At 33.5% G+C, this 72,089-nt stretch overlaps 1 protein-coding gene and 3 long non-coding RNA genes across 6 annotated transcripts; 2 read left to right on the forward strand and 2 right to left on the reverse strand.

Moving 5' to 3' along the window:
* Nucleotides 1-17,625: 17,625 nt before the first annotated feature.
* Nucleotides 17,626-18,813, reverse strand: LOC148764711 (uncharacterized). Its single transcript, XR_016024158.1, has 2 exons — nucleotides 18,565-18,813; nucleotides 17,626-18,463 (listed from the first exon to the last, which is right to left on the reverse strand). It is a non-coding gene; the product is annotated as an uncharacterized LOC148764711 (long non-coding RNA).
* A 7,021-nt stretch (nucleotides 18,814-25,834) lies between these two features.
* GTE4 (global transcription factor group E4) lies at nucleotides 25,835-31,937 on the forward strand. Of its 3 annotated transcripts, none has more exons than XM_007049986.3 (6): nucleotides 25,835-26,384; nucleotides 26,476-28,478; nucleotides 28,557-28,611; nucleotides 28,705-28,818; nucleotides 28,909-28,985; nucleotides 31,548-31,937. In XM_007049986.3, exons 2-5 carry the CDS (start codon nucleotides 26,706-26,708, stop codon nucleotides 28,968-28,970), a joined length of 2,004 nt encoding a protein of 667 aa, XP_007050048.3. In that variant the 5' UTR covers nucleotides 25,835-26,384; nucleotides 26,476-26,705; the 3' UTR covers nucleotides 28,971-28,985; nucleotides 31,548-31,937. The 3 variants fall into 3 exon arrangements, with proteins under 3 accessions (XP_007050048.3, XP_007050049.3, XP_007050050.3); XM_007049987.3 differs by having other exon boundaries at nucleotides 28,563-28,611; XM_007049988.3 differs by having other exon boundaries at nucleotides 26,489-28,478.
* Nucleotides 31,938-36,700: 4,763 nt separating this feature from the next.
* LOC148764712 (uncharacterized) lies at nucleotides 36,701-38,926 on the reverse strand. Its single transcript, XR_016025028.1, has 4 exons — nucleotides 38,820-38,926; nucleotides 38,084-38,167; nucleotides 37,071-37,227; nucleotides 36,701-36,742 (listed from the first exon to the last, which is right to left on the reverse strand). It is a non-coding gene; the product is annotated as an uncharacterized LOC148764712 (long non-coding RNA).
* A 22,868-nt stretch (nucleotides 38,927-61,794) lies between these two features.
* On the forward strand, nucleotides 61,795-63,620 carry LOC148764713 (uncharacterized). Its single transcript, XR_016024222.1, has 3 exons — nucleotides 61,795-61,906; nucleotides 62,558-62,637; nucleotides 63,504-63,620. It is a non-coding gene; the product is annotated as an uncharacterized LOC148764713 (long non-coding RNA).
* Nucleotides 63,621-72,089: the final 8,469 nt, after the last annotated feature.

Here is a 72,089-nt window from a genome sequence, read left to right on the forward strand (position 1 = left end):
AATTGGGCCAATAAGCATGTGACACGTGGCAACCAATAAGCTTGATTATTTTATTATTTTCTATAGAAATCAGCCCATTAAATCCCCAATTCTCTGACCATATTCTGCCTAGGCAACCAGCAACAAGAACAAAGGAAGAACAAAGGGAAAAACAAGAAAACCTAGGTGAAAATTCAAAGAAAAAGTGAAGAAATCAAAGAAACAAGCTAGGTAAGTTAGAATTTCTTTAATTCTTCTTGATACCTAGCTTACCCATGCTTTTGTTCTTGATTTCCATGGTTGAATATTGAGTTATCATGATGAATTCAATTCTGAAAAAATGGGTATGGAAGAGGAATTGTTGTTGGAATAATTTGATTTTAGACTATGTTAGTGTTTAGGGATAGTTAAGCATGGTTATGAACAAAAACACAAAAAAAATATTCAATTTCTCTAGGGTTCCTTGTTGGTCGAACCATGAGGGCTGAATATCAATGGGGGATTGTTTTTATTTCAAGGAAAATGGCTTGGAAAATGATGAATTAAGGTGAAACGGTTATGTAGAAAAACTTTCGGTGCTAGTGCACCAAATGACCAAATTTTTCTATAAGGAACTGTGAGGGTTTTAATGCTGAATTTGGCTTTATGTAAATGGTATGTGGTAAATTAAGGTATTAGAGGAGAAATGGATTAATTTGGAGGTGATTTGGACACAATCGCCAATTAATCGGGTGATCGGTCGAATTTAATCGATACCACGATTAAGCGATAATCGGACGTATTTTTGCATTTACATATCAAGCATTAGTAATTTAAATTAGTTTATATCAATTTAGAGACAATATAGTAAATTCCTCGACTTGGTTATTTGACAAGGTAGTGAGACGTTCGGAAAAGGCAAAGGAATTGCGCCTGAGGACTATTAGTCCGAGTGCACCCGAAATCTGGATTTTCGACACCTGTGAGTGAATTTGCATTTCAAAATTTATTTGGGAATTCTAATTAAGTTGAAATGAAATGCGTGAATGATTATATCTAATTCCCATTGAAAAATGAATTTCGTGAACAAGCCTTTAGTGAAAATATTTATGTGATGTTAAATATGATTGCGATGCATCTGTGTATATCTGTATGATGCCTACATGTATTATTGAGAAATTGTGTGAAATTAAGTGTACTGAATCTGTGTACACTTGTATTATGCTGATATGCATTATTAATAAATTATGGTGAAATTGATGCAACCGTGCATGTGCAAAGTGGGAAGTGTAATGCCAGTTGAATGACAAAGGATGTGATAATTACGACCGTGCATGTGCGGAGTGGGAAGTGCAATGCCAGTTGAATGACAAAGGATGTGATAATTACGACCGTGCATGTGCGGAGTGGGAAGTGCAATGCCGATTTAATGATAAAGGTTGTGGGGACGGCGATACGTAACGCCCACAATTTCCTAAAAATTCAAAGGTGGGCAAAGAGGGATACTGAGTGATACCCCTTACCGAGTACTCCGATAGTTATTTCTTTGTACCACCAAGAATAGTGAAGACTTGGCGGTGTATATAATTGCTCATATCTTTGTGTATATATGTTTGATTGTGTGGTATGTGAAACCCTTGTTTGTGACGGTTTGTGATAAACTGTTAATTTTGCTATCTTGCTTGATAGAACAATTGGTGAATGAAATTGTACGTGATACATATGCATATATGAATCGTGCGGGTTGTGAAACCCTTATTGTGTGACGATTTGTAAATAACCGTCAGTTTTACTACTTTGCTAGAAGGATCGGTGTAAATTCAAGGATGTTTAATCCTTGAATGCGTAATAAATTTCTAGGTAAGGGAAAAAGGGTTTGGAATAGTAGTTAGATGAAAATGGCTTTATTTTCAACCGGTGCATCATAATTGTCAAATTTCCTGGTTGAGATTGCTTGTTCCCTTCTAATATTCACTCACTGAGTATTGTACTCACGTTTTATAAAAATTCATGTTTTCAGATCAGGTGACTGTTGGACCCTGGATTGAGGAGTCCCCGTAGTGCATCTCCTGGGTATGTGTCTGGCATTCGATAGTAGTCCTTTTTATTGTAAATGTCTCCGTTGGCAGTCATGGGTCCTTTTGCATTGTGAATACAATCTAACAATGTGAATATGTGTATGCAATGTAAATTGCTAAATACATGACTGGTATAGTGCATGTATATTATTATCGATAATGCCATTGTGTTTTGGCTATGTTCACACCCGGGAAAAGGTGTGTGTGTATGCATGATATGATAAATTTGTTAAGCAAAGGTAAATGGATAGGCTTGCTTGGGCTTAGTGAGCTATGCTCATTGAGCTCATGTGCCGGCCATGGCCCGGAAAATTAGGTCGTGACACTTATGACTTAGTATTGATTATCATATATGTAAGGCTATACTTAAGGATAAATAATTTAGAATAATTCGAAAATAAAATGAGATGTAATGTAAATATAAATATATAAGCTAAGCATCTCGTACTAGCAAAATATAAATCTATGTTTCCCAAACATAAAATAAAATATTCGACCACAGGCCCAAAACCAAAACATCTTAACTTGGCAATGATGCCCTGAAAACATTCAATGTTCAAAAATTATTTATTATTCCACACTCTAATCTAAGCCGACAAGCTTAATCTCCATAAACTAAGGTTCTCAACTTCATGGTCTTATTCTTCACTGTTCTTTGTCATTAGTTCCTTCAATATGTCATACACATTAAAACCATTAATAAAGATTAAGGTGTTAAATACCAAGTAGTGAAAAATAAATCATCATATGATTTAAACTTGATGTGGAATCTTCCTTTTGTATCTTCCCTTTGATGGATTCATGATAATCCCTATAATTACACTTCCAATGCCCTAGTTTGCTGCAAAAATGGCATTTGTCATTGTCCTTTTTCACTCATTTAATAGGCTTTATACCTTTCGAAGATGATGCCTTTTCACCTTGTCTTTCTTAGAAAATTTTCTTTTGTTATTTTTATTTTTCTTAGAAAAGACATGATTAATTAAAGACTTCTCCTTCACAATAGTGATCTCAGCTTGTGTGAGCATATTTAATAAGTCTGATAGGATTACCTCAATTTTGTTCATGTTGAAGTTCAACACAAACTATGAATAGCTCTCTAACAGCAAAAAGAGTACAAGGTCTATGTTTAAATCATGATCCATAACCCAACCCAATTATTTAAGTCGAGTGATAAATCCTATCATTTTAAGTACATGAGTCTTTACTAGGCTTCCCTTAGACATCTTATATCGGAACAATTCCATTGAAATGTCAAATCTCTCTATGCGCTTTCCTTATCAAACATTTCTCTAAGGTTTAGGATAATATCTAGGGCATTCATAGCTTCATATTGCTTTTAAAGATCTGAAGCCATACTAGCCAACGTCACTCACGTGGCTTGATCGATATCATCCATATAAACTCTATAGGCTTATTTTCCTCATTTGTAGCATCATCACTAAGTTCCACAAGAACTAAACCATCTACGGCATAAGCCTTTTTCTCTTGTTTCAAGACAATCTTGATATTGTGAAACTAGTCAATGAAATTTGGGTCTATCAACTTATTTAAATCAAATATGCTTCTAAGTGACAAATTGTTCGCCAAGATCAATTTATATCTTATATAAACCAACATATATAAAGCTTAGTTATTAATGCAAATTATGTAATCTTAAAGATAAGGTTTTAGAATCTTAAATGATTATTCTCAATATTTTATCAAAATAATAGCACTCTTTTAATATTTTGAGAAATTTAACCTTTAAACTTCTTATTGAGCTAGGACCCTTTCATCCCACCATGACCTTGAGTGACTCAACAAGTCATAATTAAATGAATTATGTTGTTAACTTGGCTTACCAATTGTATCTTATACAACTCTTAAATCAGTTAGGTGACAAGTCCTTGTCTAAATGTATCAAATACATTTTGCCTAATTATGCCTCTAATACTATGCGGTCAAGTGTGACACATCTGAACAACATGGTACCAATTGAGTAAGACTCATCAATAACTCAAACGTACTTGTATAAAAGTTTGTCATTTAGTGACTCAACAAGCCTCCAATTAAAAAAGTAACTTGGTTATCTTATTATGTGGTGGAAGGTAACTTTTTGACTCAATATATTAATGAAGGATTTTATTTATTAATTTATTAATTAAGGTCTCATTCATTTTACGTTGTTGACGTGCATAACATTTATCGCATTTCACATATATATATATATATTGAAAAATAAATCTATCACATACTGACTACTAGGATGATTATGGACTTTACTAATTTTAATTTCCTCAAGCCATTAAGGAAATTAGTTGATCAAATTCCTAGGGGATTTTACAAACATCGTCTTGAAGCTTTGCTTGTAATCTCCTTGAATCTCCATGGCACCTTTGGATCTCCATTTTCAAGTTACAAAAATTTTCTTATGTAACCCTAGTTTTATACTTTGATGTAGCTAATTACATTTTATAATTAAAAAACCTCGAGTTACATTCAAGGAGAGTTAAGTGAGAAAAGAATTTTACAACCCTAGAGAAAAGAAGAGTAAGGTAGGATGCGTAGACCGTATTTCAAAATAAATACCATGAGAAATAAATTTAACTATCAATGACTTAATCTTCTAAGGTCTAACTCCATAATGTCATAGCCCAAATCTCGTGCCATGACCGACGCATGGACCCAATAGGCATGGCCCACTGAGCCCAAGCAAGCCTTTCTATGAAAACTTGTTCATTAGACCATCTGTCCCTCATTTACATCTAAAGTTCTTAATTCATAGTTTTCAAGAATAATTTCTTCCCAAGAATAAATCATGGTAACCGAACATATACCATTCATAAAATAATATTACCATTTGCCAACCTGTGGTGACATTATCATGCAAATAAAACATGCAGTGTTTACAACAAATCTCATGAATTACATTTAAATAACCTTACACACATACAAAAGACCTTGACTATCAGTGGAGTGACTCTGCAGTGGGTACTATCATAGAGTGTCTTGGTAAACCTACCGTACGATGAACAGGAGGAAGCACCTCTACCTAGGATTCAACTACCTTCAAACCTGAAAACTAAAACATGAAGTTGAAAAGAATGAGTATAAACCCAATGAGTGAACATAGGAATGAAACAAGCAAACGATACGGAACATTTTCGAAAATATGATGCATTCATTTTAAAACCATGCAATTTGTATATCATAAACAACTTGATACCATGTTGACATTTAACTCATTTTAAAACACTTAGGAAATTCAACTTTCAATAATCAATGCAATCGCATTTCATTTTCCAAATATCCCTACTCTACAGGGTAGGTACATAGAGGTGTAAGAATTCATGTATACATTTTGTGTATATATATATATATATTTCAAACATTTATCAAATATATCAAGATCATTCCCACACTAGTCAGCATGGCTCAATGCATACAACCATTATCCTCAACTTAGCTCATGTGCACTCCCGCACTGCACATAACTGATATCCTCATGTGCACTCCTACACCGCATATGGCAAATATCATGTACACTCCCACACCATATCATCACCAGCATGTGCACTCCCACACAACACACCACTAGCACCGTCACGTGCACTCCCACACCACACATGCACGGTTATAGTTATCATACAGCATTATCATTCAAGGCATAACATACATATCCACATAATATAGGAACACATGGTTTCATTATATTACACATTTCACAGCATAAAAACGTTTCATCAAGGGCTTGTTCCCATGCACATTTTAAAGAAAAGACCAATAAAATATTTCAAGTGATTCAATCAAACACATATGCATTTATCCCAAAACATTTTAATGCAAGTTCACTCACCTTGGTAATGCCACCTTACAAAATTAGCACCAATAAGGCTTTACTCCAAGTTAAGTCTTGAAGTAACATTAAAACCTATATTTGCCAATAAACAAAAATAGCTTCAAATATATCATAAATTTGAACTCAATAATTCTAATAAACACACACTAGATAAACTACATTCTAGCCTAATATTTAACCTAGAATTCTAGTCTAATTCACAACCCACTATACCAACTATTTTAATTTAAAGATTGTTTGCCTTAGTGAGCTTGGAGGCATAAAGATAAACAAAAACATAATATTTCCAAGAAAAATATTTAAAGAAATTAGGAAATAAAATCTGAAAATATATCCCATAAATTTTTAAAATTCAAAAGTTGAAAATATATACCTTTTGGCTTTAAAAATCAAGATTTGAAGCTAAAAATTCAAGTGTTGATGAAGATGGAGTAGAAGTAGAAAATGAAAGGAAAAAGGAGAGATTTTTCTTTCTCTCTCCTAGGGTTTGGTTGTGCTAAAAAATGGAGTTAGAAACTGTGGGTTTGGTGCACAATAGGGTAGGAAAAGGAAGAAGTAAGAAAAGAAAGGAAATGAAAAGAAATGAAGGAAAAGAAAATGAAAAAAATTTGATTTTTCATGGTAAAGTGAAAATGGCGTTGGAAGCATGAAGAAGAAGAAGAAAATGCCTTTTTGGGTGGATAAGAACCGGTCATGGAAGAAGAAGATAAGAGTCAAAGCTTCTTTTGGAAGCTTTGACCAAGTTAATGGCAAAATTACCATTTTGCCCTCCAAGATTTTCCCTTTTTTAATTAAGTCCTCCCACAATCTTTTATTTCCAATTTCTTTCTATTTTTTCTACTTAACACTTGTATGAATAAAATATCAAGTTCATTGTCAAGCCCAACTCTATAATATATTTATTATGCCATTCCTACATAAGAATGCATGTTTGCTTACTTGGGTATCTCGAAAATCGTTAAAGGACAGCAATGTACCAAATAGTACAATTAAGTTGAATTAAGCCTCGAACTAGTCTAAATAGAGATTTTAAGATGAAATTAAGAATTTTAAAACCCCAGAATGACTTAAAATGGTGATTCGAAATTCGAGGACCGATTTGGAGTCAAATTCAAATTTTTATGACCTAGGGCAAAATGGTCATTTTGCCACCCGAGGTTAAGATGTGAGTGTTGGATGAAATTTTTGACTAAGATTGATCATTTGGAGTATAATTTGAGTTTGAGAAGTGAAGAATTTTAATTTTGACATTTTTTTGAGCATAGGGGTAAAATAGTCATTTTACCACTCAAGGGCAAAATTGTAATTTTACACCACCCAACACTTGTCCAGCACATGAATTTTACCCAATATTATCATGGATAATTGAGGAAATTTAAGTGGTGGAGATAGATTGCTTAATGGCTAAGTATGACATATGGACCAATGGAATGGTGACATGTGTCAAAATCTCATCCATTTATATTTTACTTTAAAAATCAGCACATAAACTCTCCCAACTCATTTCTCATGGCCGGCCATAGCAAGAACAAAGGAAGAAAAGAAGAACAAAAGCCCTAGGTGGAAAAATTCAAGGGAAAAGTGTGAAAATTCAAATAATCAAGCAATCAAAGGTAAAATTTCTTGATTTTGACTTGTGATCTACCTTTCCCATGCATTATTTTGCATTTTCCATGGTTGAATCATAAGATATCATGAAGGATTCATGGCTGACCAAATTTAGAGAGAGATGATTTGATGCTTGATTTGGTTAGATTTCAATATATTTTAGTGTTTTTAGTTAGTTAGTGATGTGTAGCATGAAAATCAAGCAAGAAAAATTCATTTTCTCCCATCACCCATCATTGGCTGAATTTTCCATGTAGAGTGTGGATGATGATTTTGATTTTATTTCAAGTGAATTGGTTAGGAAATGATGAATTACGGTGAGAAAATCAAGTTGGAAAAATCATAGTATTGATGTGCCCACTATAGCCGAAATTCTCAAGAGAAAATGTGAGGATGATTTTTGCCATATTTCAAGTTATTTAATTTGTGTTTGATGATTTGGAGTATTGGGAGAAAAATGGAATTACTTGGAGTTAAATTGGACATATTGGCCAATTAATCGAGTGATAGATCGAATTAGGCCAATACCGTTTTATTTAGGTACACAATTGAATTTGTGTAGAACATCGTGTTTAGACGATAATCCGAACAATTTGCATTCCATTTCATGCATTAGTAAAGAGCTTGAAATAGATTTATAATGGTATGACATAGTATACTGAATTATGTGTCGTGTATTGTATATAGGTGGTGAGCCCTCTAACAAGGGTAAAGATGTTGTATCAAAGGACTGAGAATAGGAGTATTTCAAACTCCTAATACAGTGAGTAATCTTATTATCGTCTTAATTATCTAAAGTAGTTTTTATTGATTTTTTTGTGATTTTATGGAAAATGAGTTTAAATAACAAATCTTTATGTTTTATAAGCAAAATGTGATTAAATGAAATGATTTTATAAAATTGTCTTGAAATTGAATGATGGTTTTAGAAAATGGAGTAATTGGAGACTAAATTGTTGTGTTATAAATCATGTTTTGAATTGAATGGCTTATAATAACATTGGCGTGAATGTTTGATTTGGTAAATATGTTGAAAATGTATGAACTGTTAATTTGCCTTGAGAGGCTATAAAATAAAATAATTGTCATATCATGGTATCGTAAATTTTATTAAATTGGTGGGTTATAAATTAGTTGCTGTAGTGGACGGGTTCCGTGGACCAGCCTATTGAGGGGCACGGTAACCCTATTATATTCATACCTCAATATGAGAGACGCGATTGGATAACTCCTGAGGTTAACACTTTAGAGTTCACTTCAGCCAAACCACCACGTGAGGGTGAACTCATTCAACGCCAAGGAATGACTATGTTTTCAAAATAAAAACATAATTTATGTGTACATAACTTTTTAACAGTCTTGGCAGACTCGGTTGGGATAGCCCTCGATCAAGGTATCCCTAATAACTGAGTATGAGAATGATTTTGGCATGAGCCAAAGTTTTAAGAAATTCATAAGCCATGCTGATTACTCGATTTATATAAATTGATTTTATTTTGTTGAAATGAGTTGAAAGGTGATGAATTACAGTATGTTAAACTATTTTATCTATCTCCATTTACTCAGCTTTAGATATTTTAGATGGTATTTGTTTACTCACTGGGATTATATAATCTCACCACCCTCTTTTCCACCCATTTCAAGCTTAGGATAGTCGGTAGATAGCTCATTTTGTTGAGGGCTACAGTTGGATTTGCATCCTCCAAACTGTAGGTTCACAGTCTTTCTTACTTTTAGTTATTCGGGGGCCCACTGGTTATTGTAAATTAAATTAAATACTCTGCCTTACTGTATTACAGTATATATGAATTTATTTTGCTTTTACGCTACAAAAATTATTTACTTATAACTCTAAAAATTTTGTTTTATAAGAAAATAGAATATTTTATTGAATATTTCTTTTATTTATTTTTTATTTTTTTATTATATCCTAATAATCATAATTTCATTTTAAATGAAGGTTTTAGATGTTTAAACTTATCTTTGATTATGAATTATGTGTTTTGTACTCGTATACTACATTTTTAGCGAATTTTCGAGATTTTTGAGGAAAAATGACCAAAATGTCCCTGTGAGAAAAAAATTATTTTTCTATTGTTTTGATTTGGAAATAGTTTATAATCTCTCAAAACATAATTTTAGTGACTAAAACTCATAGGAGAAGTGAGAAAAACTGATGTAAAGCCTTGCGAGGTTTCGATTGACATTCCAGGTAATGAATGTCTATCGGGACGTCGCGGCAGTTGTCACGGGCTCGATGGGAGTTCCAGGTCATGACATTCACACTTCAACGCGGTATGACTATAATATTTAAATATATACTTACCCGCGCTGGCTTTATTTAATAAAGACACGTGGGCCCCACTAATGTCATTTTTCTCTGAAATTCCCTTGTTCTTCTTCTCCCCCACTTAGATTTACCATATATTCCTCCTTCATGAACAATTTCGACATAGAATAAAATATTAATATTTTAATATTATTTTATTAATAAAATATTATTTTATTCTAAAATTTTTCATGTGTCTCCTTAGTACCCAAAATGTCTTATTATGCTTTGATTCACTTTCGAATCACTTTTTATCTTGCGAATTTATCCTCAATAAAAATATTATTATTTAATTATTATTCCCTCGCGTGTAAATTATTTTACTCTAGAATATTTCTTTCACCCGTCACCGCTCTTTGACTCTTAAATTCACGTCAATTAGCAATTCGTCTTATCGATATGGTTATGTTGACTACTATACGAGGGTACGAGATATTATAATCTCCTCCACTTAAATAGAATTCGTCCTCAAGAATTAAAAGTTATACATGATGAGCATAAGATATGTGATTTTGAAACTTGCTAAGGAGCCAAACGGCTAAGTAACGAGTTAAGTGAACACGTGCTGTGAGACATAAGTTTAAGATAGATATCCCCAAGGAAATACTCAAGATAAGTTCTGTCGTGGATCTCATGAAAGCAAGCACTAAGTTATGTGATCATAAAAAGGAAGCCATAAGTTGAGAGTGATACTTGTATTGACATTGAAAAGTACTTGAGGATAACATAGTTTCAAATCTTGCAATTTCAAGTACAATTTGTAAATTGGTTAAGGAAGAATGATGCTATATTCGTATGAAAGAGTGGAACAAAGGATGATAGAAGTTAATCTTGATAATGAAGTCGAATAATGAAACTTTCCTAATATATTATGGCAATTGGAATTCGAAATGCTTGAGGCATACATGATTCAAATGAGTTTGAGTTTTAAGTGACAAATCAATATCGGAATGCAAGAAGGATACAAGGTAATGTAGAGGCATGAAGGATAATCGAGGAAAAAGGATGACTCTTAGGAATTGTGGTATTGCATAAGATGCAATGAGCAAGTTAAGATAAATCTTTGAGGCATCAATGGGATTATAAAGCATACACGCATAATAGATTATAATTCAATGGAGATGACATTGTGATGCAATGATATATAGTATAAGAAAACTTAAGCATATAATTGGAAATGATAAAAAGAGAGTATAAGTATGTAAATGATGTGGAACTATGCACAGGCATGATGAGAATTTGTAAGAATTATGAAGATTATTCTATTGAATCTTGGTTATGGATGGGAATGAACAAAGAGAAATTAGTCTGAAGGCATTTGAAAACAGAGACTCGTATACATAATGAGGAATATGGACATTTGAATGTGCGTGTATACGTTTGTGTGGAGTTAGTGATGTACCCAACTAAAATGAAGAATAGTTTTAATGGTTCGAGATTTGAACTCAATCTATTTGATGAGTTGTATAGATAATGTAACAATCAAGAATCTTATCAGAAGTCAATTTATGACGACCTAAGGAATTTTGAGGAAATAGTTAAGGAAATGTAATCTATAATGCAATTAAGCCATATGAGATCGATTAATAGGATTAGAAGATTGAAATTTCCTAAATGCAAGGTAAACATGAAGTATGTGGAAATAATTGAAGCCATTAATCTTCCTTAACACTAAGGATATGTACAGCTCAAATTTTCAGCAACAAAACTTCTCAACTTTGGCAGCACAAAGCTGTCCAATTTTTCTACACAAACTACCAGCAAATAGCTCCAAATTTTCTACATGAATTAGCAGCAAACAGCTCAAATTTTCAGTAGCCAAAGTTGTCCTTCAATGGCAGCAAAAAGCTCCAAAATTTTCCAGCAACATAACCTCAAAATTCAGCAGCAAAAACCTTAAATTTTCAGCACCAAAATCCCTCTAAAAAGCACCGAATTTTCTCTCTCAAAGTGCAGCAAAAATCAGCTTCTTACCTCACAAATTTTCAGCTTTCTTCATCCTCCAAAAATTACAGTAAAAGCTCTCTTTTTCCTTCCTCAAAGTGCAGCAAAACCGTTCTCTTTTCTCTTCCTCTCCCACGGTTCTTTCTTTCCTTTATTTCTCTTCTCCCACTCTCAACCGACTTCCTCTCCTTTTTCTCTTTTATCTCTTTTTCATTTCTTTCATCTCACATGGCCGGCCCTACCATCATTTCTACATTCTTTTCTTTTGTTTTCTTTTTTTTTTTATCTTTCTTCCTTTCTTTTGCTTTTATTTTTGTCTTGCTTGTTTTTACTCACATGGGATTGAAATTAAAAGTCAGAAAAACTTGTGCACCTTTTCCATCCGCCACACACTTTTCTTTCTTTTGTTTTTGTCTTCATTCCATTCTTGACTCATGTGGCCACTCATGTACATATAAAATTATTGTTTGACTTTTCAACATCTTTTCTTCATTATTTTATGATCCATTTTATTTTCATTTTATTTTTACTTCTTCAAAACAATAAAATTTACATATTATGCCTTAACTTCATTTTATTTAACACGCCTCCCTCAAATTTTCATATTTTAAAATTAATTCTTTCGACACGTATAAAAATTTTAATTTCCTTCTATCTTCCTTTTCTTACACGTGTATAATCAAAATATCGAGATTGCATTTTAACGCGGTGTCACCATAATATTTAAATATTTACTTACCTACGTTAGCTCGATTTAATAAAATCACGCTGACACAATTATCGTCGTTTTCCTTCAAAATTCTTCTTTACTTCTTCTCCCCCACTTAAATTAGTCATATTCTATTTTTCATGACTAATTCCAACAACATATAAAATATTAATATTTTAATATTATTTTATTGAATAAAATATTATTTTATTTCAAAATTATTCACTTACCTTCTTTGGTCCCGAAACACAACATTACATCTCGGTTTACTTCCGAATCATCCTTTAGCTTATTAATTCCTCTCCAACAAAAATATTATTATTTAATTATTGTTTCTGCACACACGAAGCATTTTATTCTTGAACGCTCCTTTCATCCTTTGTCGCTCTTTAGCACGCCAATTCACATCAAACGATCATTCGTTTGATCAATAAGGTCTTATTTGTGTCCAACGAGGGCGCGGGGAATTACAATCTCGTCCACTTAAAAATAAATTCGTCCTCGAATTCTAACCAACATACGATGACAATCAAAATTCTAAAATTTTTCTACATCACTTTCGTTGGACATTCTCCATATAAGATCTCGATCTTATGAATTAAATCAATTTCCAATTATAGAAAACTCAGCAATGTCATGTTACGTTTATTTATAAGTACCACACTTCTCGAATTAAATCGATATTATTCTTCCTCTTATAAAGAGAAATTAAATATATCATTAATCCTAGTCACACCTCCATCAAATCATTCTTAAATCATCAATTATGCATGTTTACATAGCCATCTACAATTTCCTCTACCTTGATCCTTTATCAAACCTTCTGACATTCAAACATTATCCAACCATTGACTACGGGTCTAACTTGTCAACCTATCTTTATTTCGGTTTACACACTTCCATACCATTTCCATACGAGCATTTCATAATATTTAAAGATCAAGGCATGTTTTATTTATTTCAGATATATTTAACATCAGAGACGATTCAAATCTAATAACCATTAGTAACTATATTCTCGAAAATAAAACTCCAGTACTTTCATGATCGAGTGCTCGCTAGATAATTTCAACTTATACCACAAGACATTTCGATAATTAAAGATATTGTTGTATATATCTAATTTGTTCATCATCAACTGCATACAACATATCTAACTTGAAATTCCTCAAATTTACTCTAAATGCCAAATCTCACGGTCTCATTACCAAAGCCTTTGCTAGTATATGAATATTCAAAATCTCAAATCATCTTCTCTTCCTAAATGGATCTTTATAATTCCCGTAACGTATTTCTATTCCTTCACTAAGGGTAATATCATTTAATCAAACCATATCACCCTTGTTCTTTAAATATTCGTAACACAATTTATCCTTTGCCTATCCTTTTTAGGCACTTTACCTTGATAATTAATTAAATAAATTGAAACTGATGAGGAAGGTATATTTCACAATTTATGTCTTGTATTTACAAGCATATCGAGACCATAACTTCATCAGATCTAGATATCGATGAGATAATCATTGCTTCAAACCACCATTTCCAAACATCCTTATATGTTTACAATTCATCTTCATACTTATGTGACATATTAGTCATGAATCCCAACTTGACTATATAGCCTTTTGCTCCTTGAGCTTTAATGTTTCTCATAGTGAAAAATTTCTCGAACTATATCATCAAGGTGTTCACAAAGTGGATACAAGTTCATAACTTATAGTTCAATGCCGAAAGCAGTGAACACAATCTCATCATTAGAGTTCCACTCTTACCTAACAATCGTAACTCCCTTTGTTCATTTACTTTCACATTGTTTGGTTACTCACCAGCCATTGATGACTATCCAAATTCAAACTTTAATAAATAGTCAAACTAATGCATTCTCACACCTTTCCATACATTTCCAAAACCCTTAAACACTTCCTTTAATACAATCTCATTGAAAATTTAAATAATCAAAGGCTGATCTCCAAAGTCTTTCATAACCTTAACATTTCAATGTATGCTTATTAACATCCCACTTATTGGTTCCCAAAGGACATTATTTTAAGATCCCCCCAAAGTGTTCATGTTATTAATCCGAACCATATTGAACTAACTTGGTATGATTTCATTAATTATCCTTAAACTTCTTAGGTGCAATTGTAACAACATTCGTATTTCTTCCATCGCTAATCTAATCACAATATGGTATTCGCATATACTTTATGATCTTATTGACTCTTTAGATTCATCTTTATGAGATCACTGGATCTTATACAATATCACAGTTCCTAAAAGTCATTCTCATTCTCATTTACCTTTTGTACTTCCATCGGATACATCTTTATTCATTTTGATATTAATTACTCACTTAAGATTTAGATTCATGGGAGTCATATGCACCTATTGCATTTTTTAATTTCAATTTCTACATAAGGGGATTCTCATTAACCAATTTCATTATTGGGATTACCTTCAATCGTCCTTGTGTTATCGCTTTACACCAATATACCATTACTTTTCCTTTAACGTCTACACAATCAACTTTGATATTTATAAAACTTAATATAGATTTTACTTAAATGTCCCTCGACATTATCGCCAATATTTAATTTCAACCTTGAGCTAATTCATGCACTAATAACTACAACCCAACATAATTCCATCAAACCTTGGGATCTCATCGTTACTTAATTAGATTCAAAACCAGCTCCATTTAAGCTGCTATACACCACATATTCGCATTTAAAATATCTCGAAAGTTCAGCACCATTTATATATATATAAGCAAAACAAACTTAATCATCACAGTGCACTAACTTCTGTGTACGTGAGCATTAGTTTACATCTCTTTAATACTTAAATTTATAAACCTCAAGTGGATCTCAACGATCATTATTTATTCTAGTCAAAATATACCTCTTATTATCATTATCGTAGGTTCTCCTTTATATCATCCTCAAATATCGATCATAGTCATCAAATTTCTTTCCATTAACAATCATGGCTCAAGTTTTAACTCCACCAAGTGAATGGGTTATTACAGACTTATTAGTCCGACTTCACTTTCCTCCACTCTTGGTCAAAGGAGTATATCATCATATCACCCTTTCATTAAAAGCATTTACTTAAAATATTTCCAACAATAGTTTATGTCTCAGGTGGCATCTCAAACCCGGACATCGGCAATCAATTCTTGTTATTTAATCATCACTTATGATTACACAAGGTGGTTTTCTAAGATAAAGAGTCACGCAGCCTCTTGTCTATAATCGGTGCTGCAATCACTGACTATAAACAAGACTCTACGTCGACTCCACTACTCCACTATTTAACACAAGAATATCCTAGGACTCAACTAAACCTATGGCTTTAATACCATTATTGCAATGACCTTTCCCCAATCGTTGTCGACGTCCAAGACTTCCGAAAAAGACCAGCCAAGTCTCGAACAAGCCTGTCTAGAATTTGCTCGTTAATCCACTACATTCAATCACCATATAATATTGATACTTTCATATACTAAATTGAACCATAAATATAAAAATCAATACAAACTTTTTCCTTTTATTCGTAACTATATGTATTAAAATCTATAATCTCCAAATTAATGCTTATATAAAAATTTAGAATTCGTATACAACTTAATAAATAAAATGCTATGACTTGATCTCTAACAGCGGAGTGACTCGGAATAAATTGCTAAGAGATGCCTTTACCTATTCACGGTGGACCGAACACGTCACTGACTACACGCTAGGCTAATCCTTATCTGCAAAAGGGGAAATAAAGGGGTGTGAGTCTCATAGACTCAGTGATAATCATCGACTCGGCGAGTAGGGCGTAGATGGAAAACAAACAAATGGCAGATCAGTTGAGTATAAAAATGCAAGATTATAAAGGCAACACGTTTCAAACGAGAGTTTGTGCCTTATATAGAAATCGAGAATTTCTTATAAAATATAAATCGAGGTAATAAAGTTTTTCACATCAAAATATATTAATAATCATTTTTGAATCAAATCAATAAAATTTAGCAAGCTTCCACGAAACCAAATAATATCTAAAATCATGCACAAATCATAACTCGCCCTATATGTGAGGAATTACAGATTCATTTCACAGATAAACAAATAGGGGAGCTACGAAAAACCGTTTAATTCCATTTTCACCATGCAGAGAAATATAATTCATAATATTAAAACTTATTTCAACTCATATAAAACCATTACATTTTTGTCAAAAACAAACAACATGGCTTATGACTTTCTTAGAAACTTGGCTTGTGCCAAAATCATTCTCATACTCGGTTGTCAGGGATACCTTGACCTGGGGCTATCCCAACCGAGTCCGCCAAGGCTGTTAAAAAGTCATGTACGTATAAATCATGTTTTTTATTTTGAAAACATAGTCGTTCCTTGGCGTTGGCTGAGTTCACCCTCACGTGGTGGTTTGGCGTGAAGTGAACTCTAAAGTTGTACCTTGGGAGTTACCCTACACGCCTCTCCAACCAAGGTAAGAATATAACGGGGTTACCATGCCCCTCTAATAGGCTGGTCAACGGAACCTGCCCACTGCAGCAAGCTAAACCCACCATACAATAAAATTTGCAATAGCATGACATGGCAATTATTTTATAACCCAACCTATCAAGGCAAACAACAGTTTATACATTTTCAACACATTTACCAATCCAGCCAATCATGCCCATATTATCATAAGCCATTCGATTCAAAATACAATTTATAACACAAGAAGTAGCAATTTCCAATTACTCTTGAATTTCTTGGTTAAAATGAAATCACCATTTAAAAGAATTCAAATTTGATCTGCAAGGGGATATTTTAAATCTTTCTCAAAATATTCAAAATATCGGTCCCCACATCACGTTAAAACTCTCTTTTCGTAAAATGTTCATTGTAAATATTTGCATGATATTTTGTATCAAAATAGCATGGTGAATATGTAATAAATTTCATGAATGCACACCACACAAACAATAAGGCACAATTTTCTTTTATGTAAATCTTTTCGAAAAGCTTGTTTCCCGGTTTAAAACACTTTACGTCTAATATATATATATATATATATATATATATATATATATATATATATTTCAAATGATTTCTAAAAATAACTTACACCCACAATTCCTTAAAATTCTATCAACGCATGCTTTCTATAAATTTTGCACTTCACGTAAAATATACGTACATGTATATATATACAGATTTTTTAAAATTTACACCCCCTACTCACCTCATAATAGTGGGATATTACTTCCCTATTGATTCATATGCGTATATAATTATTCCTATTTGTCGATCACTCACTTCGTTTAGTACGCCTCCACGACAAGCTTTCCTAGCAACAATCTAAACTCAGTATACTTAATCACACATTTGTATGGGTAGCAACTTAATTAAAAATTCCTTAAGCAACTTGCATATTTTTCGTCCAAAATATGCACAATATTAAACTACCCATAAACTTTAAAATATAACATTAACTTAGCATTGGGCCTTTTTCATTTCTTTATGACCTTTGAAGCCCCCCTTTCATGGGCTTTTCCAATTTTTCCTATTTGGGCTAAGCCCATTTATCTCCTATTGGGCCATGCCCATTTTTATTTTCTATTTCTTTTCTTTTCTTTTTCTTTCTTTTTCTCTCTTCCATGTTTCTTCTTCTTCTTTTTTTCTTTCCAACCCATCACTCCCTTCACCACCGTGGCTTCCTCTCTTCCTTTCCTCTCAAAATCGATCACCAAAAGCCTCATTTTCTCACCCTTTTTGTTGCCATTTTTTGCTCTAAAATCAACAAATTTTCAGCTCAAATTTCCAACAACAAAACTTCTTAATTTTGGCAGCACAAAGCTGTCCAATTTTCCTACACAAACTATCAACAAATAGCTCTAATTTTTCTGCACAAATTGGCGGCAAACAGCTCAAATTTTCAGCAACCAAAGTTGTCTTTCAATGGCAGCAAAAACCTCCAAAAATTTCCAGCAACATAACCTAAAAATTCAGCAGCAAAAATCTTAAATTTTTAGCATCAAAATCCCTCTAAAAAGCACCAAATTTTCTCTCTCAAAGTGCAGCAAAAATCAGCTTCTTACCTCATAAATTTTTAGCTTTCTTCTTCCTCCAAAAATTGCAACAAAAGCTCTCTTTTTCCTTCCTCAAAGTGTAGCAAAACCGTTCTCTTTTCTCTTCCTCTCCCACGGTTCTTTCTTTCCTTTATTTCTCTTCTCCCAATCTCAACCGACTTCCTCTCCTTTTTCTCTTTTATCTCTTTTTCATTTCTTTCATCTCACATGGTCGGCCCCACCATCATTTCTACATTCTTCTTTTTTGTTTTCTTTATTTTTTTGTGTCTTTCTTCCTTTCTTTTGCTTTTATTTTTGTTTTGCTTGTTTTTACTCATATGGGATTGAAATTGAAAGTCAAAAAAACTTGTGCACCTTTTCCATCCGCTACACACTTTTCTTTCTTTTGTTTTTGTCCTCATTCCATTCTTGACTCATGTGGCCACTCATGTACATATAAAAATATTGTTTGACTTTTCAACATCTTTTCTTCATTATTTTATGATCCCTTTTATTTTCAATTTTATTTTTATTTCTTCAAAATAATAAAATTTACATATTATGCCTTAACTTCATTTTATTTAACACGCCTCCCTCAAATTTTCATATTTTAAAATTAATTCTTTCGACACGTGTAAAAATTCTAATTTCCTTCTATCTTCCTTTTCTTACATGTGTATAATCAAAATATCGAGATAGCATTTCAACGCGGTGTCACCATAATATTTAAATATTTCTTACCCGCGTTAGCTCCATTTAATAAAATCACGCTGACACAATTATCGTCGTTTTCCTTCAAAATTCTTCTTTACTTCTTCTCCTCCCACTTAAATTAGTCATATTCCATTTTTCATGACTAATTCCGACAACATATAAAATATTAATATTTTTATATTATTTTATTGAATAAAATATTATTTTATTTTAAAATTTTTCACTTGCCTTCTTTGGTCCCGAAACACATCATTACATCTCGGTTTACTTTCGAATCATCCTTTAGCTTACTAATTCCTATCCAACAAAATATTATTATTTAATTATTGTTTTTGCACGCCCGAAGCATTTTATTCTTGAACGCTCCTTTCATCCTTTGTTGCTCTTTAGCACACCAATTCACATCAAACGATCATTCGTTTGATCAATAAGGTCTTATTTGTGATCAACGAGGGTGCGGGGTATTACATAGTTTCACTTTAAATGAATTTTTTAGACATCTAAACTTATTTTTGATTATGAAATATATGTTTTCCACTCGCATACTACATTTTTAACTAGTTTCGAGATTTGCGAGGAAAAATAATCAAAATGCCCCTGTGAGAAAAAAATTATATTTTCATTGTTTTTATTTGGAAATAGTTTGTAGTCTCTCAAAATATGACACTTAACAACTGTTGCTCACAAGGGAAGTGCAAAAACTGATTTTAAAGCCTTGCGAGGTTTCGGTTGGCATTTCGGGCAATGAATGTCTATCAGGGACGTCGCGACGGTTGTCACGGGCTCGAGGGGAGCACTGGGTCGTGACAACATAAGCCAATGATGACCTTGCTATGTGCGGTGGGAGTGCACATGAGCTGATGATGACCCGACTATGTGCAAGTAGAGAGTGCACATGAGCCAATGATAACCCAGCTATGTGCGGTGTGAGAGTGCACATGAGCTGATGATTACCCGACTATATACGAGTAGGGAGTGCACATGAGCTGAGTGTGGCGACATGGTATGCATGATGATGTATGTATATATATATATATATATATATATATATATATGTTATAGAAAGTTTATGAAAATATTTGTGAATGTGTTGTATGTTGGCATTGTTAATTGCTCTCAAATTGCTTTTCATTTCAGCAAGAAAATGGCTTTTTGATGTAACAAGACCCCTTCAACTAAATTGCTCTGTTTCTCGCTGCAACGAGATTCATTTTCACTACAGCGAGAAACTCTCGGGTAGGCAGCCTTAATCCATGCTCTGAATTTTACTGCAGCGAAAAGGGATTCTCGCTACAGGGAGGAAATTTTACTGCAACGAAAATGGATTATCGCTACAGCGAGAAACTCTCGGGTTTGGTTCAGAACCTATGATCTGAATTTCGTTGTAGCGAGAATGCCTTTTCGCTGCAGCGAGATTCCTTCTATTATGTTTACCTTGTTTACATCTTGCTATGGTTTTCACTCATTTATCTTCATTGTTGGTCATGGGTTTTTCAATACTAAGAGATTACTAATCAAAGTTTTAAAATAAGGAGTTTTAACAAGAAGTTAAGTTAAATTGCATTGTTTTAGCAAAAATGCATCATGATTTTAAAACTTTTCGTATCGTATGCTTGTTCCCTTCTTATATTCACTTACTAAGTTTTATACTCACTCTTTTAAACTTCATGTTTTTAGATTCGGAGACAATTAGGACCTAGATTAAGTTGTCCACGTATGCTCGCCTTCTTGGTAGGTACTATGGCATCTAAGTAGCTGTTCCTTCACCTACAGTCACTCCGTTGATGGTCAAGAGTCTTATGCTTGTGTATACGTATAAGTAATGTAGACCACTAAGATTCATGTTAAAAATCAAATATGTATATTGGATTACTGATGCCATTATAAGTTGGCAAACGGGTGACATTATTTTAACATAATACAAATGTGAATATTGGATTGCTATAAAATGTTATTGAAATATTTATAGTTGAGAATTACAATATGTAGTTTTAGAAATGATAGCTGGGAATGATGATCGGGATAGCATAAAAAGGCTTGTTTAGGCTTAATGGGCTATGCCCATTAGGCCCATGCGCCGGTCATGGCCTAAAAATTGGGCTGTGATAGTAAATCTCCAAGAAATTCACAATACAAGCATTCGGATCATCATTGTGTAACTTGCCAAATCACACTAAAGTTTGAATCATCTGAATGATTGCATGCTTGAACTCGAAGTTATTAGCTTGAATATCTAGTCTTCAAATGTTAGAGTGAAGGCCTTGCACAAGAGGAATAGCATATTCTCACAAGGACTTAGTCTCTTCTTCTTCAGCCATTGTGTGGAGATGAGTTGAAGCTTGTAAATTCTCTAAGGATGGCAATGGGTACCTGGTTATAGGGTACCCGCGAATACTCGACCCAATTATATAAGGTTAAGATATCCTATAACTGAGTTTGGGACAAGTTCAGGTAGTAATTTCACTACTTGTATCGGGTTCAAGTACCACCCCTTGGGTACTCGTTACCCGAACCCAATTACTATTTATAAATATTTTATTATTATTTTAATAATTAAATTAAAATTTTACAATTTTTACCAACTTTACAAGCAATTTTTTTGTTAAAAACTAACAAATATATGAAAAGTATGGTTACTTTAATTATTAATATGATGACATTAATATATTTAAATTAATAAATTATTAGATTGTTAATTATGTTTAAATAATTTTAATATTCTATCTATTATAAAGGAATATAATTGCTATTATATATATATATATATGTATATACTTTTAATATAAATATATTTACTTTCTATTTTGTGTTAACATTACAAAAATTATGACTTATAAAATTATTAATTATAATATATATACTATTGTTTATATAATCTTATAATATATATACTTAAAGAAAGCTTTTGAGATTAGAATAGTTTTGGAACCTAAATGTTTTTTTCAATTTCATGAAATTAAGAACAAATCCTTATAATTAATTAAATTAATTCATGAAACTATTACTATTAATTAACTTGTAATGTCTTTTAATATATATATTTTATATATATATTAGATTCATTTATAAGGAACATAATTACTATTTTATATATATTAAAATATTTTTTATGTATGCGTGTGTGTGTGTATATGTACTTTAAATATAAATATATTTACTTTCTATTTTATGTTAACATTACAAAAATTATAACTCATAAAATTATTAATTACAATATATATACCTTTGTTTATATAAACTTATAACATATAAGTCTAAAGGGTAGTTATGAGATTAAAAAAGTTAATTAGGTAATTGGGTACCCATGAAGAAGATTTTAATAATTTTTTATTTAATCGGGTATTTAAACAGGTTAGAGTAATTATAAGGTAATGGGAATGTATTAGAGTTAGGGTTAGGGTTAAGGAAGTAATTTTTGAAATTATTCGGGTAGTTAATAGGGTTAGGATATATGGTTTTTAATAGGGTTAGGGTTCGAGTACCTAGAAATTAACAAATACCCTACCCGTTGACATCCCTAAAATTCTCCTTCAAAACTTTTTGAAAAGTTTTGTCGATTTTCGGATCAAAAGCAACAATTTTCAAATTTCTAACTCTTTGCATATAACGACCAAAAGTACTTGAAAATAAAGAAAAAAGAAAGTTTAAATTAAGACTAAAATTTCTTGGTATTAATATTAACAAAAATTAGTAAAATAATCCCGACAACAACATCAGAAACTTGTTATTGATTTTACTACGCAAGTACACATATCACTAATAAGTAATATAGTGAAGAGTAGAGTATTGTTCCCACGAGGATTTCTTACCAAAATTTGTTAATTACTAAAATTAAAACAATTTAATTTTATCCAAACACACAATTTAAATTAAAAAGTAAAATAAAAAACAAAACTAGCAATAAGAATGATAATCTAAACTTGAGAAATTAATCAGAAAAAGCCTAGGACTATAATTTTCCTCAACATTTCATTTGAATCTCTTCTATTCTCTCATAACTTAGTAAATCGAATGAGTTGTTAACCTATAATTCTAATTTATTTATAAGTATCTTTCGATATTCTTATAAAATATCTCCTTCAACCAATTCACTATATTCCTATACAAATTAAATTAAAGAAGACTCATTAAGCTTAGACTCTAATATTGGCTACATATGACATGTAAGTATATTCCTATCTCACACACGAAACAAATCATTCAATCAACTAAATGAATTTGAACATATGCTATTCCATCCATGACTTACACTAAATTCCCTTTTCCAAGTTTATTTAGGCTACCCAATCAATCTAATTGATGATCAACTAATCAAACGCATTAAACACAAGATTGGAATAAACAACTAAACTCCCATTAATCATAAGAAAGAGAAAGTACTAAAAATCTAAACTACATATTAAATTCAATTACATCCTAGAAAAATAAATTTAGCTCATCCTAAATATTGAAAACATAATTCAAAGAAGTTTAACCATTAATTACAATACAAGAAAAACCAAAAAGAAACAAAAAAGAAAAGAAAACTAGAGATTTGTCGGATCTTCAATTTCAATCTTTCAAAGTCTTTCTTGCTTCTTGTATGCTTGACGACTACTTTTCCTTCAGAGAAACCTAGTTCAAACATGCCTTTTAATTACTCCAAATGTGCCTTTAAATAGCGTCTAAAAAGCCTACTTCAAATCAAATCCAGAAAAAATTTAAAAAAGATATCATTTTGGTGTCATGGCACCCAACTCTTAATGCCTTGGTGCCGCGACCTTGCTTTTTTGGCATCGCAGTGCCCTACTTGCTACCCTTTGCAAGCCAGGCCTCATCTTCTTGGTAGCATAACACCCACTCTTTCATGGCCACAACACCCAACTTGTTGGTTTTTGGCTCTCTTTGCTTTTCTTCAGGATTCAAACTCCGTTTCATCAACACCTCTAAAAAAACATTCAAACTAAGTTACTCACATAAGACATTGAACTTAACTAACATAAAACTTATCCAAAATCATTAAAATTAAAACTACTTAAAATAATTAAAACAAAACTTTAAGAAACAAATTAAAAACAAAGAATTCTTAATTAAATCTCAAGGATTTAGCTAATTCCAATACTCAAAATGTGATAAAATAACTCTATGAACTAAAGTTACTAATTAGTACAATGATTTGAGTTTGGATTTTACTAATTAGCACAATGATTTGAGTTTGGATTTCAATTTCTTGAGTTTGGTAAAGTGAAAACGAGTTTTAAGGACTATGAAATGTGTCTATAGACTTTAATTTTCAAACAAAATGGTTTGAATAGGTTTGAAAGCTAAAAACTACAAGACATCTATAGATTTTGAATGAGGTATCGATACCTCATGAACAGGTATCGATACCTCTTGAATAGAATGGTCTTTTAAGGTATTTTATACCAAAAGTATTGATACTTGTTGATAAGGTATCGATTCTTATGGTCTATTTTCACCAAAATTACTATGTTCTACCTTGTTTTTTGGCGAGAATGTTTTGGCCACCTAATTTGAACTAGTGAATTCTTTCAATATGTGATATACTCCTATATAGAATTTTAAAGGAAAAGTCATGAACACCTCAACATCTAACAAAATCCTATCCATCCATCAATCATTGAAAATGCTTGAAAATACCTCTTAGAAACTCAAAAATGACAAAATCATGTGTCAAGCTCTGAGCATTATATATAAGATGTTAAAATCATATATATAAAATAAGATAAGATAAGCTAGTATAATAAGTTATATTAATGTATTAACATATCAATAACTTGATATATTAATAACAAAATTTTCATATAGTTTCATTATATATTGCATTATGTTTAATTTTATATAGATTTCTTATATCAATTACATGATATTAATGTCTAAGAAAAGATTTATCATATAAATTGATTTTTTGGCATTAGAAATTTGAATATATTTTATTCTTTGTTGTTTTGATGTCTTGATGATGAAATTTTTTTACCATTAGAAATTAATTCATATATAAACATGAAAAAACTGTGTAAGTGTATACATGCAAAAATCTTTTAAAATACATTAAATTCAACGTTGGTTAAGTCGGATTACAAGTTTTTTTTTTTTAACCTAACATACTTCACTTAGCCGAAATTCATAACTGACTTATCAATTTAACTAAATTAACCGAATTGAATTAATTGAAATTTATCGGTTAATTTGATTAAGTTGATTTTGATGGACTTTTATACACTTTTAATGATGGGTATATAACGACTCGTCTGTACAGTAAAAATATTGTTTACGAGGAGATTTTTCCTTTTTTGTGTAAGTTACTACTTTTCTAAAATTTTTCTTAACAAAAAACTTTTCTGGTGTTGAAATTAAACTTTGTCTGCGGGTTCAGTGACTCGCCAGGTCACGAGCATGATTTCTTATGCTCGGACTCCACTAAGCTGAGAGATGATATTACATTAATTACAATAATTTTTATTTAATTTTAATTTTTAAAATAATATATTAATTTAAAATATATTTTTTAATATTTTAATTAACCGAGTAAGAACCTACACCTAACTTTTAAAAGCATCAACGGAATCAGTCCGACCGACAACGTACACCTGTACTCGAAAATGGCAATTCATCCATATGAATTTTTTACCCTAAATTTCAAGCAGCAGTAGTCCAGTCGTCCACCTCCGCGGAGACACCGCCGCGTGTGATACCCCTCCGGTTAACTTGACTAATGAAACACCCCGCAGGTGCATAACACGCTCCCTATCTTCGGGTGGGAAAAATCCCGAAACCCCACAATCAAAGTTCCCCTCCACAATCGAACCCCATAACCTGCACTTTGTCGTCGCATTCACGCTCCCGAATATGCTATCTTGCAATTGGTTCGTGTTGAACACGCGAATCAATACAGCGGGAGTTGAACACTTCCTATCCACCCTATGATACTTCCCGAGCACGGCTCTTTTGATGCACCCACACGCTTCTCTCGAGTCGTTTGTAAGCACGAGGGCACTCCTACCGTACACCTGTAAGATAAGGATAGAGAGAAAATAATCGAGAGAAAAAAAGAACAGAGCTTCTTAGAGAGAGAAAGAGAGTGGTGAAGAGAGAGAGAGAGACTCAGAAGAAGATCTGAAATCGAACAACCGAAGGTAAGGAGCCGAAATTTCCTTGAGAATTCCCTCTTCCTTTGTTTCCCTCTTTCATTTCGTTTGCGTATATATTGATATTAGATGGCTGTAGTTTAATTTTGTAGATCGAGGAGGGTTTTTTTTCTCCTAGACGTGTTGCGTTTCTCGTTGGATTTGGTGGTTAAAACTTGGGGGAACTCAAGTTTGGGTGAATTTGAGGAGGTTAAATTAGGGTTTTGATGGAAGTAGTAAAACCCTAGTTTGGATTGATTGGAGGAGGTGAATTGTGTTGTTGGAGATTGGAGAAGGGTAAATTAGGGTTTTAGGCCCTACTATATATGTATGGCTTCGGCGACAGTTGTTGGAGAAGGAAAAGATGGTGCAAGAGAGAAGCAGAGGTACACAGAGAGCAAGGTTTATACTAGGAAAGCGTTTAAGGGTCCCAAGAAAAACAATCTTGTCAATACCACAGCTAAGAACAGCAACAACGCCGACGACGACAACAACAAGAACAGCAACAACAACAAGAACAGCAGCAGCAACAACAACAACAACGTCAACAGCACTGCTCTGAACAACACTGCTGTCACCGCAAACGCTGTCACATCGAATGACGACGGCAATGCTAATGACAAGAATAATGACGACAACAACAACAACGACAACTCTGCTGTAGCACCACCTCAGCCTCTGCCTTTGGAGGATATGAATTCCGCCCACCAACAGCCTGTTCCGTATGTAGATACTGCAGTTTCTGATGACTCTTCGAATCTTAACAAACACCAGGTTGTGGCAAGCAACGGAGCAGTGAAGTCCAGTTCAGAGAACCGGGTTAAGATCAATTTGGCTTCAAGGTCAAAGCAGGAGATGCGGGATTTGAGGAGGAAGCTGGAGAGTGAGCTTGATCTGGTGAGGAATTTGGTGAAGAGAATTGAAGCTAAAGAAGGGCAAATAAGTGGTTTTAGTAATTCCCGTCTTCTGTTGAATGACAGTGTTGATTATGGACTGAAGAGGGTTCAGTCAGAGGTGGCTTCAGTGGGTATTCCTCAGGAGCCTGTTAGGCAATCAAGGCCCTTGAACCAGTTGAGTATTTCTGTCTTGGAAAATAGCCAGGGTAATGAAAATTTGGAGAAGGAGAAGAGAACACCAAAAGCGAATCAGTTCTATCGAAATTCTGAGTTTTTGCTTGCAAAAGATAAGTTTCCACCCGCTGAGAGTAACAAAAAGTCAAAATTGAACGGGAAGAAGGCAGGAGGAGGTGAATTCACTCATGGGTTTGGCATGGGTAACAAGTTCTTTAAGAGCTGTAGTTCTTTGCTTGAAAGGCTAATGAAACATAAGCATGGTTGGGTCTTTAATGCTCCTGTTGATGTCAAAGGTTTGGGTTTGCATGATTACTATAGCATCATTAAGCATCCCATGGATTTGGGTACTGTGAAATCGAGGCTTAACAAGAACTGGTACAAGTCACCTAGAGAGTTTGCAGAGGATGTGAGACTGACATTTCGTAATGCTATGACATATAATCCTAAGGGACAAGATGTTCATGTAATGGCGGAGCAGTTATCAAAGATATTCGAGGACAAATGGGCTGTTATAGAGACAGATTATATTCGAGAGATGAGACTTGCAATAGAATACGAAGTGAGTCTTCCTACGCCAACACCAAGAAAGGCACATCCAATGCTACCACCTCCACTTGATATGAGAAGGATCTTGGATAGATCAGAGTCGATGATACGCCCTGTTGATATGAGACCAAAACTCATTGCTACTACTCCTTCAAGTAGGACCCCTGCTCCAAAAAAGCCCAAGGCAAAGGATCCATATAAGAGAGACATGACTTATGAGGAGAAGCAGAAGCTTAGCACTAACCTTCAGAGTTTGCCTTCAGAGAAGCTGGACAACATTGTACAGATTATTAAGAAAAGGAATTCAGCTCTTTTTCAACATGACGATGAAATTGAAGTAGACATTGACAGTGTGGATACTGAGACTCTCTGGGAGCTTGATAGATTTGTGACCAACTACAAGAAAAGTTTGAGCAAAAACAAGAGAAAAGCTGAACTTGCCATTCAAGCCAGAGCAGAAGCTGAGCAGATCGTACCTGAGAAGGTAAAGCTTTCTGTCATAGTTTCTTATGTAATCATCTTATCCCAAGAGTAGCTGAGTGAATGCTTATGTTTTATTTAGTTGCAGACCACCCCTGCTCCTGTTTTGGTGGAAGTGCCCAAAGAAGCCACAACTAGTAAGTTTTCATGTTATGAGAGTTGATAAGTACTTTGGTTTCTGCATGCTTGATTGGACTGATAACTAAAAATTTATACGCTTCTACCTGCAGATGATCAGAATTTGTCCACTTCATCACCTGTTGAAGTTGACAAACGGGGAGATAATGCTAGTAGGTCGAGTAGTTCAAGTAGCTCTAGCAGTGATTCTGGGTCTTCTTCAAGTGGTACTGTGATTTATTTCTAACTATTTTTTTTTGTTTTCTTTTTTGGTACTTTCTCTCTTATTGTTCTAATATATGTAATGTTTGTTGCAGACTCTGATAGTGAAAGTTCCTCAGCGTCTGGGTCTGATGCTGGTCACTCGCCAAGGTCTTGAATGTTTTTCTGTCAGGTAGGATAAAATGTTCATGTGTCTTACAAAAATTCTTGATTTAAATATGCTTCAGAGTTGTTCTATCATGTGGTAGTTTCAAACTCATATGTATTTGCTTGATTTCAAGTGCATCTTCTGCTGTCGAATTGTGTATGATTTTGTTTATATGTGATGCTTTTGAATAGTATGAATGGTGGTTAGTGATGACATTTGATGTGAATGATGGTGAATATCCTTGCATGGAAGTATCACTATGTAAGTGAGCACATGATAACTTGAATTAAAATTTAGATGAGTAAGCAATTGTGGTTTGTGAGTCCCGAAGGCAACATCTCAATGTTTAAAACCTGAGACTTCAGCTTTGAGGTCTCTGGTAATCATGAGGGAAGAGTGAGATTTGTAAGATCAAGAGAGCTACCTCCTTTTCTGCAACTTGGAATCAACAGGTTTCCACATGTTAGCAAAGAGAACAGAAAATTTGCGGACCTTGGGTGTATTGGCAATTAATATCAATTTTTGAGATGAAGATGTATGGTTTCAACATTGGATGATTTGAGGCTATATAACCAAATATTGAACAATTGTCTGTTAAAAAAGATAGCTTTCTTTTTGGCAAGGGGGATATCTATGATGAATGAAATGAGAATGCATCTTTCTGGGAAGCAACACTGATTCATATTATTGTGCCTTTTTGTAACTGGATATGCTGCTGTAATTTAACAATGGAAAGAAGACATTATGTTAGTGATGGAAAGAGTGATGTTATACTTGAAATTCTTGGTAATAAATGTTCATTCATGCTGTGGCAACTCATTAGAGGTACCAATATCTGGGATTTGGCTTGTAGATGCTATTCTTGTAGTATAAACTTTTTTAATAAATATGGTTTTTGGCATACAGCTTTGGGGGAATCCTTTTGATGCTTTTTGGTTCTGTGATTTTATGATGACATTTAAAGTTTTAACTCTTCTGGTCTATTTGCATTATTAAAGAGTTTTAAATCCATCTTTGTTTCCTCTTTTTTAATCTTCAAAATTTGCTATTTTGTTTGTACTGTGAATAGACACGATAAGTCAAGAGAAATAAGTTTGCAATTCTTAGTACTTCCTTCTTGATTAAATTTTTCAGTTGAGCATCAGAAAGAAATTAGTTAATGAGAAATGCATGTCTTTTTCTTTTCTTTTTTTTTTTTTTTTCGGGATAGAGTGAGGCATTTTTCTATGTGCAGATTTATATTAATTTTCTTGGGTTAAATACATGAAATGCCAATGACTATTATGAGCAACCACTCCAATATGTTCAGTGCAGTCTGCTATTTTTATTGACCGAAACTACATATATTTATATATTTGTGAATATATCCATCTGATCTTCTTGTGGACATCTCTGTTCTTCTGACTGGACTTAGGTGAATAACAATTCAGTTAATCTATGATTTTTATCAACTTAATAAAATTTTCCAGCAAAGATACCTTTGTGTTTGTGAATACATCCACCTGATCTGTTGGAGGGAGACATGTCTGGACTTCACAGAATAGTGAGTCAACCATGTGATTTTGATCAACTTTCCAGTTAAAAATTTCTGATCTAGTTTGCAGTGGCCCATGGGCTATGTTGTTTAGACTTGGTTTGATTATCGTATGTTGGTCTGCTAATAACTATGCGGAGCCTTGAGTTTGGCAAAGCATCATATTGCAATCCAAATATGGGATGTCACAAGTATATCATTTTGTTTCTTGTGGAATACAAAATTGGTTGAAAGCATTCTGATCATCCATCATCCTTTGAATATCAATGAGATTCAGGATTGCCATTAGCATCTTGTTCCTTATGGGAGCAAGGATTTTCTTAGGATCTGTTAGTTTAGAGAAAGTGAGATTTGATTTCTTTGAATTTCATTTGCCCCTCAAAAACATATTTTTATGTTCATGTTCTATTGAATCTGTATGATGGCCTTGAATATCTTTTCCTAATTGGTAAATGGTGGAGGTTTACTGCATGTTATTGACTAGTGTGCTGCTTGTCCAAACAAGCACCGTGTGCTTAAAATGCAGAATCATCTAGAATGAAATGCTTCCTTTTATTTTTATTGTAAATTTGGCAGGGGAAGTGTTTGAATGTCAAGAGATGCAATAAACATATATACATATAACTCAATATATATGAGTGATTTAGTTGTGCTGCTGCTGTTACTACTGTTATGATGATGGTGGTTATAGATGTTTCCTTTCCCTCTTTGATTTTATGCACACTTAAGTAGATTTAAGATGTTTTGATAAAAGTCCTGGTGTGTTTTTCTATTGATGTTTTGATGTATATTTTGTTTGAAATAAAGATGAAACCTCTTATGTGCAATTTTGCGAGTGAATGTGTTATGCAAAATGTGCACTTTTTGATAAGCTGATTACTTGGAGTACAAAAGGAAGAGATAGGATCAAATGCTTTTCTCAACTTTCAACTGTTAATAGTTTTTTACACTACCTTTTGACAATTTTCTACAACCAGTGATGATATTGTGGTTGACAATATTATAATTGTTATTTAGTTACTAATTGCTAATTTGTTTTGTATCTTTTGCAGTGGCTGATCAAAGAAATTAGAGTAGGTGCTGATCCATTGTGATCCTGAAGCTTTGCGAGTTATGTTTATGATTTTGAAGTAGCATTTGGTGTATAGTGAAGAAGTTTTTGGTGCCTCGAAGGGCTCCTGCCATTTAGCCGCTGGAGAGTGGGTCTGTTAGCACTCTACATGTGGACTATCTGTATAATATTGGTAGAATGTGGTCATGGTTAGGAAAAGTAGGGTTTGTTTGCGTAGCACGTGTACATTGCTAACTACTGCTGCTCATCCTAGTTTCAGGGACATGGTTTTTGGTTTATTATGGCAGATTCAGGATTCTTTTGATGTTATATACAGAAAATAGCATTGTAATTCAAGTTGATGAAGTCATAATTGCTTCACATTAAATAATCTCTGTGAAAGGGCACTTGTCTGATGTGTTTGGTTGTTGGCAGATGCTTTTCAGCTTTATCATAAATTGTTTTTTTTTATCTTATCTTATCTTATTAGAGTAGGAGTAGTTAAATGATATGCTTTGACTTGAGTCGGAGGGTGGGGGTGAAAATTTACTACTATTTTATTATTTTTTAGATTTAATATTTAAATAAGTTTTTAAATTATATCAAAAAAATTAATTTGATTTTTATTTTTTAAATTATATTTTAATAAAGTTATGAATTTTTATTTTAAGACAAATAAATTTTTTTTAATTATTGATTAGTTTTCATTAGTTATCGATACATGTGATATTTTTGTATTATGTTATTTTTTACATGATATATACATGTTTACTTTTTTACATATATATTCAATTTTAATCAATAATATTTAATGCTATATTATTTGTTATGTAGCAGATGATATGATATAAAAGTATCATAAAAAGATAAAAGTTGAATTGATTTTTTAGACATAGTTCAAGGCTTATTGGAATATTTAGTTTTTTTTTTTTTTATCATACGTTTGTAGTTAGGTTACAATTGATGTGCAATGTGAGCATTTAAATTACATTGTGTAATATTTGGTAAGAAAAAATCTATGTAATATAAATATTACAATGCAGTTATTACATTATAATCGATGATGTTTGGTATCTTGTAATGTACTGTGATTGCAATAAAGATAATATTTTAATGTTTAGTATATAACCAAAGTAACGATTAAAATGTAAGAGATAGCATTGTAATAATGTAATGTCAATGTTTAAAATTATCTTTATGAATTAAAATATAAACTTAATATATATATATTTTTTTTATTATTAATTTTTATATAATCTTGTAAATATATTTATTTTTATTTTTTGTTATAATTATATATATTATTTTTGTTTTTTAATATAATTTTTTATATTATATTTTTTTTCTTTTAAAGACCGTAAATTTTATGGACAGTTCCATCATAGTATTGTCAAGATAATGCTATTGTAAAATCAATGCAATCTCAAAGATTATAATTTATTCTGCTAAGTGAAAAAATTTTGATTTATCATTTTTGTCCTTCATTTGAATAAAATGACCAAATCCCCACTCTTTAAAAAAATTGATTTATCGTTTTTGTCCTTGTTCATTTGGAAGAATGCCAAATCCCTTCTCCAATTTCTAACTCTAGGTATCGACTTCTTCTTCCTCCTTCTAGCTCGAATGGATCTGAGGACAAAAAATAAATAAATAAATAAAAGATTGGAGGAGGATTGTGACTGAGAGTGAAGGTAGTCGTCGCTGGCGTGGAGAGGAATGAGAAACTGGCTTACTCAGCGGAAGGAGAGATCGCAGGACAGGAGAGCGTCGTGTTGACACTGCTGCAATGAGGGAAACGATGAAGGAAATAATTTAAACAAATAAGAACACATATACACAAGCGCTGGCATTATTATTTTGAAAAAAAAAACCCACGCTTTGGCTTTCTTATTTCGTATGTTTCATTTCTTATTTGTGGCCATCTGATCGGTGGCATGATGGTAAAATCCGTAATCCTGGGCATGAATCTCGCCTTGATAGCAAATGGTCTTGCCCTATTATGCATTGCAGTTTTCTCATTTCGGAGGGGTTGGTGACAGCTACAGTAAGTCCAACCTTACTGTAAAGATAATTAATTTAATTTTTAAAAAATAATATAAATTTGTATAACAAGTTAATAAGTAAACAAGATATATAATTTTTAAACTAATCTATTTTATGTTAACAACGTAGGTAATATTTAAATTTATCTATTTTATTTTAAATTTTATTTTTATTTTATTTTTTATCTTAAAATATAAGAATATTGTTCTTTTTAATATTAACATTACATTTAACTAATTTAATTCAATTAAAATTATTATTATGACTTGTGACGTTGAATCTCACACATTTATGTCAATATTTTAATAATACTTGTTTTAACTTTATAATTTTTACGTTAATTCTTATAAGTTTATGTCAAGGTTTTTTAGTTGCAAATTTTCACCATAATTATTTTTATCTTTACTGCTATTCATTTATTGATTAAAATTTGTAATCTGCTAAATACTTTAAACTCGAGAATACGCATTTAAATGTTTGTTTTTCATTAAAATTAAATTTTTTTACTTAATTAACTTGTTACGTTGATTATCATACATTTAGGTTAAGATTTTAAATTTGCTTAGTTCACTTTTATAAATTTTATATCAATTCTGTCACGACCCGGAACTCCCATCGGGCTAGTGACAACCACTGCTACATCCCGATAGGCACTCATTTCCCCGAATGCCGATCGAAACCCCGCAAGGCTTTACATCAGCTTCTGCATCTCTTCGGTGAGCGACAGTTATTAAATCTCGCGTTTCAAGAAATCATAAGTCATTTCCAAATCAAAACAATAAAATATTATTTTCTGACTCACAGGGGCATTTTCCACTTTTTTTTTTTAAATACCGAAACCTACCAAAAGCATGGTGTAAAAGCTAAATATGTTCATATATACTTTAAATCAGATAATTGAAGTATAAAATTACTTTTACAGTGACATGTGGGCCCCCAACTGACTAGGAAGGTGTAGGGCTACAAACCCTTACTTTCTAGGATGCAACTCATAAACAAACTATCCTGAGCCTGAAAAATGGATATGAAGAGTGGTGAGATTACATAATCTCAGTGAGTAAACAATTACCATCAAAAGCATGTAAAGTCGAGTAGATGGAGACAATATAAAAATGTTATATTTCAATAATGTTCATAACGCAAAATTCGTTTCAATATATACCAATAATTTCTTTTCGTCAAAATTTCTCGGCTTATGAATTTCTTAAACTTGGCCCCTGCTAGAATCATTCTCGCGAGTACCTTCGTCAAGGTATCCCATTGAGACCGCCAAAGCTGTTAAATGTCCCATACCCATAAACATGTTTTCACATCTGGCACACAGCCGTTCCTTGGAGTTGGCTAAGTCTTACTCTCACGTGGTGGCCCGAACGTGAGGTGCACTCAAATCTTACCTCAGGAGATACTTCATCCAACATCTCCCCCTGGAGGTAATAATATAATTGGGTTACCGTGCCCCTCTCATAAGCAATCCACGGAAACCCCCACCACTGCAGTGACCGTGTAATATATCACCAGACCCATAAAATTTTTAGTAGCATAATATGGCGAATAAAATTTAATCTAGTCTATTGAGACCAATCCAAAATTGTTCATATATTTCATGCCAACTCAAAAATTTAGCCATCATGCTACCATAGTATCATAAGCCACAATTTCAATAACATATAAAATCATAAATTCAACACAGTCTCCATATACTCAATTTTCCCAAAACAATATTTGATTTCAAAATCAATATAAATATCATTTTTATTAAAAAAAACATTTTAATTGGAAAACATAATATTTTATAATTTAAACTCACCATTCAATAAAAGCATCAAACAAGTATAATTACCCTGAATATTTATGTCACGACCTAAATTTCGGGCCACGACCAGAGCATGGGTCCAATGGACGTAATCCACTAAACCCAAGCAAGCCTATTATTTATCTTATAATTTCATCTATTATCACTAAGTCATATTTCATAACTTTGAATCAAAATAGTGATATACATTGCCAACTCGTACTGGCATTACTCATTTAAAATTTACATTAAGTTCCTCTATATATAACAAAATAATACTCGACTTCCAGCGGAAGGACTCGGATGAATATACAACTACCGAATGCCGAGACACCTACCAAAAGATGGACACAGGTCTACAAGGACACCTCGTCCTAATTATCGGCTGCCTCGTGATCTGAAAACATGAATTTGAAAATGGTGAGTATAAACCTAGTGAGTGAACAACGAAGGGAACAAGCAACAATTAGGGAGAATTTAAAATCATGATGCACTTGTTTCAAAACAATGCAATTTAGTTCAACCCCTCCAAACCCGAGAGTTTCTCGCTGCAGGGAGCATGAATTTCGCTGCAGTGAAAATGGAGCAACAAGAGAAACATTTTTCCTCACTCAACAAAAAGCCATCCTGCTAAACTAATAAAATCAACATAAAATTCATGAAAATTCTCAAAGTACAATGTGTCAAATTTCACGTACATTACAACCATAAATCATTGTCCATCAATTTGCTATAACACACACATTTACATATGTATATATATATATATGTATATACCCATCATCATCATCACCAGCTCATCATCATCATCACCAGCTCATGCGCACTCCCTACTCGCACATGGCTGGATCATCACCGGGTTATGTGCACTCCCTACTCGCACATAACCGGGTCATCCTTGGCTTATGCGCACTCCGTACTTGCACATAGCCCAGTCAACATAATTACACAACATTATATTCAAGCATATATGTATATCAACATAATGCAACCACATAGAAATCCATAATAACCACACTTCAGAACATAAACCTTTTCTCAAAAGCTTATTCCCAAGGCATTCATTTTCATGAAAAATTTCATAAAATCATTCAAACACTTTGTTCAAAATAGTCATATTCCCAAAACAATTTTGATAGGCAGTCCACTCACAGGTGTCGAAAATCCAGATTCCGGGTGCACTCGGACTAATAGTCTTCGGGCGCAATTCCTTTGCTTTTTCCGGACGTCTTGTCACGACCCGGAACTCCCATCGAGCTCGTGACAACCGCCGCGACGTCTCAATTTACATTCATTACCCAGAATGTCAACCGAGACCCCGCAAGGCTTTAATATCAGCTTCTCATTTCCCCTGTGGGTAGCTGTTTCCAAATACCACATTTTAAAAGATTTTAAACTGTTTCCAACTTAAACAAATGAAATAATAATTTCCGTCTCACAGGGGTATTTTTGTCATTTATCCCAAAAATCTCAAAAATCATCTAAAAATATAGTATGTAAGTGGAAAACACATATTTCTTAATCAAAAATAATTTTGCATGTCTAAAACATTCGTTTAAAATGGAATTATGACTGTTATAATAAAATAAAAATATTCAATAAAATATTCAATTTTCACATAAAACGATATTTTAAGAACACTGCATAAATAATTTTTATAGCGTAAAAGCAAAATAAATTCTTACATACCGTAATACAGATAACCAAAGTATAGAATTGAATTTACAGTGACACGTGGGCCCACGAATGACCAAAAGTATCAAAAGAAATGAACCTACAGTCTTTGGATGTGGCAAGTTCAACTGTAATCCTTGCCGATATCAGTTATCTACAATCTATTTTGAACCTGAAATGGGTGGAAATGAGGGTGGTGAGATTATAAAATCCCAGTGAGTAAACAAACATCACTCAAAATATCTAAAGTCGAGTAAAAGGAGACTATTAAAACATTTCATCAAACTGTAATTTATCATCTTTCAACTTATTTCAACCAAATGAAATCAATTTATTTAAAGCAAGTAATCAATATGGCTTATGAATTTCTTAAACAGCTTGGCTCATGCCAAAAATTATTATCATACTCAGTTATTTGGGATACCTTGGCCGAGGGCTATCCCAACTGAGTCCGCCAAGGCTATTAGAAAGTCATGTTTTTATTTTGAAAACATAGCCATTCCTTGACGTTGGCCGAGTTCCCCTTCACGAGGTGGTTTGGCGTGAAGTGAACTCTAAAAGTTATACCTCAGGAGTTACCCTACTCGCCTCTCCAACCGAGGTAAAAATATAACAGGATTCCGTGCCCCTCTAATAGGCTAGTCCACAGAATCCAGCCCACTGCAGCAGGTCAAACCCACCATACAATAAAATTTTGACAGCATGACAGGGCTAATATATTACTACCCAACCTGCAGGGTAAAATAAAGCAATTCATATAATTCATAAAAACACAGCCCAGCCAGTCATGCCAATACAATAACATAAGCCATTAATTCAATTTTAAATTTACAACATATCAGTGGTCTCCAATTACTCTATTTTCAAAATCGTTATTTCGTTTCAAGACAATTTATAAAATATTTTCATTTAAACTCATTTTGTTTACAAAACATAAAAATTTACCATTTGAACTCATTTTCATAAAATTCACCAAAACCGAATAAAAACATACTTTAGATAATTAAAATGATGGTAAGGTTACTCACCGTGTCTAGAGTGAGGATTTTCGAAATACTCAGACTATTGGTCCTCGGGTGCAATTCCCTTGCCTTTATCAGAGGACTCACCACCTTGACACAGTACAAAATCGAGAAATTCACCACATTGGTACTAAATTGAAATTAAACTAATTTAGACTACTAATGCTTGATATGGAATGCAAAAAAAATGTCTAAATTTTTGCCTAAATGCGGTGTTAGCCTATTTCGGTCTTTTACCCGATAAATTGATATACGCGTCCGTTTAAACTCCAAATTAATTTTTTTCAGTTTCTACACCTCAATTGCACCCAAATTGACTTAATGTCCCTCAGTGTGGTGCAAATTATCAGTCCCGATAACAAATTACGAAAATACCCCTAGTGGGTAAAAATTTGTATTTTTGCTCCGAAAATATCCATTATTTTTCTAGGCTCATAATTCATCATTATTCATCATAATTCCTCAAATAACCATCAAGATCAGCAGCCAATATTCCCCTAGAAAATTCAGCATAATGGGTTTCAATGGGAGAAAATTATATTTCTAGCTTATTTTTGCTATATTTCAATATAACTTAACTAAAATCACTTAATTCAATTAAAATCAACCAAAAATCAAGCTCAAAACTCATCCATGGAGGTTTGGCCAGCATGGGTGTCCATACCCACTTTCTAATTTTGCATGGAAATGAGAAAAAAATGCATGGGTAGTGAAAATCACAAGGAAAATCAATGAAATTTACCTTTTTAATGCTTGATTTCTTGATTTCTCTTGATTTTCCCCAAAATTTTCAGGTAGGATTCTTGTTTTTTTTTTCCCCTTTTCTCCCCTGGTTTGGACAGCTGAAGAAGATGAGAATTCCGGAATTTTTACCTTTTTAAAGGCTAAAATAATATAATATTATTTTATTCATTTTTTTTAATGTTTTATTAATTCCTTAAATTCTAGCCATCCATTTATTTCCAAATTTTCACCATACACTTGTCCCACATATCCATAGCTTAGGTAAAATTCTCAGACTTATCCAAAGTCTTGGTGGAGTAATTTTTGAAATTTACACTTTTACCCCCGTAAAAGTCAAAAATTACATTTTTGCCCCAAAAATTGAAAAATTGCCCATAGACATATTTTTCATCCCTTATACTCATACCATTCTCCAATTTGTCAAATTTGATCTAAATTCTCTCAAAATCTCAAATTTTGTCCGCGGCTGGTAAAATTACGATTTTGCCCCTACACTCTAGAAATCACTGGAATTAAACTTTTTCACTACCAAACCCTCAAATTATACTCCAATACTCAAATCATACTCCAATAAGTCAAATGGGGCTAAAAAAATTCTTTTCTAAAAATTCCCATTGTGTCCTTGGGTGGCAAATGACCATTTTGCCCCTGGACAGTAAAAATTCTAGTTTGACTTCAAATTGATCCTCGAACTCCAAATCACCATATTAAACCATTCTGGGACTTTAATATTCTTAATTTCATTTTAAATTCTCTATTTGATCTAGTTCGAGACTTAAATTAACTTAATTGTACCATTTGGTACATTGTCGTCTTTTAACGATTTTTCTTTCAGGGCTTTCCAAGTATGCAAGCATATTGTCAATCATATGAATGACATGGAAAGTATTTTATAAGGTCGGGCTTGACACGTCTCACTACCTTGACAAATAACAAAGTCGAGAAATTTACTATATTGTCCCTAAATTGATATAAACTAATGTAAATTACTAATGCTTGATATGTAAATGCAAAAATACTTTCGATTACCGCTTAATCACGGTATCGATTAAATTCGACCGATCACCCGATTAATTGGCGATTGTGTCCAAGTCACCTCTAAATTAATTCATTTTTCCTCTAATACCTTAATTTACCACATACCATTTAAATAAAGCCAAATTCAGCATTAGAACCCTCACAGTTCCTTATAGAAAAATTCGATCATTTGGTGCACTAGCACCGAAATTTTTTTCTGCATAACCGTTTCACCTTAATTCATCATTTTCCAAGCCATTTTCCTTGAAATAGAAACAATCCCCCATTGATATTCAACCCTCATGGTTCGACCAACAAGGAACCCTAGAGAAATTGAATATTTCTTTTGTGTTTTTGTTCATAACCATGCTTAACTATCTCTAAACACTAACATAGTCTAAAATCAAATTATTCCAACAACAATTCCTCTTCCATACCCATATTTCAGAATTGAATTCATCATGATAACTCAATATTCAACCATGAAAATCAAGAACAAAAGCATGGGTAAGCTAGGTATCAAAGAGAATTAAAGAAATTTTAACTTACCTAGCTTGTTTCCTTGATTTCTTCACTTTTTCTTTGAATTTCCACCTAGGTTTTCTTATTTTTCCCTTTGTTCTTCCTTTTTTCTTGTTGCTGGTTGTGTAGGCCGAATATGGTGAGAGAATTGGGGATTTAATGGGCTGATTTCCATAGAAAATAATAAAATAATCAAGCATGCCACGTGTCACATGCTTATTGGCCCAATTTTTAACTTTTTGACTTTTTCTTCTTAATTTTCCACCACAATTATTCTGGTATTTATCCAATCCTACCACATTTAAAATCCCTTAGTCTTGACAAGTGCTGAGGAGAAAAATTTACCGATTTGCCCCCGAGGTGTAAAAATTACGATTTTACCCCTATACTCCGAAATGTACCGAAATCACATTATTTCTACTTTTCAACCTCAAATAACACTAATATTGATCAATATTAATCAAATGGGGTAAAAAAACATTTTTTAAAAATTCCCGTTTAGTCCTCTAGTGGTAAAATTACTATTTTGCCATTGCACTCCAAAAATACCGAGAATCACAATTTTTCACTGCTAAACATCATTTTATACTCCAATATTCATAATTATATTTCATATAATTATTCTTAGTCAAATGTGATCAAATCTTGGCTAGAAATCTCCATTTAATCATCAAATGGGAAAATGACCGTTTTGTCCATAATCGGTCAATTTTCCTGATGGACTCCAAACTGAACCTTGAACTCCGAATCACTATTCTAAGCCATTCTGTGGGTTTCAAAATTTTCAATTTCCTCTTAGAATTTCTATTTGAATTAGTTCAAGGCTCGATTTAACTTAGTTGTACCACTCGGTACAATACCATCTTTTAATCGAGCTTGACAGGGTCTCACATTCTCCCCCACTAATAAAAATTCAATCCCCGAATTTAAACTCAATGTAGAGTGGGTTACCTTTACATATCGAAGAGGTGTGGATGCTTTGTCCGCATGTCATCCTCAGCTTCCCACGTTACCTCCTCGCTAGTGTGATTCCGCCACAACACTTTCACTGAGGCTACATCCTTTGAACGAAGCTTTTTACCTTGCCTATCAACGATAGCTATCGGTTGTTCCTCATAGGTTAGATCATCTTGGAACTGAATGGTTTCATACTGTATTACATGTGATGGATCTGGGTTGTACTTCCTAAGCATGGACACATGAAACACGGAATGGATATTCGAAAGGTCTGGCGGTAATGCCAAACGATATGCCACTGCTCCAACCCTTTCTAAGATCTCGAAGGGTCCTATATACTGAGGACTTAACTTCCCTTTCTTGCCAAACCTCATTACACTTTAGTTGGCGAAACTTTCAAAAATACATGATCTCCTACTTGGAACTCCAAGTCTCTCCGTCGGTTATCAGCATATGACTTTTGTCTACTTTGTGCTGTTAACATCTTCTGACGGATCATGCGTATTTTCTTAGTGGCATCCTACACCAACTCAGGCCCCAAAAGTTTCCTTTCTCCTACCTCTAGCCATTCAATGGGTGACCTACATCTCCGTCCATATAATGCCTCAATGGTGCCATTTGGATGCTAGTTTGGAAACTGTTGTTGTAGGCAAATTCCACTAAGGGTAAATATTGCTCCCACCTGACACCAAGGTCTATCACACAAGCCCTCAACATATCCTCCAATGTCTGCATGGTCCGTTCAAACTGTCCATCAGTCTGAGGGTGGAAAGCTGTGCTGAAATCCAACTTAGTGCCCAATGCTTCTTGCAACTTTCCCCAAAACCTACTAGTAAACTGAGCTCCTCTGTCAGATACTATAGAAATGGGAATACCATGCAGTCGTACTATCTCATCCACATAAACTCGAGCGTATTGGGTAGCCCCGTAAGTAGTCTTAACCGAAAGAAAATGAGTTGACTTTGTTAACCGGTCTACTACTATCCAAATTGAATCATATCCCCCACCGGTTCAAGGCAAACCCGTTACAAAGTCCATAGCAATATGTTCCCACTTCCACTTGGGTACTGGTAATGGCTGTAGTAGCCCTGCAGGCTTTTGATGCTCGACCTTAACCTGCTGACAAACCAGGCACTTAGAGACAAACTCAGCTACATCTCTCTTAAGTCCTTCCCACCAACACACCTCTTTCAAATCTTGATACATCTTTGTAGCCCCTAAATGTACCACATAAGTTGCCATGTGAGCTTCCTCCAATATTTCTCTCTTCAACCCGTCACCATCAGGAACATAAAGTCTGGTTTCATACCTCAACACTCCATCTGTGCCTTTAGTAAACATTTTTCCTTTCCTACCCTGAGGATCCTCTAAGGCCTTAGTCACAAACTCATCTTTACTTTGTGCTTCCTTAATCCTGTCCATTAAAATAAGCCTCACTCTAAAATGTGCTAGCAAAGCATTTGTCTCCGCAACTTCCAAACGCACACCTATGTCTCCCAAGCTATGGATCTCTCTAACCAAGGATCTCCTATCAGTAGAAATATGTGCCAAACTTCCCATTGATTTTCGACTCAAGGCATCCGCCACTACATTAGCCTTACCGGGATGATAAAAAATAGTACAATCATAATCCTTTAGCAACTCCATCCATCTACGTTGCCGTAAGTTAAGATCCCTCTGCTGAAATATATACTTCAGACTTTTGTGGTCTGTGTATATCTCGCAAGTCTCACCATACAAGTAATGTCTCCAAATATTTAAGGCAAACACGATTGCTGCCATTTTCAAATCGTGTATGGGGTAATTCTGCTCATGCCTTTTAAGTTGCCTAGATGCATATGCAATCACCTTCCCATGTTGCATTAATACACATCCTAAACCAACCCCCGATGCATCACAAAACACCGTATAACCCCCTGTGCCTTGCGGTAGGCTTAACACTGGAGCTGTGGTGAGACATGCCTTAAGCTTCTCAAAACTATTCTCACAAGCATCAAACCACTCAAATTTTGTATCTTTACGTGTCAGCTTAGTTAGAGGGGCAACTATTTTGGAGAAGTCCTTCACAAAGCGATGATAATAGCTAGCTAAACCCACAAAACTTCTAATCTTTGTAACTGATGTTGGCTTTGGCCATTTTTCCACTGCTTCAATTTTCTTTGAATCAACTTGTATCCCATCCTTAGATACCACATGCCCCAAGAATGCAACACTTTCGAGCCAAAACTCACACTTGGAGAACTTAGCATACAATCGATGTTCTCTCAAAATTTGGAACACTATCTTAAGATGCTGCTCATGCTCCTCTCGGCTCTTTGAATATATCAAGATGTCATCAATAAACATCACCACAAACTTATCCAAATAAGGCTTGTACACTTGGTTCATCCAATCCATAAAGGCTGCAGGAGCATTCGTGAGCCCAAATGACATCACTGAGAACTCATAGTGCCCATATCTTGTTCGAAATGCGGTCTTGGGTATATCTTCGTTCCGGATTCTCAACTGATGGTACCCAGATCGCAGATCTATCTTAGAGAAACATTGTGCTCCTTGTAGTTGATCAAATAAATCATCTATCCTTGGGAGAGGATACTTATTCTTCACCGTCACTTTATTAAGCTGTCGATAATCAATGCACAGCCTAAGTGACCCATCTTTCTTCTTCACAAATAACACTGGTGCTCCCCATGGGGATACACTAGAACAGATGAAGCCTTTATCCAACAAATCCTCTAATTGATCCTTAAGCTCTTTGAGCTCTGTCGGTGCCATTCTATATGGGGGTATGGATATAGGTCTAGTGTCGGGAATTAAATCTATGCAAAATTCAATCTCCCACTTGGAGGTAAACTTGGTAGCTCCTCGGGAAATACATCCACGAACTCCTTCACCACTGACACTTGACTTACATTTCCACCTTTCGCCTGAGTATCCCTTACAATAGCCAAGTAACCTATACAACCCTGTCGTATTAACCTTCTGGCAGAAATGACCGATATCAAATTGGTTGGAGGATTACTCCTATCCCCCTGAATACTAAATGATGATTCATCGGGGAAATCAAATCTAACCAATTTATGATAACAATCCACACTAGCATGACAAGGAGATAACCAATCCATCCTCAAGATCACATCAAAGTTTAAGGTGTCTAATACCACCAAATTCACCAAAGTGTCCTTGTCCTTGACTCGTACTACACAGGACTCATATTCCCATTCGGCCACAAATATCTCCTTTAAAGGAGTAGACACTACTAATTGTTCCTCTCACCTAACACGATATCTACCTAACCGAGATGCAAAACATGGAGAGATAAAAGAATGAGTAGCACTAGGATCAAATAGTACCTGAGCATTTATATCACAAATTGAAAGAATACCTGAGACCACGGCAGTGGATGTCTGGGCCTCTTGCTGTGTTAAAGCAAACACCCTTGCCTAGCCTCTACCAACAAAACTCTGATGTTCGGACCCAAATGGCCTGCCTTGAGAGGAAGTACCAACACCTCTACCCCTCGATCCACTAGCCTCCTGGCCAGATGAGGCAGCAACGGAAGGAGCGGACGAAGTTGGCTGGGTGGAACCACGAGCAGAATCTTCTGATTGATGAGCCCTCGGACAATCTCTCCTAATATGCCCAGGTTGACAGCACCCCGAAACAAGTTCTTGTGGTAAGGAAACATCGTCCACTATGTCGTCTCCCACAAATATCACAAGGGTGGGTGACTTGACTACTCTGTCTCGAATCTTGTTGTCTTCTAACATTGAAAGTTCTCTGTCTTGTCCCAACACTAGCACTAGGCAGGTCACTCCTCTGTTGGGATAATCGTAAATCCCTTTGTGGACCCTGACGGTTAGAAGACGAACCACCACTACTGAAATCTCTCTGACCTTGATAACCCTCAGTCTTGGCCCTCTTTGCCCTATCCCTCGCAGCCCTACTTTCACTGGTCCTCATCTCAATGCGCTGAGCACAATTTACTACTGTGGAATACATAGTGAAATCTCGAGATGCCACAACCCTAAACAATGGCTCTACTAACCCATCCACAAACTTCTGAATCTTCATCTCCTTAGTAGAAACGAGGTAGGGAGTATAGCGAGACAACTGTGTAAACTTGATGTCATACTCCGACACTGTCATACTCAAAGTTTGTACCAAATTCTCAAACTCTCTGGCTCTGGCATTACGTACACTAAGTGGTAGGAACCGATCCAAGAAGGCTGCACTAAACTCACTCCAAGCCAATGGTGCTACATCGGTCGGTCTGCCTCTACACAAGGAGCTATATCATTCTTGCGCCACATCCTCTAATCGGAAGGCGGCTAACTCGACTGATCGAACACTAGAGCATCCCAAAGCTTTACATATCTTCTCCATCTTATCCAGGAAAACCTAGGGTTTCTCTGATGAATCAGACCCTGAAAATGATGGAGGCTTTAGCTTTAGGAAATCGGGAAGAGAAATCTCTAAGTGACCCCTCTCCACCTTACGATATTGGCGATCAGCCTGTCCTTGGGAGCTAGGAGATTCTTGTACTGTAGGTCTCCCCTCTACTACCCTCCGTATATCCTCTATACGGGTCGCCATCATCTCTACAACCCAGTTAACTCCTTGTAGGCCTGCTGCCAAATCCTCAATAGTAATACCCCTAGCTGGGTGTCTATCTACATCACCTGAGGACTGTCCCTCCTCTTACCTACTCACAAGCGTATCCGACCTCATCGGCCTAGTGACCCTGCCACGTCTACCTCGGCCTCTCCGGGTGGATGCCCGTGGGCTATCTGCCATCTCAATGGGAACATCTTGCTCCCCTACCCATCTTGAGATGGCTTGTATCTTAGGCGACATTCTTACCTAGACAAGAGCAAACATCTGTTATTAAACACATATTATAATCATACTTAAGGCAAAAGGTGGTTTCTAAGATAGGGAATCTATGCGGTCATTTGGTTGTAAAATGTGTCGCGGTTCACACTTCACAACCGAAGTTCCCACATAAAAACCCGACACTCCGCTGGACCAACAAATGGAAATCCTAGGACCTAGACAAACCTAGGGCTCTGATACAAACATTGTCATGACCCAAATTTCGAGCCATGACCGGCGCATGGGTCTAATGGACGTAATCCACTAAATCCAAGCAAGCCTATTATTTATCTTACTTATAATTCCATCTATTATCACTAAGTCATATTTCATAACTTTGAATCAAAATAGTGATATACATTGCCAACTCGTACTGGCATTACTCATTTAAAATTTACATTAAGTTCATCTATACATAACAAAATAATACTCGACTTCCAGCGGAGGGACTCGGATGAATATACAGCTACCGAATGCCGAGACACCTACCAAAAGATGGACACAGGTCTACAAGGACACCTTGTCCTAATTATCGGTTGCCTTGTGCTCTGAAAACATGAATTTGAAAATGGTGAGTATAAACCCAGTGAGTGAACAAGGAAGGGAACAAGCAACAATTAGGGAGAATTTAAAATCATGATGCACTTGTTTCAAAACAATGCAATTTAGTTCATTCCTATTTAAAACCCTCCAAACCCGAGAGTTTCTCGCTGCAGTGAGCATGAATTTCACTGTAGCGAAAACGGAGCAACAAGAGAAACATTTTTCCTCACTCAACGAAAAGCCATCCTGCTAAACTAATAAAATCAACATAAAATTCATAAAAATTCTCAAAGTACAATGTGTCAAATTTCACGTACATTACAACCATAAATCATTGTCCATCAATTTGCTATAACATACACATTTACATATGCATATATATATATATATATATATATATATACGTATATACCCATCATCATCATCACCAGCTCATCATCATCATCACCAGCTCATGCGCACTCCCTACTCGCACATGGCTGGGTCATCACCGGGTTATGCGCACTCCCTACTCGCACATAACGGAGTCATCACCAGGTTATGCGCATTCCCTACTCGCACGTAATCGGGTCATCCTCGGCTTATGCGTACTTCGTACTCGCACATAGCCTAGTCAACATAATTACACAACATTATATTCAAGCATATATGTATATCAACATAATGCAGCCACATAGAAATCCATAATAACCACATTTCATAACATAAACCTTTTCTCAAAAGCTTGTTCCCAAGGCATTCATTTTCATGAAAAATTTCATAAAATCATTCAAACACTTTGTTCAAAACGGTCATATTAGCAAAACAATTTTGATAGGCAGTCCACTCACAAGTGTTGAAAATCCGGATTCCGGGTGCACTCGAGCTAATTATCCTCGGGCGCAATTCCTTTGCCTTTTTCGGACGTCTCACTACCTTGACAAATAACAAAGTCGAGGAATTTACTATATTGTCCCTAAATTGATATAAACTAATTTAAATTACTAATGCTTGATATGTAAATGCAAAAATACTTTCGATTACTGCTTAATCGCGGTATCGATTAAATTCGATCGATCACCCAATTAATTGGCGATTGTGTCCAAATCACCTCTAAATTAATTTATTTTTCCTCTAATACCTTAATTTATCACATACCATTTAAATAAAGCCAAATTCAGCATTAGAACCCTCACAGTTTCTTATAGAAAAATTTGGTCATTTGGTGCACTAGCACCGAATTTTTTTTCTACATAACCGTTTCACCTTAATTCATCATTTTCCAAGCCATTTTCCTTGAAATAAAAACAATCCCCCATTGATATTCAGCCCTCATGGTTCGACCAACAAGGAACCCTAGCGAAATTGAATATTTCTTTTGTGTTTTTGTTCATAACCATGCTTAACTATCCCTAAACACTAACATAGTCTAAAATCAAATTATTCCAACAATAATTCCTCTTCCATACCCATTTTTCAGAATTGAATTCATCATGATAACTCAATATTCAACCATGAAAATCAAGAACAAAAGAATGGGTAAGCTAGGTATCAAGGAGAATTAAAGAAATTTTAACTTACCTAGCTTGTTTCCTTGATTTCTTCACTTTTTTTTTTGAATTTTCACCTAGGTTTTCTTGTTTTTCCCTTTGTTCTTCCTTTTTTCTTGTTGCTGGTTGTCTAGGCCGAATATGGTGAGAGAATTGGGGATTTAATGGGCTGATTTCTATAGAAAATAATAAAATAATCAAGCATGCCACGTGTCACATGCTTATTGGCCCAATTTTTAACATTTTGACTTTTTCTTCTTAATTTTCCACCACAATTATTCTGGTATTTATCCAATCCTACCACATTTAAAATCCCTTGATCTTGACAAGTGCTGGGGCGAAAAATTTATTGATTTGCCCTCGAGGTAGAAAAATTACGATTTTGCCCCTATACTCTGAAATGTACCGGAATCACATTATTTCTACTTTTCAACCTCAAATAACACTAATATTGATCAATATTAACCAAATGGGGCAAAAAAATTATTTTTTAAAAATTCCCGTTTAGTCCTCTAGTGGCAAAATTACCATTTTGCCCTTGTACTCCAAAAATACCGAGAATCACAAATTTTCATTGCTAAACATCATTTTATGCTCCAATAATCATAATTATATTTCATATAATTATTCTTGATCAAATGTGATAAAATCTTGGCTAGAAATCTTCATTTAATCATCAAATGGTAAAATGACCGTTTTGTCCCTAATCGGTCAATTTTCCTGATGGACTCTAAACTGGACCTTGAACTCCAAATCACTATTCTATGCCATTCTGTGGGTTTCAAAATTTTCAATTTCATCTTAGAATTTCTATTTGAACTAGTTCAAGGCTCGATTTAACTTAGTTGTAACACTCGGTACAATACCGTCTTTTAATCGAGCTTGACAGGGTCTCACAATTTAAGTCGATGTACTCTTAATCTCAGTCTTCAAGCACAATCTCTATAATTTTACCAGTGTAATTTGCTCACCACCTATCCATAATGTACAATACATAATTCACCACATTAATGCTTAACCATTATAAAATCAATTCAGGCTCGGTGTATATGCATGATATGATATGCAACTTATCCGACTACCGCTTAAATGCAGTGTTGACCTAATTCGGCCTATTACCTGATTAAATGACAATTGTGTCTGATTTGGCTCCAAATTGCTCTATTTCATTTCTAGTACCTCAATTCACTAAACATTATTCAAATAACACCAATTTCAGCATCAAAACCCTCCCATTTCTTCATAGGAAAATTCGGCCATTACAGTGCACTAACACCGTGATTTTTCCTACTTAATTTTCTCACCATTATTCATCATTTTCTAAGCCATTTCTCTTGAAATAATAACAATCCATCACCCACACACATCAAGGAAGATTCGGCCAATGAAGATTCATGGGAAAAATGAGTTCTTTTCTTATTGTTTTGCTTCTAAATATGCTAAACTAACCTTAATCACTAACATAACTTAAAATCAAATCAATCCAACATCTTTCTCTCTCCTTACCCATTTTGACCAGCCATGAATTCATCATGAAAACATGTAACTTAAGCATGAAAAATAAGGAGAAATGCTTAAGGAAAATAGGTTTCAAGCTTAAGTTGAAAAATCCTACATTTTTCACTTGTTTTCCTTGATTTTCCACACTTTTTCTCTTGAAATTCTTCACCTAAGGTTTGTTCTTCCTTTCTTTCCCTCTCTTCCTTGCTTGGCCGAATATTTGGAGAGATAATGGGCTGATTTATGCTGATTTTTAAGTTAAATAATAAAATATCCTAAGCTTGACACTTGGCATGTTTCCATTAGTCCATTTTTAAAACTTTAAAAATTTTAAACCTTTTATCTCCACCACATGATTAGTCAAAGGTCAAAATGAGGATAAGGGAAGACCATGTGCTGGACAAATGTCCTGGTGGTGGAAAATTACAATTTTGCCCTTGGAGTGACAAAATTACCATTTTACCCATATGCTCTAAATTATACTGAAAATTAAAATTTTTCACTTCTAAACCTCAAATCATACTCAAATACTCAAATCATACTCCAATAAGTTAAATGGGGCCAAAAAAAATCTTTTCTAAAATTCTCATTTTGTCCCTAGGTGACAATTGACCATTTTGCCCCTAGATAGTGAAAATTTCGGTTTAACTCCAAATTGATCCTCGAACTCCGAATCACCATTTTGAGTCATCCTTGAACTGTGAAACTCTTAATTTCACCTTAAAATTCCTATTTGAACTAGTTCGAGGCTTAATTGACTTAATGGTACCATTAGGGGTAATATCGTCTTTTAATGATTTCTCAAACTTCCTAAATATGCAAACATTCTATTGAGCATGTAAATGACGTCATAATTATTTTATAGAATAGAGTTTGACAAATTCTTATAACTTTACGGAATATTAATAGTTGCAAGTGATTTAGTTCAATGCATTTTAAAAAAAATGTGATTAAGTTCAGTAGTTCCTCATATAAAATTATTAACTCTATAGATACAATAATATGGAGAAGACAAGATTGTTCCAAGCACCAGTAGAGCCACAAGAACCACATGTTTCAACATTGTAACTTTTACTTATAATTGTTTTTATTCTTATTATTTTTAACTTAAAATTAAAATTTGTATATCATTAAATACTTTTGATTTGAGAATATAAATTTAAATTTTTTTCATGAAAATTAGGTTTTTTTTACTTAATTAACTTGTTACATTAACTTTTATATATTTACGTTAAAATTTTAATTTTGCTTGTTCCATTTTTATAAGTTTTGATGTCAATTTTCACAACCTTACATCAAAACTTTTCAATAGTAACTTTTAACAACTTTAGGTTTAGGCTTTTCAACGGGAACTTTAAATTACATGTAACTATAATTATTTTTTTCTTATTATTTTTTATTTTACAATTAAAATTTATATATCGTTAAATACTTTCAGTCTAAGAATATAAATTTAAATATTTGTTTTTCCATTAAAATTAATTTTTTTTACTTAATTGACTTGTTACGATAACTCTCACATATTTACATTAGGATTTTAACTTGCTTGTTCTACTTTTATATGTTTTTACGTCGATTCTTACAATTTACGTCAATTCTTAGAATTTTACGTCAATATTTTACAATGATAACTCTTAACTATATTTATTTTTTTCTTATTATTCTTTATTTTAAAATTAAAATTTATATATCGTTAAATACTTTTAATCTGAGAACATTAATTTAAATATTTGATTTTCATTAAAATTAGAATTTTTTTATTTAATTGACTTATTACGTTAACTTTGACAAATTTATATTAAGATTTTAAATTTGCTTGTTTCACTTTTATGAGTTTTTACCTCAACTCTTTTAATTTTATGTCAAGACTTTTTAATGGTAACTTTTAATTATAATTATTTTTATCCTTATTATTTTTTATTTTAAAATTAAAATTTGCATATCGTTAAATATTTTGAGTTTGAGAATATAAATTTAATATTTATTTTAAATTAAAATTAGATTTTTTTACATAATTTACTTATTATGTTAACTTTCACACATTTATGTTAAGATTTTAAATTTACTTGTTCCACCTGTATAAGCTTTTCGTTAATTCTTATAGTTTTACGTCAAGGCTTTTTAAAGGTAACTTGTAACTATAATTATTTTTATCCTTATTATTTTTTATTTTAAAATTATCGTTAAATACTTCTAGCTCGATAATATAATTTAAATGTTAGTTTTTCATTAAAATTAGATTTTTTTACTTACATTAACTCTCACACATTTACGTTAAGATTTTAAATTTGTTTGTTCCACCTTTATAAGTTTTATGTCAATTCTTACAGCTTTACGTCAAGATTTTTCAATAATAACTTTTAATTATAACTATTTTTATCCTAAATATTCTTTATTTTAAAATTAAAATTTGTATACGTTAGATATTTTTAATTTGAGAATATAAATTTAAATGTTTATTTTTCATTAAAATTAGATTTTTTTACTTAATTGACTTATTATATTGACTCTTATACAATTACGTTAAGATTTTAAATTTACTTGTTTCACTTTTATAAGTTTTTACGTCAAGACTTTTTAATGGTAACTTCTAACTATAATTATTTTTATCCTTATTATTTTTTATTTTAAAATTAAAATTTGTATATAGTTAAATACTTTTAGCTCGAGAATATAAATTTAAATGTTTGCTTTTCATTAAAATGAGAAATTTGTGACTGAATTGACTTGTTACGTTAACTCTCATATATTTACGTTAAGATTTTAAATTTTCTTGTTCCACTTTTATAAAGTTTTACGTAAACTTTTACAACTTTACATAAGGCTTTTCAATTGTAACTTTTAATTATAATTATTTTTATCCTTATTATTCTTTATTTGGAAATAAAATTTGTATATCATTAAATACTTTTAGCCAAAGAAAATAAATTTAATTGTTTATTTTTCATTGAAATTAGATTTTTTTACTTAATTGATTTGTTATGTTAATTCTCACATATTTACGTTAGGATTTTAAATTTGCTTGTTTGATCTTTATATGTTTTTACGTCAATTCTTACAGTTTCACATCAAAGCTTTTCAATGATAACTTTTAACTACAATTATCTTTATCCTTATTATTCTTTATTCTAAAATTAAAATTTGTATATCGTTAAATACTTTTAGCCCAAGAATAAAAATTTAAATATTTATTTTTCATTAAAATTATAATTTTTTTAACTTAATTAACTTTTTATATTAACTCTCACACATTTATGTTAGGATTTTAAATTTGCTTGTTCCATCTTTATAAGTTTTTACGTCAATTCTTATAACTTTATGTCAAGGCTTTTCAATTACAACTTTTAACAATAATTATTTTATTCTTGTTATTTTTTATTTAAAATTAAAATTTGTATATCATTAAATACTTTTAATCCGAGAATATAAATTTAAATGTTTGTTTTTCATTAAAATTAGAATTTTTGTTACTTAATTGACTTATTACGTTAACTTTCACACATTTATGTTAAAATTTTAAATTTCCTTGTTCCACCGTTATAAGTTTTTCATGCTAATTCTTACAAGTTTACGTCCAGACTTTTCAATAGTAACTTGTAACTATAATTATTTTTATCCTTATTATTTTTTATTTTAAAATTAAAATTTGTATATTGTTAAATACTTTTAGTTCGAGAATATAAATTTAAATGTTTGCTTTGCATTAAAATTATAATTTTGTGACATAATTGAGTTGTTACGTTAACTTTCATACGTTTATGTTAAGATTTTAAATTTTCTTGTTCTACTTTAATAAGTTTTTATATTGACTCTTACAGCTTTACATTAATGTTTTTCAATGGTAACTCTTAATTATAATTATTTATATCCTTATTATTCTTTATTTTAAAATTAAAATTATATATAGTTAAATGTTTTTAGCCCAAGAATATAAATTGAAATATTTTTTAATTAAAATTAGAATTTTTTATTTAATTGATTTGTTACATTAACTCTTACATATTTACGTTAATATTTTAAATTTACTTGTTCCACCTTTAAAAATTTTTATGTTAATTTTTACAACTTTACATCAAGGCTTTTCAATGGTAACTTTTAACAACTTTAAATTAAGGCATTTTTATGACAACTTTAAATTACATGTGTTTTTATTTTTGTTATTATACATTTTTAATTTTGACCATATGATTTATTATAATGACAATCCTATTTGTAAGATTAAATTTAAGCCATTGAATAAAAGCAATCCAAAAAAACGATTTCTAATAATAAAACATAAAATTTCAAAAAAAAAAACATAAAATGAGAGTCCTTTTCTTCCCTGACTCTCTAATTTTTTTAATTTTATTTTTTTATTAACCAATTGAATGTGTTAACAGGTTTTTTTTATCTATTGTTGCAATTTGATCTTATGGATAGAGTTGTTCTTATTATTTGATCTTCCAATAAGGTATAAAATGATGACTTTATTGACTTAATATTTTGTTGGTCAATAGATAGTTGCTGATAGAAGTGGAAAAGTAGTTTATGCAAATAGGGCATGCAAGTTACGGTTTACTATATGAATAGAATTTGGTGCTCCATTTGTGCCATATATAAACAAATAAGGTAAAATACACAAATCCCCTTAACTTTTGATCATAATTATATGCGGTCTATCAATTTTCAAAATGAACACTTCATCTAAAAAAAATATCTTCTGCTAGACATACAAGTCCAACCATTACTCAATCGTTAATATTTTTGTTAATTTGATTATGTGGCAATATTTAAAAGATAATTTTATCTTTCATTAATTTTAAAAATTACAAAATTATAATATTTCAAAAAAAAAAAACTTCTTATTAGTTGACTATCTCGTGGTCAACCATCTCATGGCTAGATCTGACAAGAAAGCATTTGATCTGGCTAGAGAGCGCGGATCTAAGAGCACAAAACCACGATTTGGTGTTCCTCAGGAAACACTGGTCTTGTGCTCCTCTGGGAGCACCAGATCTTGGTGCTTATCGAGGAGTACTATTCTTGGTGCTCCCCAAGAAGCATCGATGTGGTGCTCTTCAAGGAGCATCGGTCTTGGTGCTCCCTAAGGAGTACTAGGGAGCACCAAATCGATGCTCCCCAGATCTTGTATTTTTTGGGGTGGCCAATCGGAGCAAGGAAGCATCATTGGCTGGCCGAAAAGAAAGGAAAAGAGTGAAAACATAAGAAAGATATTTTAAATATTTCATACCTAACATTAATGCTGTTTACACATTTGGGATGGAGTGTTCATTTTGAAAACTAATGGACCTACGTGTAATTATAATAAAAAGTTAATCGGGTTTGTGTATTTTACCCAAACAAATAAGAAAGCCAAAGCATGGGTTTTTCTTCTTCAAAATAATTAAAAAATTTTGTAGGCCTTTTTTCCTCAAAAAATTTGTATTTTAATAAAAATGAAAATTAAATAAGTGAGATTAGTTTGGTCTTTTCTTTGTATAAATTTAAATTTCAAATTATGAATTAAGGAATATATAAAGAGGAGGAATAGCTAGATTTATTTAAGGAATGATATCATATAAAAATTTACATTAAAAAAACATACAAGCATATTAAATTTACATTTTTATACATTAGGGTAATTCTTAAAATTAATATTACATTCTAAGTAAACTACTTGTAAACTAAATGCTTTAATATTACCTTTTTTGTATTTTAATCAAGACTTTTCATATATAGCAAACGTTGTAATGTTATTTTTACAACAATCATATTCTTCAAAATCACATTCCTTACAAGTACTGTAACATTATAATGAAATGTGATTGTTGGGAAAGTAATTATTGTAGCATTTCAATGAAAATGTGATTGTTGTACAAAAATTATTGATAATGTGATTCCTTGAAAGATACTATTATAACATTTGGTACATATGAAAAATTGTTGATTAAAATCTTGATAAGATAATGTTCTAGGAATCTTAACAAGCAAAATGATACTACACTGTTTGGTTTAAAAGTATTTTATTGAGAATGTGGTATTAATTTTTAAAAGTAATTTTGTGTATGAAAATATAAAATTTAATACACTTAATATGTTTTTTAATGTAATTTTAAGTTTTTAAAATTTATCCCTTAAAATGATAATAACAAGAAAAAAATAACACTATTTTTTAATTTTTTATAATTTTTTATTGTTGCATGATAGAGTGATGTGAAATGTCAAGCGGGAAAAAACATTTCTCGATTTAGGAGAGAATAAATTTACCTTCCAAAGTTTGAAATTTATGCTTAACACTACTTGTCTATTTCCTTATTTGTAGACTTAACATTTTCTCATTATCTGCCACGAGGCTTTTTTTTTTTACTATTTTTTCCTTGTTCTTTGCTTGTTTTCTTCTTGGTTTAATTCCTAGAATTCTTTTCTTTATCTCTCTTTAAATCATATACTACTTCTTGCTAAAGTTTCAATTTTTTTATTCAATCTTGAATTCTAAAACTTGGTTAAGATGGCTCAAAGAAAAAATAATATTTAATGATTTTAGTATGCATTTGCATGGAAGAATTGATTTTAGTATAACATCTACAAAAGAAACTCAATAATAATAAGAGGAAATTGTGAGAAATAACCCTCTTCATAAGCCCAATTCAACAATTTTTATCCAATTTTTGGCATGACTTGACAATAGTGCCCTTTAAACAATTTTAGACAAATTAAATGGTCTCGGTGTTCTCTACTCACCATGTAGACAACAAGGTATGTGTTTTGGGTTCTTGGGTTTATTGGTTTATATTCATAGAACTCTAAAGTTGAGGGGTTGAAATTGATTAGACATATTTGTAAATTAGAATACTGTATGACTTTGGCAACTTAAACCTGACTGCGACCAAGCAAATTAATTAGTTATTAAGCATTGCATTACTAGTTCTTAGGTATTGTGTCACTAGTTTTTAGGCATTGTGAGACTGGTTTTTAGGCATTGCGAAATTGGCTTTTAGACATTGCGTGACTTAATCATTGCGTTTTTGGGTTTTAGGCATTTTGTGACTGGTTTTAGGCATTGCTTGACTGGTTTTTAAAAATTACGTGACTAGTTGTAGGCATTGCGTGACTTAGGCGTTGCGGGACTACCTTTTAAGCATTTTATGACTTAATCATTACGTGTCTAGCTTTTAGGTATTACGTCACTAATTTTTAGGCATTGCGCGAATGAAGCATTACGTGATTGGGTTATAGGCGTTGCATAACTGGTTTTTAGGCATTGCGTTATTGGGTTTTAAGCATTGCGTGATTGGTTTTTAGGTATTGCGTGACACTTTTTTGTTAAATTGATCGTGACACTTATTTTTTGTTAAATTTTAGCGATGTGCCAAATGTGAAGCTTATGATTACATACAATGGTCATTGGGTCGATGACACTTACAAGAGTGGTGAGACACTAGTGAGAGGTGTTGGGACTTATTTGTTGTTTTTAGGCTTGATGGAGTTGGTTGAAGATGTTGTTGGGGTAAAGTCATGGAATCGCGAAATTAAGCTACATGAATTGCTTAGTCATGCCACAGAGGTTTCACACCTAGTTTTCAGGGACAATGAAGATTTAGCAAGTATTCTGCGAGATGAAAGGGGAGTTGTAGTGTTTGTGACTGTTAAGGAACAACAAACAAATGTTATGCAACATGAGCAAGTTGTCCAACATAACAAACACTTAAATCAAATTTAATTGCTTCACATATACCACACCATGCAGTGCCTAACCGATAACAATGGCAATCACCATCGACATATGCACATGATTTGAGTAGCCCTATACACACACGAAGTGTCTGCAAATGCTATCTACACAATTTTGATCGGCATGTGAATCGAACCAAATACTTCGTTTTTGCCAACAAATGCAACCGTTGCTTAAAACTACAGTAGGTCCATTGCCATTCACAAACGACATTGCTATGGCCATGAGTGATGATGATGCATTTGATCAGATGCATGATGAATGTGTAGAGGATGGCATTGTTGATTGGAATGGTGACGATTATGTTGGCAAGCATGATAACTATTTAAAGGAGGACAGTGGTGACAACAATGACATTCTAGATTTCAATCATGTAGATGGTGGTACAAAACATGCCATAACTGTTGTCTTATAAGATGTTGTAATGACTCTATTTACAACAACCCCATCTCTAGTGACATTAGGATTCAATTGCCCGATGACAATGATCAGGAAAGGGTAAATGTAAGGGTATCTCATCCATGGATTATTTCGAGTGCAGATATGATCTCCTTCAAAATAGTTGCCATTAAGGAGTTTAGATCAACTGATGACTGTTTATATCGAGGAAAAGTGTTTCCCTCAAAGGCCAAATTGAAACGAGCTTTGAACATGTTGGCACTAAGGGAACATTTTGAGATTAGAGTTAAAAAGTCATGTCACGCTAGTTTTGAGGTTGCTTGTAAGGATAAGGCATGCAAGTTAGTTGTGCGTGCAACAAAGTTGCTTGACGAAGATTATTGGCAAGTTCACATGTTCCATAAGGTACACATGTGCACTATTGATGGTTTGCAAGGTGGGTACTGAACAACGAACACAAGGTTAATTGGTGAACTTATGTCCCCCAAGCTGCAAGGAAATAATGTAACACCATTGAGAGGAAATAATGGAAGAGATGAATTGCAAGTGGGGATTACAATGCTAGTATGATAAAGCCTGGAAAGCAAAAGAGTTTGCGGAGAGTCTTGTTTTTAGTCCCCTAGAGGAGTCATTCCAACTCCAACCCTTGTATTTTCATATGTTGGAATGTGAAAATCCTGGTACAATCACAGCTGTGGTTACTGATCAAGCACAATAATTCAAATATTATTTTTGGGTGTATAGGGCATTTATTTGGGGGTTTAGAGTTATAATGCGGCCTATAGTAGCTATCGATGCCACACATTTGAAAGGTAGATTCAAGGTTATTATATTTGTTGCTGTTTGTAGAGACACAAATGAGCAGATATATCGGATTGCATTTGGCATTGGCCATGTTGAGGATGAAACGTTGTGGTCGTGGCTTCTTACCCAATTGAGTCGTGTGATTGGTTGTCTTGAGAATGCAATGTTCAATTTTTATTAGCATCTTGGTATTAAGAATGTAGTTGAAAATGTGTACCACGATGCGCACCACATTCTTTGCGATTACCACTTGGGAAAAAACATAAAAAACAAGTTCAAGCTCAAAGACCTTGCAACGATTTTCACCGTAGCATCCAACTGCTATAGGTTAGCTGATTTCAACAAACATATGAAGCAACTAAAACATATTTGCAAGGATGCTTATGACCACCTTATGAAATTATGCCCTAAGAGATGGGCACGTGCACGGTCATTGAATGGCATTACCAACTCATTACATACAACATTGCAGAGTGTATTAACTCTTGTCTGAGTTAGGCAAGAAAAATTCCAATCACCATCTTGATCGAGTGCATTAGAAGCATGTTCTAGTGTTGGTTCAATGAACGACATAAAGAGGCCCTCAATTTAACCATGCCCCTCAGCCCTTAGGCTATTTATCTGTTGAACACATGGTTCAATGAAGCATGCCACTTTTCTTCACAAGTAATCGATCAAGTGGAGTTCCAAGTTATAGGCGGAAGTAAGGACAGAGTAGAAAACCTGTTCACCAAGACATGTTCATGTGGGGAGTTCGAGACGATCTACTCCCCTATAGCCATGCCATGGTGACAAAAAGGTACGAATATCCATGTTTTTTATCTGCTTTGTAATGAATTGAACTTCTACGTTGTTCCTCAACTGTGAGTTCATTGTCTTCATAGTAAGTGCAAATGTGCAACCATTGAATTCTGCTAAGATTATTACAAGATTGGTCTTGTGTGGAGGATTATGCTATTGTTATTCACCCAGTTAAGCATCCTAGTGACTAAGAAATCCCCCATGATGTGAAACAAATTGTTATTTTGCCACCACATTGGTGAGGTCAAGTGGGAAAACTTAAGAGGATAAGGATTCCATCGTTGAGGCGCCGACTAATTAGAAGATGGTGTCGAATTTGTCAATGTTCACAATGCAAGAGTTATAGTTTTAATAGTCAAAATTGCCCAATGCCGTGTGAAGTTCCATTGACAAATTTGGCATCATCTTCTAATTAGTCGGTGCCTCAATGACGATGGCAACCAAAAGCATGTTCAAGTTGTAGACAACTCAGGCACACATGCAATAGCTATCCAATGCAAATGAGAAACTCTGAGAATGTATGGGGTCTCATAAATAAAGACAATGGCTCTTCAGAATGAAGTGTATCACATATACTATGATTTGTGTGCTGATTAATTAATGGAGATAGAATACTCTTATTATGATATTTTGATCATTGTTTATGAACCTGATGTTTATTCCAGTACGTATGGAACATTGCCATTGATAGATTAAATGTGTAACATTATTATTAATTACTTTTTGATAAATATTTGTTAATTAGTTTTCTTATGTCTCATTAATGCTTAATATGATCAATGAATATGCATTCTTAAATTATAAAGCTCTTTGCCATTGATAAATGCATGATATTGCCAAGTGACATGGCCTTTCCATTGATAAAAGCATATGGTAATTAATTCCCAAACTATAAAAGAAAATAAGAAAAAAGAAGAAGAAGAAGAAAGCATGCTGTTATATATTTCCAGTAATTTAAAGAAAAATCTTACTCTTTTGTTTCTTAGGGAAGCTAGCATTTGATAGGAACTGATTAAGTTTAGAATAGAGAATGAGAATGTTGATGGGAGGAATACCATTATAAGCTTTTGTCAATTTGCTTCACTTAATATGGGAAGAAATTGCCAATTTCTCAATTTCTTTTTTATGGTTTTGCTTATAATGTTGATGATTCAAGTCATCAAACATTTAATTTTGTTGTTGAAAAGCCTTAAATTGTAAGTAAATCATGTTCAAGCCTTAAATTACAAGTAAATCATGTTCAATATAATGCAATGCAGGATGTGCGGTCACGCAATGCCTAAAAACTAATCACGTAATGCTTAAAAACTAGTCACGTAATGCTTAAAAACTAGTCACGTAATGCTTAAAAACTAGTCACGTAATGCCTAAAAACCTAGTCACGTAATGCTTAAAAACTAGTCACGTAATGCTTAAAAACTAGTCACGTAATGCCTAAAAACCAGTTACGTAATGCCTAAAATCTAGTCACGCAATGTAATGTTCGGATGTGGTGTCACGCAATGCCTAGTAATTTCTCAAAACTAGTCACGCAATGGCTAAGTCACGCAATACATAACAAATAATCACGCAATGCCTAAGTCACGCAATACATAACAAACAATCACGTAATGCCTAACATCTAGTCACACAATGCCTAAAAGATTGTCACGTAATGTCCTATCAACCAATCACCCATGTCAAACCCTGCTTTGTAAAATAATTATAATATCATTCACATGCTCGATAGAATGTTTGTATATTTAGGAAGTTCGAGAAATCGTTAAAAGACGATATTGCCCCTAATGGTATCATTAAGTCGATTAAGCCTCGAACTAGTTCAAATAGGAATTTTAAGGTGAAATTAAGAGTTTCACAGTTTAGGGATGGCTCAAAATGGTAATTAGGAGTTCGAGGATCAATTCGGAGTCAAATTGAAATTTTCACTATATAGGGGTAATATTGTAATTTTTCCATCTGCGGATAAAATTTGAGATTTTGAGAGAATTTAGATCACATTTGACAAATTGGGGAATGATATGAGTATAAGGGATAAAAAATATGTCTATGGGCAATTTTTCAGTTTTTGGGGCAAAAATGTAATTTTTGATTTTTACGGGGGCAAAAGTGTAAATATCAAAAATTACTTCACCAAGACTTTGGATAAGTTTGAGAATTTTATCTAAGTTATGGATATTTTAAGGAATAATGTGTGGTGGAGATTTAAAGCTTAAAAGATAAGAATTTAAAAAATGGACCAATAATGTAGTGACATGTGGCAAGTTTAGATTATTATATTATTTAACTATAAAAATCAGCCCACACCACCATTTTCTCTTCATTATGGCCGACCATAGCAAGAAAACAAAGGGGAAAAGAAAAACAAAAACCTAAGGGGAGAAATTCAAGGAAAAATTGGTGAAAATTCAAGGAAACAAGTGACCAAAGGTAAAATTTCTTGATTTTGACTTGTGCTTTACCTTTCCCATGCATTTCCCATCATTTTCCATGGTTGAATCATGTGATTTGAGGATGAATTCAATTCTGGAAAAATGGGTTAGGAGAGAGAAACTTGTTAGATTAATTTGATTTTAAGTTATGTTAGTGTTTTAAGTTAGTTTAGTATATTTAGGAACAAAACAACAAGAAAAGAATTTATTTTCCTCCATTACCATTATTGGCTGAATTTTCTAGGGGAATATTGGCTGATGATCTTGATGTTTATTTGAGGAATTATGATGAATAATGATGAATTATGAGTCTAGAAAAATAATGGAAATTTTTGGAGCAAAAATATGAATTTTTACCCATTAGGGGTATTTTCGTAATTTACTATCAGGACTGATAATTTGCACCACACCGAGGGACATTAAGTCAATTTGGGTGCAATTGAGGTATAGAAACTGAAAAAAATTAATTTGAGATTAAATTGGACGCGTTAGTAATTTAATCGGGTAATAGGCCGAATTAGGTCAGCACCGCATTTAAGCGGTAGTCGGATAAGTTACATGTCATATCATGCATATATACCGAGCCTGAATTGATTTTATAATGGTCAAGCATTGATGTGGTGAATTATGTATTGTACATTGTGTATAGGTGGTGAGCAAATTACACTGGTAAAAGTACCAAAATTGTGCTTGAAGACTGGGATTAGGAGTACATCGACTCCTAGAACTGTGAGTGGACAATTTATCGTCTTAAATATCTAGAGTAATTATACTTGTTTGATGCTTTTATTGAATGGTGAATTTAAATTATAAAATATTATGTTTTCCAATTAAAATGTTTTTTAATAAAAATGAGATTTATACTGGTTTTGAAATCAAATATTGTTTTGGGAAAATTGAGTATATGGAGACTGTGTTGAAATTTATGATTTTATATGTTATTGAAATTGGGGCTTATGACACTATGGTAGCATGATGGCTAAATTTTTGGGGTTGGCATGAAATATATGAACAATTTTGGATTGGTCTCAGTAGACTGGATTACATTTTATTCGCCATATTATGCTACTGGAATTTTTATGAGTCTGGTGGTATATTAAACGGTCACTGTAGTGGTGGGGGTTTCCGTGGACTGCCTATGAGAGGGGCACGGTAACTCAATTATATACTTACCTCCGGGGGGAGATGTTGGGTGAAGTATCTCCTGAGGTATGATTTGAGTGCACCTCACGTTCGGGCCACCACGTGAGAGTGAGACTCAGCCAACGCCAAGGAACGGGTGTGTGTCAGATGTGAAAACATGTTTATGGGTATGGGTCATTGAACAGCCTTGGCGGTCTCAATGGGATACCTTGACGAAGGTACCCGCGAGAATGATATTGGCAGGGGCCAAGTTTAAAAAAATTCATAAGTCGGGGAAATTTTGATGAAAAGAAATTATTTGGTATAGATTGAAACGAATTTTGTGTTATGAACATTATTGAGATATAACGTTTTTATATTGTCTCCATCTACTCGGCTTTAGATGCTTTTGATGGTAATTGTTTACTCACTGGGATTATTTAATCTCACCCCTCTTCCTATCCATTTTTCAGGCTCAGGACAGTTTGTTGATAGTTGATTAAGACGAGAATTAATCTTGGAGTTGTATCATAGGAAGTAAGGGTTCGTAGCTCTACACAATCTTGGTTAGTTGGGGGCCCACGTGTCACTGTAAACGAAATTTCATACTTTAATTATCTTTATTACTATATGAATAAATTTATTTTACTCTTACGCTACAAAAATTATTTTAGGAAGACTTTGAAAATATTGTGTTTTAAGAAAATAGAATATTTTATTTAATATTTTTATTATATTCAAATAGCTATAATTTTACTTTAAACGAATGTTTTAGACTTCAAAATTTAATTTAAATCATGAAATATGTGTTTCCACTTACATATTACATTTTTTCGGATTTCAAAATTTCAAAAAAAAAAAATGACGAAAATGCCCCAGTGAGCTAGAAAATAATATTTTTATTGTTTTGAGTTGGAAACAACTTATGATTTCTTGAAATACGAGATTTAATAACTGTCGCTCACCGGGGAGATGCGGAAGTTGATGCTAAGCCTTGCGGGGTTTCGATCGGCATTCGGGGTAATGAGTGCTTATCGGGACGTCGCGGCGGTTGTCACGGGCCCGATGGGAGTTCCGGGTCGTGACAACCCAATACCTAAGTCACGCAATGCCCATATGCTATACTTATGTTTAGTTCTGGATTGTAAATTGAGTAATCTATTTACAAAAGATATGATTTCCATAATTGTAAAGCTAAACATAATTCAAAAATTTATAACTCAATGGTTTGGAACAATAACAAACAAAGTTACTTTACAAACTTAAGTCTGAATCAAAAAAATAAAAAAGTTACTTTGCATGTTATGATGAATCTATCTCAATATTATTAGCAAAGATCTCTAATGCATATATTTTGTTGAGCCCTTTAATGGCATTCTTCCTTAGTGTCGTGTCACACGTATTGATCAACTATTCCCTTATAATGATTACCTAGTCCTTACAACCGTTGCCTTCCTTTTATTCGAGGATTGAATAATTTAATTGCCAACTTATCCGTGTCCAAAGTTGTGTTCTACGACTGTTGTTGGATTAATACAGGCAAGTGCACATGGCCTTATAAGTAATATAAAGGTAAGTTGAGTATCATTTCCCACAGAGATTTGCACCTATTTTTCACCAAGTATTAAATTTATAACAAAGTGATCTTATCCAAGCACTATATTTAAAATGATTAATTAAATTAAAAATAATTCATTAACTAAATAATTAACGAAGAATAAAATATCACAAGGATGAATATTTACTTAAAACCTAGGATTATGGTGTTTTTCAAAACTTCATCTAAATAAAATCATTCTCCTTGACTTATATTAATGGAATACACGGCTAGCCTAGAATCCACATTATGTACACGTCTCTGTCGAGATCATACACACATACCTTTTCGAATTAATCTTATATGCTTATGCAAATTGATTAGAAAAAGTTCATAACGTTCTTGTTCTAATTTGGCTGCCAAAGGTATTTAGGTCTTTGTTTGTCCTAAACATGAAAATATCACCTAACTTTGAAGTGAATCGAACAAAGGCTATTCAAAACAATGGTTTATTCTAAACTCCCTCTGTCAAGTTCCATTTAGAGACTCAATACATTTCAACTAGTGATCAAGCTATGAAAAGCAATAAGTGCACAATTGAATAAACCATACATTATCCATTAATACTAAGCAAAGAAGAATCAAATATTCAAACTACATAATGAAATAAACATAATCCTAGGAAAAAATTAGTTCATCATTGTTTTTACAATAGGCATAATTAATTCAAAAGAAAAGATAATTTCTATAGCAAAATAACAAGAAAGGAATGAAGAGTAAAGAAATATCAAAGCCTCTTTTGGTTCTTGATCCTTGATTCCTTCAATTTTTTCTCATTTCTCTCATTGAAAAGCCCTTTTCTTTTTTCTTAAAAATTGCCATTTGTTGCCTCTCTGAACCCCTTCTTTCAACTGTTGAAAATCACATATTTATAGTCTCTAAAACCCTAGAAAAACTTAATTCCTTATTGGTTGAATTCATTTAATCCATATCAGAGTGTCGTGCATAGACTTGTATATTTTTTGTTCGTTTTCCATCCAACATCGTGACCCTCATCCTCGGGCACTATGGCATTGGACTCTCAAGAAATTGTATGGAGAATGTTGCTTCTCTTGGGCATTGTGGCTTTGAGCTCTACAAGGCTGCAACGTTGCTCCTCTTTGAGCTACCTTGGTGTAGATTGCTATAGTGCCTCATTTTGCAACACAATTTTCCCCTATCTCAATGCTGATATGGGTGAAATTGAACATAAAATTATTGGTCTGCCTCTTAGCTTTCCTATGGTTCAAGAATCACATTGATTGCTTCTCTGTAGCTCGAGTTATGACTGAATTACCACAACATGTTCAGTAAAAATCTACATTTAGTCTCTATTGCATAGTTCAACACCATCTAACTTTATGCAATTGAAAACCTACAAACACAAGGGCTAAATTAGCATTGGCTTAGGATAGGGATTTCTACATGCCAATAAGCTAAAATTACATGAAGTAAACTAAGTTCACATGCTTTAAACTAATTAACTAAAAACAAAAAAATTGTCTAAAAACTACTTAAAACACAAGGATTTAGCTACATTAATATCCCAAAATGTGGCTAAAAAACTCTATATAATAAAATTATCAATGGTGGCGCTCTTTGTCAAAGTAACTGGACTTGTGGCATATAATGGGAATCAGCGTGGTTAGGGACACATCTAACCCTCATGCAATGGCGACTTAATAGCATCCAAACGATCATATAAGGAGTCCACCAACGTTATAACTTAGTTGACCAAGTTGATATTCATTACAACTCAGTGGTTGTTAAAATGGTATTTCCATCTTCGTTGCGTGCACTATCGTGTTGATCGATAGACTCAACTTACACAATGACAGAAATTAAACACATTAAAATATCAAATTTATCTTAAATGGTATATGTTAAAAATGAAAAAGCTAAAAGCACATACCTTAAAATGGTTGAGAATTTGACGTACAAGCTAATCTTCTAATGACTGCATCTTCCGCTGGATCTCCAGCTGCAATGATTACATCTCCCGTTGGATCTCCCACTGCATTGACTATAGGTCTTTCTTCCATTACTTCCTTAGCTGTTTCAACTGACGCTTTGTGACTGTATGCATTCGAAAAGACAATGTTGTATGCGTCTGATCATCATGCAGGGATTGAATAATAGGAAGGGCATCAACCTCCTTGTCCATAATGCGCTTTGTTTAACAACTCCTGTAACTCTTTTCTTTTTAAGCATGATGATTTTCTACCTTTGTTCGGGACCAAAAGCTGGTGAACCTTTAGATGCCATAATGGAATATACTAATGCCCCTAGGATAGAGGGATATCAATGTTGGCCCAATATGCATCCAAGTTCTCCTTCGTTGTTGGCTCTAAGGTTCGTAATGCGCGCAACTGCACCAAAACATATATTTCCATTAGGTTGAAAAATAATTGACATGTGACAAAAAAAATAGTATCATTTCACTTCTCATTTTATCTTCACTTTCCAAATCTGCAATGATCTTGTGGAAGTTTGTGGGTCTCTCCTTGCAATGCCATCTAAGCATTCGTGGATAAGCATATTCAAACTGATGGTGGGATCGAAAGTAGCTTTGGATAGTAGGAATGGCTTCTAATACCAAGAACTGCAAGTCAGTTATAAACACTATAATTACCTAATAAAATCTTATGTGAAAAGGAACACGAAAAACCTTAGGGCACACTACTTGTAGTGCCTTTACAAATATGCATAAGTGGTAGCATTTGTTTTGAGACGTCCTTACTAGGGTAACTTGGAAACCCCTCGATATGTAGTCCATGATCAAACTCCACACATAAGAACCCCATGGGAATGCATTCCACTCATTGATGTTCTCTACTAGCGACAACAGCCATGGAATAACCGATATTTTGTAGTCCTATTTGAATAAAATATTATTCACGATAAAAAATAGGGCCATTTTTGTTGCTTTTTTGTCTTGATCAAATTGGCCTCTCTCGACCTTATCTAACACATCTTGGAGCATCACTTGGTTTTGCACTCCCCAATATCTCTGGTGAGTTCATCCAAGGATGGCCTCATAGGGATGTGAGATAATATCTGACATGGGGCCGAACTTCAGTCTTGTCACTAGGTAGAACTCATACTTGGAGAAACGTGTCTTAGTATTGCCTATGGCAAACCATAGCTCATCTTTGATGGAGCTGGGTTCATTGATTCTGCATAGCAATAGGTTGTGCACGAGATTGGTGTAGAATAAGCTTTTTTTTGATTCTTCTTCCATCAACTTCCTTAAGCACGTTTTCTTCATTGCCTTCGACTCATTTTTTTTAGCGCCTTGTGTATGACATGCAATTATGTCTGTTAAGGGGTTTTCTCCTGATTAGTGTGGCTTAGCCTTTTCCTTACTCAAATGCTCTTATAAAGGCTAGCAGCCTTCTCAATTAGACTAAGTTAAGATTATTTATGGTAAGCACAATAAAAGTTGAGTGAGCTTCAAGAAGAAAGAGAGAGTTTTATTGCATAAGAACTTAGTGCAAAAGTCATTAGTTAGAAATGAGGGGGCTCAAGGGGTTTATATAGGCCATAGACCCCTTAGAGCCATTATAGGGCTATTCATAATAGCTAGGCAACATTTTGAACCCTAGCGGGCCACTTTAAATTGCCTTAGCATTAGTCTCCAATGGCTAGTAATGGCTGCATCGTGGGTCTCGAGCTAGCTAGTGTTTATTGTGCTCCTAACAGGCTATTTGTGCTTTTGCATGCCCTAATAGCACGCTTGTATGCTTACGCACTACTTGAGTGCCAATTCCATTCTAGGCCTTTCAAGCCCTACTTGCATGCTAGTCCCACATCCGTGCTTATCGCGCACTATTTGTGCTCCATAGCGTTGCCTTGGTAGGAAATTCGAGTCTCAACCCACATTGCTTATCCACTACTGGGCTAGCTCGCCTACTCTAGAGTCGTAGCTCCCTACCACTGAGTTGGCTTACCCTCATGCATAAAATGGGCATGGAACTCTCCCCCATTTATGTTGGTAATGCCTTCGTTGCCTATTACGCTTAAGGTTTGTATGATAGGGCTTGAGCATGCTGACATGGAAGATGAGGTGGGCTTTGGGTTTTGGTGACATCTCCAGCCTATAGGCTATCTGGCTAACTTTTTTCACAATGCGAAAGGGCTCTTCATACTTCCTATTCAGACCCTTGTGCAACGTTTGGTTGTAGAGGATCAAATGAAGCTTGACCAGCACAAGGCCCCCCACATTGAAGCTCACATCTCACCTTTGTTTGTCCGTCCATTTCTTGTACTTCTAAGTGGCACACTCAAGACTCACTCTGGCAATTTCCTGTTGCTGATGCCATTCCTTAGCATAGCAGAATGCCGCTGGTGTCAGTCCCATGTAGCTATTGACTAGGCACCAAGGGTCATGGGCTGTTGCCCCATCATTACTTCAAAGGGACTTTTACTTGTGGACTCTCGTTGCTGAGGTTATAGCTGAATTCGACAACATCTAGCAGCTTAGGCCAATCCGTCTGAGTGTTATGGACAAAGTGTCATAGGTAAGTCTTGAGTAAGTGGTTTACCTGCTTCTTCTAGAGGTGCAGGCTGGTCGAGAAGTGGAGTTTGGATGTTAGTAGCTTGAATAGCTTGGTTTAGAACTTGCTCGTGAATCTCCCATCCCAATCGCTCACCAGACACTCAAGCACACCCACAATTTCACCACATGGGACATGAATGCTTGAGTAACCTCCTTAGTTGGGCATTGCTCAGTCACTAGCTCAAAGGTCTCGTACTTGTTAAACCTGTCCACCACAACCAAAATAGCACCATAACCAACTGTTAGAAGGTTAGCAATAAAATCCAAGAATAAAGACTGCCATGGATGGTTTGGTAGCTTTAGTGGCTCAAGTATGCATATTAATCGTTGTTGCTCGTTGTTGTCCTACTTGCAGACTAGGTATGTTTGCATGTAGGCTTCCACATCCTCGGCCAACTTAGGCCAGTAGTAGCGTGCCCTATCAACTAGTCACGCATGCACTGCCAATGTTTGACCCAAAAACCACCAAAACTACCAAATGCCATTTAACAAAATCAACAACTTCAAACAACACACCATATTCCATTTAAAGACATAATCAATGAATATGCCTACTTAGCGAGGAATGTACAAAATGCTTAAAGGTTGTTCTTCGTGTATCAAAAACCACTCCAAAATGCTCAAAGGTTTTTCTTTGTGTATTAAAAACCACTCCAAAATGCACAAAAAGCTCAAAGGTTTTTCTTCCTAACGAAGACTACTTTGGCAAGAAATGCTCTAGAGATGAATGGTCTGGTGAGGAAAGCTCAAAAGATATGGGTCGGTTTGAGGCGCAGACCCAAACATATGGGTTTGTTTCATTAAGGGCAATTTTGTGTAAAATTAATTTCTTGGCTAAAAATAATTAAAATTATGAAAAGGGCTATTTTCAAAAACACCTTATGTATGAAGGGTATTTTGAAGAGAACCCATAAATAATAATACCAAAATCCATTCATATTATTGTGTACTACCTTTGTCTTTGGAGATCACCCCCTTACAATTCATAATAGATACGTAAAGGATGCGAACAAAATAGGACAAGTCTATGAAGCATTTCTCATGATAGATTATAGTTTTATAGTAAAGATAAACATCTTTTATATTTTGTGGTTACCTAAAATAGCATATCCAATTGATCCTCGAATTCTAAGTGAGCTGCTTTGAGTTAGATTAGAGTCTTTTAGGGGAAACTTCACAAGGCTGAATTCACCAACATGCATAGCTAATTGGGAACAAACTTTATTAGTCAGGGTTTTCTAAGGTAACAAGGTTGGTCAATTGGGCAGAAGAAGAAGAAGAAAGGTAAATGAGGCTTGGGCAAAATGGGGAAAATTAGCCAAGTAACTTTCCCCTCCCCTATTGCAATGGGGAATGAATAACATTCCCATGAATGTTTCTTGCCAAACATGGGAATCACTCTTACTGATTAAATGACTAGAAATGTTGGGTAAATTCTCAATGCCAAATGCAACCTAAGAGTAAGAGCATCATCATTTTTCGTTGTAGTTGTTACTTTTTGAAGGATATATAAAGTGAATTATGTTGTCTTATAATTACACTACAAGATTTTTCACTAAAAGATTGAGTCAAACCATTATGAGTGTTCTTCTTACTATTTGGATAGTCATGATATATTGCTAGGATTTAAAATTAATCAATTTAAAATTAATGATAAATACAAAGGAGTTTAATTCATTTAATACTAGTTGAACTAGGATTATAGTTTATATTTATTGTCAACATGTTAAAAACCTATTGAGTCACACATATTAACAATGTCAATTGAGAATTTAAAAAAGGGTTAATTAAATTGAACTTAATTAAAAGAAGTTGAGAACTTCGAGGATTTAATCAAATACTAGTTGAAATAGGATTACAATTAATATTTATTTGCAACATATTAAAAACCTAAAGAGTCACACATATTAACAATGTAGACTAAGAATTTAAAAAGGGGTTAATTAAATTGAACTTAGTTAAATGAAGTTGAGAACTTTAGGGACTTGATTGAATAATTTAATTTGACTTGAGGCAATTAGCATAAAAGTTATGTATTGCCCCATAAGGAATATGATTAATTCCTTTTGAATATAAGGCTTATGTTGCATATTGAGATGGATGCGTGCGACAAAACCAGGACTACTAACTTCTTAGAAATCATCCACTAAACTCTAAGAGGCTTGTGAGGAAATTTGGAAGGAGTTCTTATCCTTGAGAACAAATATTGCTATCTTAACTTTGAGAGCCATCAATCCTTTATCCTTTTCACCTATTCAGTGATTGTTTTCTTTTGATCCTGAGTATGACTTTTTCTAAATTATTCACTAATTTAGGATTAAACAATAGTTGTTTGAAATCTTGTGAATTGATTAAGAAGAATGAAATTCTATGGATTGCACCTAGTTTGGAGACTTGGTGCCCTTGTTGTCAATTGGTGTAATTTGTTTTTATTAGTTGTGTTTTGGTTTCTTTTGGTGAAAAGAAAGTTTTGATTGCTTTTCCCTTAGCTAGCACTAGGCTCTGCAAGTATAAGCAAGCTCAATCTTCTCTAGAGTTATTCATAATTACCATTCATGTGGGTTACCATTAGACCTTGGACACTTGGACAATTTGTGGTTTGTTACAACCTAGCTTGGTGAAAAGGAATGAAATTGTGCTTAATCTTTGTAGTTTCAACTCAAAGTTCATTAGGTATAGTGATCTTTATCCTCAAGTTAAGGTTTATTTATGATAAATATCCAAAGTATGTGTCACATCCGATTTTGTGGAGTGATAACTCTATTATATAGAGTTATTTTGTCACATTTTGGGGGCTTAAGTAAGTTTTTGAGATTTTATGTTCAGAATTGAAGTATTTTAGTTATTTTTTCTTAATTTAGTTTAATACATGTTGATTAGTTAGTTTAAGTTATTTTAGTTTAATTTTGTGTTATTTTGCTGTAA

Source organism: Theobroma cacao, chromosome 1 (genome assembly GCF_053813885.1).
Source record: "Theobroma cacao isolate CCN51 chromosome 1, ASM5381388v1, whole genome shotgun sequence".
NCBI lineage: Eukaryota > Viridiplantae > Streptophyta > Magnoliopsida > Malvales > Malvaceae > Theobroma > Theobroma cacao.

Coding starts and splice junctions, on each gene's coding strand:
- GTE4 (XM_007049986.3), top strand. CDS start 26,706: ATGGCTTCGGCGACAGTTGTTGGAGAAGGAAAAGATGGTGCAAGAGAG. Junction 28,479..28,556: donor AGCAGATCGTACCTGAGAAG/GTAAAGCTTTCT, acceptor TGTTTTATTTAG/TTGCAGACCACCCCTGCTCC. Junction 28,819..28,908: donor TTCTGGGTCTTCTTCAAGTG/GTACTGTGATTT, acceptor TGTTTGTTGCAG/ACTCTGATAGTGAAAGTTCC.